The sequence below is a fragment of the Rutidosis leptorrhynchoides genome, chromosome 6 (assembly GCF_046630445.1).
Source record: "Rutidosis leptorrhynchoides isolate AG116_Rl617_1_P2 chromosome 6, CSIRO_AGI_Rlap_v1, whole genome shotgun sequence".
Classification (NCBI taxonomy): domain Eukaryota; kingdom Viridiplantae; phylum Streptophyta; class Magnoliopsida; order Asterales; family Asteraceae; genus Rutidosis; species Rutidosis leptorrhynchoides.
This window is the reverse complement of record NC_092338.1, coordinates 58,596,873-58,668,961: the sequence shown is the minus strand read 5'-3', so window position 1 is coordinate 58,668,961 and position 72,089 is coordinate 58,596,873. Positions and strand designations below refer to the sequence as shown.

Here is a 72,089-nt window from a genome sequence, read left to right as displayed (position 1 = left end):
GGCATGGCCAGGCTGGCCATGCGATCGCAAGAGATTAACACTGAGAACCCATGCGATCGCATGAGCCTCAGGATCAGACCACATCTTTAAATAGCTAGCCTTTCTGCTCGACTCTTTACACAATAATAATAATACTCCCTCTGTAATATATATTTATACATATTATATATATATATATATATATATATATATATATATATATATATATATATATATATATATATATATATATAATATATTAGTTTAGTTTTATATTAGATTAGTTTGGGTTATGTAACGGTTATTTTACGAGTTCTAAAGTCGAAATTCTGTCCGTGTAAAGCTACGCGATAAATACTCAATGTAAGTTTTGTTCTCCTTTTTAAATTAATGTCTTGTAACTAAGTTATTATTATGCTTATTTAAATCGAAGTAATCATGATGTTGGGCTAAAATATTTAAAATTGGGTAATTGGGCTTTGTACCATAATTGGGGTTTGGACAAAAGAACGACACTTGTGAAAATTAGACTACGGGCTATTAATGGGCTTTATATTTATTTAACTAAATGATAGTTTGTTAATTTTAATATAAAGATTTACAATTGGACGTACCTAGAAATAACTATATACACTCGATCGGACACGATGGGCGGGATATTTATATGTACGAATAATCGTACATTTAACCGGACACGGGAATGGATTAATAGTCTATAGAATTATTAAAACGGGGGTGAAATTATGTACAAGGACACTTGGCATAATTGATAACAAAGTATTAAAACCTTGGGTTACACGCAGTCGATATCCTGGTGTACTTATTAAACAAAGTATTAAGACCTTGTTACAGTTTAAGTCCCCAATTAGTTGGAATATTTGACTTCGGATATAAGGATAATTTGACGAGAACACTCGCACTTTATATTTATGACTGATGGACTGTTATGGACAAAAACCAGACGGACATATTAAATAATCCAGGACAAAGGACAATTAACCCATGGGAATAAACTAAAATCAACACGTCAAACATCATGATTACGGAAGTTTAAATAAGCATAATTCCTTTATTTTCATATTTAATTGCACTTTTAATTATCGCACTTTTATTTACTGTCATTGTATTTAATTGCACTTTTAATTATCGTACTTTTTAATTATCGCAACTTATATTTTTCATTAGGTTTTAATTATTACTTAAAATATAAAATCGACAAACCGGTCATTAAACGGTAAACCCCCTTTTATATTATTATTATTATATATAAAAATATATATTTTGTAAAAATATAGTTGTTTAAAATATAGTGTAAAATAAGTCGTCTCCCTGTGGAACGAACCGGACTTACTAAAAACTATACTACTCTACGATTAGGTACACTGCCTATAGTGTTGTAGCAAGGTTTAGGTATATCTACTCTATAAATAAATAAATAACTTGTATCATATTTAATAGTATTTCGCAATAAAAATATAACTATTTCATATACACCTCGCACAACATCAATTATCGTCAGTTTATCCAAGACTTTTCTAAGATCGCTTCTTCGTTGACGAAATTAACGAGGAAGAACGCGATGTTTAATTGGGAGAACGAGCAAGAAATTGCTTTTCAATTGCTAAAAGAGAAATTGTGTCAAGCTCCGGTGTTAGTGTTGCCGGAAGGAGTGGAAGACATGACTGTTTATTGTGATGCTTCGTTAAATGGGCTCGGGTGTGTTCTAATGCAAAGAGGTAAAGTCGTCGCTTATGCCTCTCGACAATTAAAGGAACACGGAACGAGATATCCGACTCATGATCTTGAGTTGGCGGCGGTGGTACATGCGTTGAAAATTTGGCGCCACTACTTGTATGGTGTCAAGAGTACGATTTATTCGGATCATAAGAGTTTGAAACATCTCTTTAATCAACGAGATTTAAATTATCATCAATGTAGGTGGATGGACGTGGTGAAAGATTATGATTGTGAAATACTTTATCATCCGGGCAAGGCGAATGTGGTCACGAATGCGTTAAGTCGAAAGAGTCATCACCCGACGTTACGATTGGGATTGTTACGTATGATTATTACTAACGATTTTCTTGAAAAACTTGGTGTGATTCAAATAGAGGCTTACGTTCACAACAAGCATGCGGAACGAAATATGGGGCAATCAGAATTCATTACTATGGGTTCGCGTGGTTTGTTGTCTTTTCAAGGAAGAGTGTGGGTGCCGAAGATGGGTGATTATCGACAAGTGCTACTTGATGAAGCACATAAGTCAAAATATTCCATTCACCCGGGCGCGACGAAAATGTACCTTGATTTAAGGAAAGATTATTGGTGGCCGGGCATGAAACGTGACGTTGTAAAGTATGTTGAGCAATGCGTCACGTGCTTGCAATTTAAGGCCGAGCACCAAAAGCCGTATGGTAAGTTACAACCGTTAGAAATCCCGAAGTGGAAATGGGAGCACATTACCATGGATTTCATCACAAAGTTACCTAAAATGGCGAGAACCCAATTTGATTCGATTTGGGTGATAGTTGATCGATTGAAGAAAAGTGCTTTGTTTCTTCCCATTCAGGAAGCGATATCATCGGAGACCTTGGCTAAGTTGTTTATCAAGGAAGTTATCTCTCGACACGGAGTTCCTATATCTATTATTTCGGATCGAGATACTCGTTTTACATCTCGGTTTTGGGAAAAGTTTCATGAAGATATGGGTACGCAATTGAAATTGAGCACGGTGTATCATCCTCAAACGGACGGTCAAACCGAATGTAAGAATCAAAAATTAGAGGATATGTTACGGGCGTGCATTATTGATTTTGGTGGTAGTTGGGATGAGCACTTGCCTTTGGTGGAATTCTCGTACAATAATAGTTATCATACTAGTATCGGGATGCCACCTTATGAGATGCTTTATGGGCGAAGGTGTCGAACTCCAATTTGTTGGGGTGAAGTGGGTCAAAAGGAAATCGGAAGTACCGATTTGGTTTTGGAGACGAATAACAAGATTGATATTATTCGGGATCACTTGAAGAAGGCTCAAGATAGGAAAAAGTTGTATGCCGATAAACGTAGACGAACGATCGAATTTCAAGAAGGTTACATGGTGATGCTTAAGGTTTCGCCATGGAAAGGTATTATTCGATTTTAAAAATGGGGAAAGTTAGCTCCTCGGTTTATTGGGCCATTTAAGGTTTTAGCTCGTGTTGGTGAAGTCGCGTATCGTTTGGAATTACCCGAAGAGCTTGCGGGGATTCATAATACTTTCCATGTCTCCCATCTCCGTAAGTGTCTTGCGGATGATTCATCTTGATTACCATTAGACGAAATTGAGCTAAACAACAAGTTAGAATATATTGAGGAGGCGATTGCCATACTCGATGAGAAGGTCAAAAGGTTGAGAAATAAAGAAGTGAGGACTTTTAAAGTTCAATGGCGTCGGAGTAAAGGTTCCGAGTTTACGTGGGAGCCCGAAGAGTTCGTGTTGGTTTATCTTCCCTCTTGTCATGCGGCTGGGATCGTGAGGACGCGTTTCGATTCAAGTGGGGGAGAGTTGTAAGACCCGAATATTTCCTTGTTCATATGTGTAATTAGGTTGAATGAATTGTGGGGTTTCTTTGTATATTTTAAAAAGAGAAAAGAATTCTGCCCAGGCTATCTGCGCGCTGCGCAGAATTATGGCGCGCCGCGCCATTACGGGCTGACAGCTCATCACTTGCTTTTAAATTAGATATTTTAAGGGCTTTTTGGTAAATTCACATGGGATCCGACTTTAAGGCTTGGGATCAGTTGTTGGAGTCTCATTTACTCCATTTCCATCTACCTTATCACTTTCCATTAAATTCTAGAGAGAGAGGAAGTTCTAGAGTGAGAGAGCTCCATTAAAGGAAGAAAGAGGTTGAATCGGGTCTTAGTGCGAGTTCTAAAGTCGTTCATCTAGTCGCTAGCTACGTTTTGGTGATAGTGGTATGCTCTAATCTTGATTTCTTGGTTTTAATTTAATTAAGGGTTAGGGTTTGGGGTAAGTGATGAACTTAAAACCCATTTGTTGGTGAATTGGGTGTTTTGGGTGAATTTGGGTTATGTAGACTCAAAGATGACTAACTAGGGTTTTCAAAGTGTTAAATTGATGTTTATGAACTCAAATTAGTTAGTAAATTGCTAGCACATCTATATATGTGTAAATGGGTGATGTGTGGGTTAGTGGATGACCCGAAATGGGTGTGTTGACCTTAAATTGGTCAAATGGGTCAAAATGGATCTAAGTTAGTTAATGTTTGTGATTAATGCATAAACCTTGTGTTGAAGTGTGTTTTAAACCTATCTTGGCTAATATTAGGGTTTTGGTGTGAGTTGACCCGATTTTTAGGTAAGTGTCCAAATGGGTCAAAATGACTCAGTAATGGTGAGTGTTGTGAGTTTGACCAACTTGAATGGTTGATTGATTATATGTACATTATAATAGGTGCGTTACCTTGAAGATTCAAGCTTGGTTTATTGATTCACCGAAGGCGTAAGGTGAGTGGAATAAGTATACATGTACATATATGATGTGCTTACTTGTAGAAATGGATATGTGTTGTCCAAGTTAGTGATATATGCGTTGTACGCTAACGGTTTTAAGAACGGATATATGTTGTACAATTTAGTGTTATATGTGTTGTACACTAATGATTTATGAATGGATATGTGTTGTCCGATTTAGTGTTATATATGTTGTACACTAACGATTTTATAAACGGATATGTGTTGTCCAAGGGTTAGTGATATATGTGTTGTGCACTAACGGTTGTTATGAACACCAATGGGAAATTTGAGTACCATTCCTTTTACGATTAGTTAACCATGGTTGTATGAATTGTGCATTAGCATATTTAATTATGAACTATATGCTCTTGTTATTGCTAGCTCAATGTGAATTGCGGTTATTGGTATATGCATAATGTTTTGCATGGTTGTCGAATTGCTAGCTTGTGTACGGTATTGTGTAAGTGTTTGCAAGTAGATATATTATATATGTATATGTATAATTATTGCATTCACTAAGCTTTGCTTACCCTCTCATTGTTTACCTTTTTATAGGTTCTGTTGTGGACAAGGGTAAGGGCATTATTTTGGAGTAGAGTTCCCGCTTTGTTGATAGGGGATGCCTTTTTGGAAGTGTTGGCCTTTTGGAGTTTGACCGAGACTTGGGTAGTTTAACCCCAAACACCATGCTCGTTGAGTCGTTTGGCATTTAAACTTTTTGGTGGTCGAAACTCTCGTTATGTATTAAACTCGTAAAACGGCCGATGTGGGCCCCGCTTTGTAAAACTCATTTTATGTTTGAATCGTGTTAGTTTTACATGTTTGAATATGTGGTTAAAAGCGTTTTGTCTAAGTATGTCGGGAAGTGGAGGATCTTTTTCGCAAAAATGGAAAAATGGGACAGACCGTTTTGGCGCGCCGCGCAGGCTTTTGGCGCGGCGCGCCAGTAGCTGAACAGAGGAAAAAAAAATTTTGTTATATTTTAAGCGGGTTCGATTGTGATTTGGTTTGGGTTGTTACAAGTGGTATCAGAGCATGGTCTAAGGGATTTAGGCGACTTGAGATAGGTGCCTAGACTTAGACTTTATTGTGTGTACACTTTATGCGGGACTTGTAGGACTTTGGGTCTAATCGGGAATTGTTAGTACTTTGTCTTATGTGAACTAACCTTGTGCTAATGGTTTTGTGTTGTGTTTAGCAATCATCAAGCGAGATGGACATGGTACTAGCAAGTTAATGCGACGTGCTCGCGTAACAATGATTAGCTACCGTTGTTACGGGTGCAAATCGTGTCAAACAAGTAATGTACGATGATTGTCGAGCAAGATGGAGTAGTATGGTATATATGTATATACAATTGTGTTATGTCCTTTCGTTTCGTTGTTTAATCTAATTCGTTTTATAGAATGAAGATGAGAAATGGACACGACACCGATAATGGAGGTACGAGTGAGGACGCCGAGTTGGCAGCCAAGATTGAGGCCATTCTTAAGGCTCAAAAGGCGGAGTATCTAGTAGAGATCAAGAAGATGTTCCTAGATTCAATTGACGAGCAATTAGTCAATGTAGTCAAGGAGCAAGTTAAGGCCGTTCTTCACGAAGATAATGTGGGAAGACGGGACTTTTTCTTTAAGAATTTTAAGGATGCTCAACCTCCCACTTTCGATGGCGAAAGGGACCCTCTTAAAAGTGCCCGTTGGATCTCCGATATGGAGGGGGCTTTCCGTACTTGTGAATGTCCTCTCGATAAGAAGACAAGATACGGGTGTAGTATGTTGAGGGGCTATGCCAAGTTGTGGTGGGACGCAAAGATCCAAGTCTATGGGGAAGAACAATGCATGGACTTCACTTGGGATGAATTCAAGGAGGAATTTTTCGATGAATACCGAACTTCGGCCGATCTTACAAGGCTTAAGGATGAACTACGTTCCTTGAGGCAAGGGTCGATGGATTTGAACACTCTCAAATCTGTGTTTTTGTCCAAGACCCAATTTTGCCCGGAGTATGTCGGGAATGATAAAATGTTGAAAGAAGATTTCTATCGAATCTTGAATGATAATTATCAAGAGAAAATTAGTGTGAACGTGGTGAAGAGCTTCGATGAATTGTTCAATATGGCGAAGGGTTTTGAAGCGCTTGTGTTGAGAAAGAGTAGTTTTACTTTTGGTAAGAGGAAGTTCGAGAATTCGAGTCAATCGAGCTTTTCCAACAAAAAGAACAAGAAGGGCTCCGAAAGTGTTAATAGCGTGAAGAAAGGTGGCTCCGGTGGTCATGTACCCACTTGCTATACTTGTGGGCAAAAAGGTCACATCTCTCGTGATTGCCCCAACTCACCTTCCACACCCAAATTTACTTGTTTCAATTGTGGTAAAGAAGGGCACAAGAGGCCCGAGTGTCCCGAGTTACACAATGATAATGTTAAGCGGTTAGAAAAGGCGGCGGGTATGGCTAGAGGTCGAAATTATTTGATGACCAATGACGAAGCCAAACAATCGAATGAAGTTGTTTCAGGTACTTTTATGGTTAACTCTAATCCGGCAAGGATCCTATTTGATAGTGGTGCAAATTTGTCGTTTGTATCTCCAAAATTTGTGCCTAGACTTAATAGACCGTTAGCTAAGTTAAGTCGTCCGGTAGAAGTCGAAATAGAGGACGGTAAGACGGTGTTAGTGGTTGATGTGTGTAAAAATTGTGATGTCGTTTTTGGTGCCGAAAACTTTAAGATTGATCTTATCCCGATGACTTTGTGCGATTTCGATATCGTTGTTGGTATGGATTGGGTCGATCATAATAGAGCCGATATTGCATGCCATGAAAAATTTATTCATGTAAAGGCCCCAAGTGGGGGAGAGTTAATTATTCACGGTGATAAGCGTAGAAGACTTGTGCCGATATGTTCTTTTGCACGGGCACATCATTTTCTTGTTAGTGGTGGCATGGCTTTTCTTGCCCATGTCGTTGATACTCGTGATGAGCCACCACCTATTCGTGAAATTTCGGTGATAAGTAAATTTGAAGACGTTTTTCCGGATGAGTTACCGGGTGTTCCGGCGAAAAGACAAGTTGAATTTCGCATTGAGTTGGTTCCGGGAGCTGCTCTCATTGCTAAAACTCCTTATCGTTTAGCGCCGACGGAAATGCAAGAATTGTTAAATCAAACCCAAGAGTTGCTTGAAAAGGTTTTTATCCGACCGAGTGATTCGCCATGGGGCGCTCCGGTTTTATTTGTGATGAAGAAGGATGGTAGTATGTGGATGTGCATTGATTACCGGGAGTTGAATAAAGTGACGATCAAGAATCGTTATCCATTGCCTCGGATCGGCGATTTGTTTGACCAACTCCAAGGTGCGACGTATTTCTCAAAGATTGACCTACGGTCTGGCTATCACCAAATGCGGGTCCGTGAGGAAGATATTGAGAAAACAGCTTTTCAAACGCGTTATGGGCATTTTGAGTTTGTAGTTATGCCTTTTGGTCTTACGAATGCACCGGCGGCATTCATGGACCTTATGAACCGAGTGTGCCAACCTATGTTGGACAAGTCGGTGATTGTGTTCATTGACGACATACTAATCTATTCGAAAAGTATGAACGAACATGAACGTCATTTGCGTGAAGTATTGAAGATGTTACGAAAGGAGAAGTTGTATGCTAAGTTCTCCAAATGTGAATTTTGGCTAAGGAAGGTTCAATTCCTTGGCCATATTGTGAACAAAGACGGTATTCAAGTAGATCCGGGGAAGATTGAGACGGTGAAGAGTTGGAGACAACCGACTACCTACGAAGGTCCGAAGTTTTCTCGGATTGGCCGGTTATTATCGTTGGTTTATCCAAGACTTTTCTAAGATCGCTTCTTCATTGATGAAATTGACAAGGAAGAAAGCGAGGTTTAATTGGGAGAATGAGCAAGAAATTGCTTTTCAATTGCTAAAAGAGAAATTGTGTCAAGCTCCAGTGTTAGTGTTTCCGGAAGGAGTGGAAGACATGACTGTTTATTGTGATGCTTCGTTAAATGGGCTCGGGTGTGTTCTAATGCAAAGAGGTAAAGTCATCGCTTATGCCTCTCGACAATTAAAGGAACACGAAACGAGATATCCGACTCATGATCTTGAGTTGGCGGCGGTGGTACATGCGTTGAAAATTTGGCGCCACTACTTGTATGGTATCAAGAGTACGATTTATTCGGATCATAAGAGTTTGAAACATCTCTTTAATCAACGAGATTTAAATTATCTTCAACGTAGGTGGATGGACGTGGTGAAAGATTATGATTGTGAAATACTTTATCATCCGGGCAAGGCGAATGTGGTCGCGGATGCGTTAAGTCGAAAGAGTCATCACCCGGCGTTACGATTGGGATTGTTACGTATGATTATTACTAACGATTTTCTTGAAAAACTTGGTGTGATTCAAATAGAGGCTTACGTTTACAACAAGCATGCGGAACGAATTGTGGGGCAATCGGAATTCATTACTATGGGTTCGCGTCGTTTGTTGTCTTTTCAAGGAAGAGTGTGGGTGCCGAAGATGGGTGATTATCGACAAGTGCTACTTGATGAAGCACATAAGTCAAAATATTCCATTCACCCGGGCGCGACGAAAATGTACCTTGATTTAAGGAAAGATTATTGGTGGCCGGGCATGAAACGTGACGTTGTAAAGTATGTTGAGCAATGCGTCACGTGCTTGCAAGTTAAGGCCGAGCACCAAAAGCCGTATGGTAAGTTACAACCGTTAGAAATCCCGAAGTGGAAATGGGAGCACATTACCATGGATTTCATCACAAAGTTACCTAAAACGGCGAGAACCCAATTTGATTCAATTTGGGTGATAGTTGATCGATTGACGAAAAGTGCTTTGTTTCTTCCCATTCGGGAAGCGATATCGTCGAAGACCTTGGCTAAGTTGTTTATCAAGGAAGTCATCTCTCGACACGGAGTTCCTATATCTATTATTTTGGATCGAGATACTCGTTTTACATCTCGGTTTTGGGAAAAGTTTCATGAAGATATGGGTACGCAATTGAAATTGAGCACGGCGTATCATCCTCAAACGGATGATCAAACCGAACGTACGAATCAAACATTAGAGGATATGTTACGGGCGTGCATTATTGATTTTGGTGGTAGTTGGGATGAGCACTTGCCTTTGGTGGAATTCTCGTACAATAATAGTTATCATACTAGTATCGGGATGCCACCTTATGAGATGCTTTATGGGCGAAGGTGTCGAACTCCAATTTGTTGGGGTGAAGTGGGTCAAAAGGAAATCGGAAGTACCGATTTGGTTTTGGAGACGAATAACAAGATTGATATTATTCGGGATCACTTGAAGAAGGCTCAAGATAGGCAAAAGTCGTATGCCGATAAACGTAGACGAACGATCGAATTTCAAGAAGGTGACATGGTGATGCTTAAGGTTTCGCCATGGAAAGGTATTATTCGATTTCGAAAATGGGGAAAGTTAGCTCCTCGATTTATTGGGCCATTTAAGGTTTTAGCTCGTGTTGGTGAAGTCGCGTATCGTTTGGAATTACCCGAAGAGCTTGCGGGGATTCATAATACTTTCCATGTCTCCCATCTCCGTAAGTGTCTTGTGGATGATTCATCTTGGGTACCATTAGACAAAATTGAGCTAAACAACAAGTTAGAATATATTGAGGAGCCGATTGCCATACTCGATGAGAAGGTCAAAAGGTTGAGAAATAAAGAAGTGAGGACTTTTAAAGTTCAATGGCGTCGGAGTAAAGATTCCGAGTTTATGTGGGAGCCCGAAGAGTTCGTGTTGGTTTATCTTCCCTCTTGTCATGCGGCTTGGATCGTGAGGACGCGTTTCGATTCAAGTGGGGGAGAATTGTAAGACCCGAATATTTCCTTGTTCATATGTGTAATTAGGTTGAATGAATTGTGGGGTTTCTTTGTATATTTTAAAAAGAGAAAAGAATTCTGCCCAGGTTATCTGCGCGCCGCGCAGAATTATGGCGCGCCGCGCCATTACGGGCTGACAGCTCATCACTTGCTTTTAAATTAGATATTTTAAGGGCTTTTTGGTAAATTCACATGGGACCCGACTTTAAGGCTTGGGATCAGTTGTTGGAGTCTCATTTACTCCATTTCCATCTACCTTATCACTTTCCATTAAATCCTAGAGAGAGAGGAAGTTCTAGAGTGAGAGAGCTCCATTAAAGGAAGAAAGAGGTTGAATCGGGTCTTAGTGCGAGTTCTAAAGTCGTTCATCTAGTCGCTAGCTACGTTTTGGTGGTAGTGGTATGCTCTAATCTTGATTTCTTGGTTTTAATTTAATTAAGGGTTAGGGTTTGGGGTAAGTGATGAACTTAAAACCTATTTGTTGGTGAATTGGGTGTTTTGGGTGAATTTGGGTTATGTAGACTCAAAGATGACTAACTAGGGTTTTCAAAGTGTTAAATTGATGTTTATGAACTCAAATTAGTTAGTAAATTGCTAGCACACCTATATATGTGTAAATGGGTGATGTGTGGGTTAGTGGATGACCCGAATGGGTGTGTTGACCTTAAATTGGTCAAATGGGTCAAAATGGATCTAAGTTAGTTAATGTTTATGATTAATGCATAAACCTTGTGTTGAAGTGTGTTTTAAACATATCTTGGCTAATATTAGGGTTTTGGTGTGAGTTGACCCGATTTTTGGGTAAGTGTCCAAATGGGTCAAAATGACTCAGTAATGGTGAGTGTTGTGAGTTTGACCAACTTGAATGGTTGATTGATTATATGTACATTATAATAGGTGCGTTACCTTGAAGATTCAAGCTTAGTTTATTGATTCACCGAAGGCGTAAGGTGAGTGGAATAAGTATACATGTACATATATGATGTGCTTAATTGTAGAAATGGATATGTGTTGTCCAAGTTAGTGATATATGCGTTGTACGCTAACGGTTTTAAGAACGGATATATGTTTTCCAATTTAGTGTTATATGTGTTGTACACTAATGATTTATGAATGGATATGTGTTGTCCGATTTAGTGTTATATGTGTTGTACACTAACAATTTTATAAACGGATATGTGTTGTCCAAGGGTTAGTGATATATGTGTTGTGCACTAACGGTTGTTATGAACACCAATGGGAAATTTGAGTACTATTCCTTTTACGATTGGTTAACCATGGTTGTATGAATTGTGCATTAGCATATTTAATTATGAGCTATATGCTCTTGTTATTGCTATCTCAATGTGAATTGCGGTTATTGGTATATGCATAATGTTTTGCATGGTTGTCGAATTGCTAGCTTGTGTACGGTATTGTGTAAGTGTTTGCAAGTAGATATATTATATATGTATATGTATAATTATTGCATTCACTAAGCTTTGCTTACCCTCTCGTTGTTTACCTGTTTATAGGTTCGGTTGTAGACAAGGCTAAGGGCATTATTTTGGAGTAGAGTTCCCGCTTTGTTGATAGGGGATGCCTTTTTGGAAGTGTTGGCTTTTTGGAGTTTGACCGAGACTTGGGTAGTTTAACCCCAAACACCATGCTCGTTGAGTCGTTTGGCATTTAAACTTTTTGGTGGTCGAAACTCTCGTTATGTATTAAACTCGTTAAACGGCCGATGTGGGCCCCGCTTTGTAAAACTCATTTTATGTTTGAATCGTGTTAGTTTTACATGTTTGAATATGTGGTTAAAAGCGTTTTGTCTAATTATGTCGGGAAGTGGCCGATCTTTTTCGCAAAAATGGAAAAATGGGACAGACCGTTTTGACGCGCCGCGCCATTAGCTGAACAGAGAATTTTTTTTTTTTGTTATATTTTAAGCGGGTTCGATTGTGATTTGGTTTGGGTTGTTACAGATGAAGAGTTTGGTACGCTAGAATTTCTTAATCCTTTAAATCGTTCGTCTAAACTGATATTCACCGGACAAATCGAGTTCCACCATCCATATACTCCATCCCATAGGTCTTTTGCAAAAAAACCTAGTTTAGAAGTATGTGTTCCACGAGTTCCAAATCGCCATCACAAACCGGACATCTCGTCGAATGAAGATCAATAACAAGCGTCGGACATCTCATCACAATTTCGACTGATTTACGACGGACGAATATAAAATAATTAAAATGTTAATTACTATAGTTATGTTATATTTCAATTATATAATACATGTATACTTGATTTATATAATAAATGTATACTGGTAAAGTTGAAATTATAAATAATTATTTTGTTGATATTATAGACAATTTAATTGATGATGAGTCCGCCAATCTTTGTCTTGACGCTAAGAGCACATAGAGCGTGGTGACGCGTCAAACTCGTTATTCAATTGATGTACGTGCTTAAGGAACTTTGAAGGTACAAATGGTGGAGGTGGTTAAATCTTCGTGTTCCGGGTGGTATACGTTTATCAATAAGAAAAAAAAATCAACAATTAAAAAATGTAAAACTTTGAAAAACTGAAGTTCCTCTAAAGACTTTGAGTTGGAACATTGAGGGAACGTCAGTCAACCATTTTAGAATGTCTGGATCTCGAAATTCCCTGTATGGAACTTTACCTGGTGCTCTAAAATAACAGTTAAAAAGTCCGGTGTCGAGAGTTGACGTCTCAGTGGTGAATGATGTATCTACCACAACTTAGACAAAATTCAGCTTTCAGTCACTAATGAGCTAAAGCCACAATTAGAGCATTGGGAGTGGTGACTGAGGTCACTTAGCATGTCAGGCCTGACTTGTTGAGTCAGAAAAAGTGGGGAGTTGTGACCTATGTCACTGGGGCATGTCAGTTTTTATTTTTATTATTTTTAATGATTTTAAATATAACATAAATTAATAAAAATAACTTTCATTAAAAATAAAAAAAATTACATTTCCTAAGAAAATAAAAAAACATACGATTCCTAAAAATAAAAATAAAAAAACATTACGATTCCTAAAAAAAAAAAGAAAAACATTACCAACCTAAAATTAAAAATAAAAACATTACAAGTCCTAAAAATAAAAAAACAAACCGAAATTTCCTAAAAATTAACTCGTCCGATCGAGCCTTTCACGGGGTTTTAGGACTATTGTATCCCTCATCACTCTCGTCGTGCGGGTAGTGAGGACGTGGGCGGCGGATGAATTCTCGGGACCATATGTGGATACAATTCAAGTCGATAGACTCGTCGTTGAGTTTTGCTTTCCCGACTAGTTCTTCTCATTCTTGTTCAGTCGTGAGAAACTCAAAGGTTTGAGTTTCTGGAACAATGTACATAAATCCGAGGCCTCGAAGTCGACATGCTCTCGTATGTAGTTGAACAAACGCCCTATGTCCCACCCGTTAACGTCGAGGGACTTGAACGGAGTACATTGCGAGTTGGAATACGATTTCCAATCCTCGCTGAGCTCTCTACCGTGGTAAACATTCAATGAAATAATGCTTGAAGAATTCATTTTTATTTTATACACGTGTATTTAATTGAGAAGGGTTGAGAGTGTGTGTTTGGGTTGAGAAAATGATTGTATATATATAGATAAAAGTGGGGAAAGTGGAGATTAAAATAAAAATAAAAAATGCTGGCCGTTGAATTGCGTCGCCCCGGCGACTGATATCACCGAAACGAGCTGGAGCGACGGGGTGGGGGAGTGGGGTGACGTGCGACGGGGTGGGGGACGGGGTACCCGACGGACACCACTCCTGGTGCTCTTATGAGCGGCGTTAAACTAGTCAATACTTCCATGACCATGACTAAAAATCATTGTTAGTAGCCTAATCATAACATTATCAAAAAGGCACTAATCTTGATCCCCACCACATGAAATAATCCTATGAACTAGCTAGTTTGATGATTAATCATTATATGTGAACTTAAAAAAGACAAGCAACAAGTGGATAACAAAGTGGATTCTTCATCCCTCTTTTTGATTGTATAAAATGAATCACAAATAGGAGCATTTTTTATTATACATTTATATCTCATGACTAAGTCTTGAGCTTTCTTTATCTCATGTTATCACAATACCAACTCAAACAGTCAAACATGATACAACAATATACACATTAATTGAAGATTAATCGCTCTACTGTATGGTTGAATTGTTACGAAACTAGGGTTCAGATCAAGCAGTGATCTTGCATAACCTTTTAATTTATTTCATCATTATTATGAATATCATCTTTCTATATAATATTATACTTGCATCATTTTGTTTTTTTTTTTTTTTTTTATTTATGGTCAAACTGGTTAAGAGAAAGATGGAGTTTGGTTGAGAACTGACAGAAGAGAGTGAGCACACGCAGGCAATTGTATAGAAAGACTATATAGAGTTTATGCGTGTGCTCACTTCTCTTGCTGTCAGCCACTTATTCTGTCTTTCTCCTGTTTATTTTCTATGTGTATGTGTATATAATATAATATAATATGTGTGAATATATCATATGGGTATATATGTGTCTATTTTATGTGTGTTTATCAGATTAAATATTTTGTTGAGTAAATGTTTATGGGAAACTGGAAGCATGAAAAACTGAAGAAGGTGCAGAAACTAAATCTAGACACATGGCAACATAATAGTAGTATATCATATCAGATCAGATCTATCATTCAAATGATACCAACACATACACAATACAAAGATACTGTTGTTGTTATGAAAAAGGCTGCAACTTTTGATGACTAGTTACATACTTACATGACACATAGGCTTCTGTTGTAAACATTAAACAGACTCAAAATTGGGAAGATAAGATCCAGAAAGGCACAGGGGATGGTAGATACATAATATGTATAGATTACGTTCACCTGCAGGTTTCTACCTTTTCCTATTGCTAACTTTGTACTGTTTATGGTTGATTATGTATTTATTTATTTATTTATTTATTTATTTACTTACTTAATAATTTGTTTTATTTTGGGTGATTATTATAATATTAAATTAAATATTATATTATTTCAACTTGGGAGTTCTAAATGTCTGTACTTTTTGTTGATGGTGAGGACGAAATGGGAATTTTTGAAATCATTAACAAGGTACATATCCATCATCTATAGATTATGATTGTTATTTTATTAAGTACACTTTAACTGTTTTTTTTTTTTTTTTTTTCCCTAAAAAGTTTCAAATTTTCCATTTTAGGGTTTTCTTCTGCCATCCACCGTTCTTTCATCAAATTATTTGGCATAAAATTATGGTTGCCTTTATCAATATAATCGATCTAAATCTTGTTCGTTCCTCTTTATGCTTTTACGGAGTATATATTATTGGTCTGAATATTGCTTTTATCAAATGAAACCCTCTTTATTTCAAGGGTCTGATCGATGTATATGTTACATATAGTATTTAACTCTTTAACTTTTTTAAGTAATAATAGAAGGATTAATTAAGTGAAATATTGTAATTGGTATAAGGTATCTTGCTTTTTGCAAAAAAGACTGATAATATTATTGTTAATAACAGTTTGATTCCATGGAATAGGCATGCAAGCAAAACTAAGAAAGCTTTTTGGATCGATAATTCAGGTATGATGTTATTTTTTCGCTTGAGTAGTTTATCATCCAGAGGGTATGATGTATTTCTTAGCTATCTTTTAATTGGGTAAAATACTTTAAGTTTTTAGTAGTTGTGTGTTAATGATCAGAATTTTTTCCTGCAGATGTTGATGTTTGGGGTGTAAGTTTGCTTAATATGGAGAATGAATCATCCCAGTTAGCAAATTTATCTGGTTAGTCACTATGAGTTTGATACTTATATATGATAGTTATTTAGTTAATTGTTACCTACATATATTTTTCTCAATTTTATTGGCTTCAACTTTTAAGACTAGAATATATATACTGATATGTATGTATTTAATTTCTATATACGTATCTACTGTTTGGAAAAGCACATAGTTTTTGTTATGATACATATAATATCAGTGATTAAAACTCGAAATCAATTATTAGTTTTGGCTCAACTTGGGGAAAATTGTACGTATTTACAAATTACCCTTATTTTTTTGTTACCTACTAATCATTAATTTGGTGGCCCTAATGTGCTTTAGCTGATCTGAAGTTTGTATTGTAATTTTAATAATCATAGATGAAAATATGCTCCGAGAGATTTCTTATATTGAACTGTGTAGTAAGTATGTGATGGTATCGATCTCTTTAGTCGATTATCATACCGTAAACAATAAAGTCATTGCGGAGACATAATATTATTGTATTTATCTTTTGACCATGACCCAACGAAGTTATTACCGTGTTGATCTTAAGATCTCTTAAGTAGTACGTCAACTCCTCTTTAAGCATTTAGTATTCATTTATTACGTTAACGTTGACCACGAGAACCTGTGGTTGATATTTAATTCCTGTATAACGGTTGTTGAGCTAGCAACCTTGGTGAAGAAAGTTATAAGCTGCCTTTTACCGATCAATTAAATGGTTGGTTATTTCATGTAATTAGTACTGTAATTCTAATTCACATTCCTATTTTGTAGTGATGAAGCTGGATGGTAGGAGTTTGCAAGGTTTGTCATATATTTGTGCATTACTTGGCTGTATCCCTCATACAACCAAGGTATTTATATTTATATATCATATATCCTATATATACAAAGCATGTAGGTTTATTAAAAATATTGTTTACGGAGGTGGCTGTGGATATATGACAGTAATATGAGCAAAGATCAACTCTAAGTTTTGTGCCGCTAATTGTGCTATCAAAGTTCCATGATTATTTGAAACTTTATTTGCTGGTGGGATGTTCAATGTAAACTAAGCAAAATATTTATTATATATGTCATCAATGAAAGTGAACTTGGACCTTTGCAACCACTTGCTAGCTAGTACAATACATGATTTGTTTTTACTTTACAAGTTGATCTATGTAAAATCATTCAATTAAAGTTAACTTCTGAATCTTCTCCATTGTGTGTAGATCGATGACCGTGACAATTAATGCAATACTATTCTTTTTGGCCAGATCAAGGCTCAAAGATCAAAGGTCAAAGGTCTTCCTATGGCATGGGCCGACATGAGATAAATACAAGGTGAACGCCTATAATTTTACATATGATATAAGTTTACAACATCTAATCGACATAACATCTATATATGTGTGTGTCCATGATAACTACTTAAAACGTGCTAGATAAATAAAAAAGATTATGAGCTATAAAACCGTAGACAATGATATGAATAGATCATATGCAATTTGATTGAATGATTCAACCAGTAGGCTTTGTAAACTAAGGGGATGCTTCTTTTTTTCTTGTTGTTTGGATGTAAGGTATGTGTGTATAAACTCATACTTGTCGCATATGTATTGTACGCTTCTATGCAAGCCTGACATCGATAGAGGAAAACCATATGCACAAACAACCATCTTTTACAAGGTATATACACTTGTAGAACTTTGAAGATGCCATATAGATAAGGATCAATGTTCTAAAGTGTTAATGAATCATCAACTTGAATCTCCAACAAGTATGATGATCGCTGGTCTGCGAGTTTTCTTCCGGTAGAAATAGACACCCACTAATAGGTCTTCATTCTCTATCTTCAACTTTATCTTGGTTGAATGCGGTATATCATAGCTACCTCAACTTATAGGCACAACTCACTAAACAAGTATGCGAGCTATGTACACTATCTTTGTAATTGTCATAGCTAGATATACATAGGATTAAATTTATGCGAAATTCAAGTTGTTATCATCAGATCAATGTAAAGGGTCATCTCTCAGCAAACTTCATGTGAAACTCGCCATTGATCGTGGTGAGGAGCGAAGTTGTAAAGTTGCTAGTTGGGACCTTGTATGGACCAATGTCCTATTCGGGGACTCATCGACCAACTTTGACTTTGACTATATTTGATGTACTTTAACCGAATAAATACAACTTTGAACTAATAAATCTGATTTTAAAATAGTAAATTGGCCAAGTCAGAGACTAGCCGGACTACTTTAAAATCCCGACTAGGCGAAGGACTGTTACAACCACGGCTTGAAGCTCCTTGAGAACATATTGTAAGATGAATTAAACTAGTTGTGAAGAAATCGGAAAAATTCGAAGATTCGGTTAAAAGTTCGGGTCGAGTACTCGGTTAAAACTCAGTAAACTCTAGGTAAACTGAAATTACTCTGCCTAAACTCGTGATTACTCGGCTAAAACTTGGAAAGTCGGTCAAAACTCGGTCAAAAATGAGTGTATAAGGGTCATCCCTCAACATACTTAATGTGAAACTCGCACGGGGAGCAAAGTTGTAAGAGTCCCTAGTTGGGACTAGTCGCGGGGACCTTGTAGGGATTAATCGTCCAAGTCGTGGACTCGGTGGAAGTTGACCAAGTTTGACTTTTACTATATTTGGCCTACTTAAACAAACAAATACATAACTAATAAATCCGACATTTATACTTTTCACAACTTTAACATAGTAAATTGGCCAAGTCGAAGACTAGTTGGAAACTAGTCGGACTACCTTAAAATCCCTACTAGGCTAGGGACTTTCACAACCACGACAAGGAGCTCCATTAGAACATATTGTAAGATGATCTAAACCAATGGTGCAAAACTTAGAAAAACTCAGCGAGTACTCGGTTAAAACTTCTGACCGAGTACCCGATTAAAACTTGGTCAAGCCTAGGTCAACCGGAATGACTCGGGATTACTCGGCCTAAACTCGTGATTACTCGTCTAAAACTCGGAGAAACTTGGAAAATGGGTCAAAACTTGGTCAAAATTGGTCAAAGTCAAACTTGTTCAACATCCGATTACTCTTTGAGTTGCCGACTACTCCTTAAAAGGTCTTGACCGAGTATCCCCCTAGTAACGACTTTGCAACCTTGATTAAATTCATACGAGTCTGTAGAGCAGCATCCAAACACCTTATTCTCTTCGCTATGAATGAAGCATTAGTGTTTTTCTTTTGACATAAATTAAATAGCTAGTTGTGCTTTTCATGCTGAACTCAGTATGAAACTTGATCAATTTAATCTCGTTATTGAGGGTTATATTTGTAAAAGGTGCAAACCACAAGTCCCGCATCAGATATCGGAAAAAACAAATGTGTACAAATAAGTATCGAGAGATCAATCTACTATCAATTGGTTTTAGAGTACTAAGGTAATCTTGAGCTTATGTGTCGGACATGTTGTTTGGGCTAATTCGATCTTATCATTGGTATCAGAGCCAGGCTGTAGTCCAGATGTGGTGGATAGTGTTGCAGGTGCACCTCTCAGCGCATGCGTGTGCACCCCTGGTGACGATGAGTCGATCCTGGAGCCTTGTACCGAAATCTTCTGAGTCCGCCCACATCCAGGTCAGGTTGAATGTTCCATTTCGCGGCGGTAAAGGTTGGACCGGACTATCGTCGGAGGGAAGCCCATGGTGTGTAAAATCGTGTATGTAAATTATGTCTAGAAAAATACTAGTTAAAAGAATATTACACTCACAGGCAGTGTACCCGATCGTGTAGCACTTTAAAACTTGGTAATTCCAAGATCGTATCAAAGACAGTTCTAAAACAATTCAAGATTGTATTTAAAAGTGATTAAGCTACTTAACAAATTAAAAAATAAACAAATAACGGATTTTAATTGGTTGTCGTTTAATGATCGGAAAATCAAGAAACGGTGGCAATTAAAAGACAATATTTTTAGCCTTTTAATTTTATAAAACGTAACAAAAGAAAAGCAAATAAGATAGTTTGTAATTCGGATTAAACAAGAATGTTCATCTAGACCTTTTACCCTCAGTGTCAGATGTTTTTGTAATTAAGACCTGATTTAATGAATAGGCATGCAAATTACTCGAACGATTCGCTAAGAGTTCTCTTTAGCAAATACTCAAACTAAATTACACAGTGTAGAGTTCTCTCTCAATTCATCCATGTATCGTTTAGATGTTCTAAACCAATTTTATACCCTTGGTCCGGTTTAGCAAACTATCAATTAAGACAAATTAATTGTAAATTAATGTATTAAATTAACAAGAGTTCTCTATATTAAACAAACACATTAATCAATTGGCTTGAAATGATTAAACATTAACAAGTATGGGTATTTTATTAAAACTATTAAAGATATTAAAGATATCATGCAAAAGATCAATAAATCAATAAAATAACATCCGGTTATTAGTCTAGACAAGCATATAACTACTTCGGTAACAATCATTTTCAAAGACAAAATTAAACCAAAATTGAAGAAAGCATTCATTGTTGTAAACAAGAAATCAACCTAACAGAAGTAGTAATCTTGGATGATGCACGAATCTACACGTTCCCGGAATGTTGAAGATGATTGGGTGAAGTTTAAGTTCTCTAAAAATCACCAAAAATCGCCTATATTGCGCTCACAAAAATGGCTGGGCAAAAGTTATGGGAGTTAGGGTTGAAAAATATGATAAAAACTGCTGCAAACCTGACTTCCCGAGTAAATTGCACGGCACGCCAAATAAGTGTGTGGGGCACCAATGAGCTAAACCTTTGCGCGGCGCGCTTAAATCTTGCAGGGCGTGCCAATGAACTATTCCTGGATATTTTTTTAACCTCTTTTCACTGGACTTGATTTTCGAACAACTGCGCGGCGCACCATGAAATTGCGCGGCGCGCCAATGAACTTGATCTTAATCATCACCTTTTCTAATTCTTCTTACTTCACTTTCTGTAGATATGCGTGACGCGCCATTAAATTGCGCGGCGCGCCTTTAAATTGTTAAATTGCGCGGTGCGCTATTAAATTGCGCGGCGCACCATTAAATTGCGCGGCGCGCCAATAAGCTTATTTCTATATTCAGCTCAAATAACCCTTTAATCACTCCATTTACCAGTACCAACCTTGATGACAATATATCGTATAAATCCACTCAAAAACCTCATAAAATTATCATAAAGAACTTCTTGACACGCATACACCATTCTTTAATAATTACCATTAAAAAGCCTTAAACCACAATCAAATAACCAACCTGTGACCGATATTGCTAAAATAAACGTGTATAATATGAGCAATATCAGCTCAGATGGACTTGGGTTTGATAAGAGGTATGTAAAGGATGCAAACCACAAGTCCCACATCGGATATCGGAAAAAATAAATGTGTGCATCTAAGTATAGGGACCTCCCTGTACTACCAATTGGTTTTGGACTACTAACTTACTAAGGGACTCTTGGGTTTTTGCGTGTAAGACATGTTGTTTAGGCTAATTTGATCTTATCAATATTCGCCAAAGATGTGTTTTTTACTTCTTCCTTTGATGAAAAGAGAGAAGACCAATCTTTTAATTTACAGTCTTCAATTCATATCATAAGTTGATTTATTATCTTGAAACAGTTGAAATCTAGTTATTTGGAACATCATCCTTAATTATCCTGGAAAAAAATAACTTTTAGAAGTAGTGTATGTGAAGCATATATCCAGCACTATCAAGTTGAACCAATGACATCACACAGATGTCTTATCCGTTTCACTTGATAAAAAGGCTTGTGGCTTGATCACTGATCAAGATGTCACGGTTCAATAAGGTGCTATACAATATGAGTAGGTAGTACCTTGTAACTTTTTTTCTTCAAAGAATGGTTGTTTACATTAAAAAAAACTTTTGATTAAAAAAACATATATAGGGTCATATCTTTAAATTTTGTGGTGTTCTGTAAAATTTGATTGATAATTTGCAAAAAAAATAAAAATAAAAAAAATCCAAACTAGTGAGGTCCTTGGACCCCACACGCTTCAAGGTAAATTCACTAGTGTCAATAAGATAAGATCATGAATATATATGTCTTTGTTTACTTGAAGAAGAATATGATTTGACCTTGATAAACTCTCATACAGTAACTAGAACATTTATGACACCAGTTATAATCTAAAAGCGCTTTGTATTGAACTAATTGGGATTCATAAAAAACGAAATTCAATACACGAGTGGAACAAACTGCTTCTTGAACATTAACCCTAGCTTATGGGCAGGAAGGCCACCATGTTCAGTTTACGATTTACTTGAAAACTGCCATCCTACTGGGGACGACGATAGTGAAATCTATTTTCTCGGACCCCGGCCTTCCAGTGTAAGAGGTTCATCAGTTTGGTATATGAAATGACGTCCATTATTAGTTGCGAAGCTTACTAGTTGTATGATAATTATGTGTCTATCCCTTTATAACCTACAAGTACCTAAGCATGTATGGTTGCATGTGTAGACGCTGGGATAGGACCTTAGAATCAACCTAACACGATCTAGAGGCGGAATAACACTAGAACGAGCTTAAACGAATATCTATGGGTTTTTGGGTTCGTACGAGTCAAACCAAGATCAGATCTTGATAAACACGAAGCCTAGACTGACATTCTGTGGTATTTGGACATGAAGATTGAGTGAGACCGGACATAGAACTGTTTGTATGTGTGAAATGTGTGTAGAGTGATTAACCAAATTAGTGGAGATTAACTTGGCTTAAATATCCCAGATCATATGTCGGTCGACTGTGGTTGACAGTCGGTCGACTGACTATGTCAGTCGGCCGACTGTCGAGTGACATTACACATTACATTTAAACGTTTACAAATATATAAAGTAATAAATCGACAATCAACGTTTAACAATATTACAAGTTACTACATGATCGAATAAAACATTAAAGTTCATGGAACTAGGGATTACAAAATATGCACTAACAAACTACCCCTAAGACCTAATTCCTCGTAAGTCTTCGATCTGCTTCAGTCTCTGTACGGATCTGTAACCATATTGTTCAAATAGCAAACCTTTGCAACACGAATGTACTGTTGTGCTTGAACTCTATTTTCAGGCATGTACAGCATCCGATTGTAGCACAATGTGAAGATGTCAGCTTCACAGCAATTTCTCAACCAAACGGGATCTAAAACTCGTATCTAGTCGGTCTCATCTTCCTTCAATTTGTCCAAAACGATGACTGCTTCCTCTGAGCGTTCATCGTAGTACCACCAGCGAAAATGTGGGCTAAAGTTCTGCAGCATTTTCATCACAGGAACCTTTCTCATATATTTTACTGGCTTGTATCTAACAATCTTTCTTCGTTCGCCCGTTTTCTTGTTTGTTCGATAAGTGATCGTGGGAAATTGAGGGCTGAATCCCTCAAAGTTCTTTGACAAGTACGATGGTCTTATCTTCTTGCAAACAATATTAGGAATTCCGTCATAATCCCGATATAACATCTTGAGCCTAGCCACCTGCATAAATTCAAAGTATGGTAGAGTCGTGAACTCGAATCCATGTTTGATGTAGTCCACTCCGTACTCCTTCTTTATTGCGTATATATTAAACTCTTTGATGTAGGCCCAAACAATGATTTTTCCTTTACCCAAAAGATTCGCCGACCTATTAATGTAATTCAGCCATTCAGGTTCCGGCGCTGGCTTCTCACAATATTTTCTGATCCTCAACAGGATCTTCCATTCAGCTTCTAGAACTTCTACCTTTTCTTCATTTATTTTGATCGGTAAAAACCCTGGAGGCAAATCTTCGGTCTTTTCTTTTTCTTCGCATTTACGGTTTAGAAGCTCTTCATTCATTTTGAAGTAATCTTGAAACGTAGGTGGATCTTTATCGTTATTACATTCGTACTCCGGAAAATCACCTATTGGTTCATCTTCAGTAATTACTTCATCAAAATAGTTGTCGTTTTCATTTTTTACGATAATTTCCTCAAAATCATCACTAGAATCATAACGATTCTCAAAAGATGAGCTAGCAGTCGTGAGCTGAAGTACTTGCTTGTTGCTCTTGACGCACTAGCTCGGCCTGCTCCTCAGCGCTTAGATCCGGCGGGATCTCCCCTTCTTCTAAATCATCAAATACAACTGAGTGATTCAGACGATCCTGTTTTGCCAAAAAATCACGTAAAGAATAATCAATATTTAGAGGAATTACTGACAGTGGGTTCTCGCTTGTGCCTTTAGCAAGATCCAAACCTAGCTCATCCTCGCCTTGATCGTTAAAATTACCAAAGTCTATATCCTCTTCGAGATCAACAGCCTCAATATCGAAATTATTTTCCCACTCAAGCACCTTCGACAGTGCCTTGTTCGCTGTAGACTCGGCCTTTACAATCAGCAAATTCTGAGCATCAACCTTAATTTGTAACTTCTTCATTTCAACCTGTTGATCTTCAACCTGCTTGGTCAGTTTGGCAATCTCAGCATCCTTTCTTCTCTCTCGTTCATCAGCTTTTTCTTTAAACTTTTCAAATTCAGAAGCCATATTTACAACCTTCTCGCTTAATATAGTAACCGCAGTATCTTGTGTAATAATAGTCGTGGATGCAGCAACATGAACTCCTGTATCAGTTTCAGCACGTGTTTCTTGAGTAGCAGCAGCTGAAGATTGTCGTTGTTGTTGTGATTGTTGTGATTGTCGCTGTTCAGTAGCTGAAGATGACTCAGTTCTTTTTGCCTTTTTAATGAACCTTATTCGCTTCTGCTTCGGCTTTGTCGTAACTGAAGGACCCTCAGCTTGTTTTCGCTTTCTCAGCTCGAATTGATCAGGGTCAAAGTCATCTCCTTCATCGTCTTCATCATATCTGTTCAGATGTAACAACTGGCGGTGGCTGATTAACCTCTTGATCGTCTTCACCAACTACGACGATATCATCTTCATTACCAGACGTACTGTTCTCATGATGACGGGCAGCACCTGGTGGACATACATAGTTTTCATTTGCGAGGTGGCCAACCAGTCTCTTGAATGGTTCATCCAGACCTCTCTTTTGCTTGACTCGATTGAAAGTCAAGTCATTCAGATGATTCAGTTTAATCTCATCCTCCCAAACCTTATTCAATCCTTGCACTTGGTTTTCAATCATCACCTGCAAGAACCTAGGAAACATTAAGTGGCTTTTCTTTTTCACGTTCACCAACATACTTCTGAAAATCACTTCGGAGAAATTGAAGTCCGCATGAAGAACTAGTGCTGCAAACATCGAACTATAAGTCTCGTTCAACTCATCAAAACCGCCTACCATTGGACTCATGCATCTCAACAACACCAAAGTTAAGTATTTGTATTGATGACAGAATCGAGTTCTCTTAACAGCACTTTTCATCGGATCACCAGAGTATCCACATCTTACTAAACACCTTCGGACCTTAGTTCTATTCAGTGTGACTGTCATAGAATCATTATCGGGAAAGCCTAAGTCTTCACGAGCTGTCTGGGCCGAGATCTTCACAATTGTACCACCAACACTGCTTCGTATCACCTTCTTTCCATGTTCAGTGACAATAGAAGCATTGTTCCAGAATTCTCGTTGGTGCGAGTAGTATGCCTTGCATTCTAGAGTGATTGCAGTATGAATCCTGGACCTTTTCAAAAACTTGATAATATCAACGAAGCCTTCCTTTGCTTTAGGTCCTTCCTCATTTAAACATGCCTCAAGATTGGCGTTTTCGCTTGCCGTCAAGCCTGGAAGATTCTTGGACAGAATCACCTCTTCCTCATGCACGTCTTCGTTCACTGGACTACCCTGTTTAGCCATTTTTCTGCTATACAAACATATATACAAGAATCGAAAAGCGTTTAAAAAAAATAAGAAAATTACAAGATTATACGGTCGGTCGACATATAAGATAAGTCGGTCGATTTTCAATGACAATCGCCCGACATATATTTAAATCGATCGACTTAGTAAATCGCCCGACATACAGTAAGTCAGTCGACTTAGGAAGTCAATCGGCCGATTGTTTTAGCGAAGCATAACACAGATCCAAATTCAAATTCAACGATTTTATGGTGTTTTGTTTCAATCAATTACTAAAATAGGTACAGAGGAGGCCGATTAACAAGTTCTACTCAAACAAATCACTCTAACAGGTCCTTAACATCACAAATTGAATCGAAAATGAAAAATAAACAAGAAAACTTCAATAACTTTCGATTTAAAAAGAATTACCTCGATTGGTTAATGGCGCTGGAATCACAATTCAAAGTTGTATAAGAAAAACACGATCAAAAACTCCTCCTTGCAAAGTTCGAATTTTTTTGGTAAATCAACACAATCGCACGAAATGGGGTACTTCGGCCGTCTGTGGCCTTTTTATACCCAGGTTGACAGTCGATCGACGATGAGATTATGTCGGCCGACATATGAGACAAACGGTCGACATACGTAACAAACGGCCGACATTGTGACAAGCCAGTAATTCGGTCGATTTTTGTTCAACTTGGAGGAAACGGAATGAAAGACGTAGCTTTCTTAATGAGTGAGTATTCAGAATATCCCTCTGAAAACATCTTTCGCTATCTAGGCCTTAATGGGCACAGTCCCATATCACAGACAATGATAATAAGTCCAATAGAATGGTTTTGATGAAGTATGAATGATTTAAGTTCTTCTTGGTAATTTTCACACTCAATAGTATTCTTACAAAGACTTCTCTTCTCGATTCCATCATTATCTTGACCTTGATATTTTCGTCTTCCATGATTTCACTTCTGTTTTCATGATATAATAACTTAATATGCAATGTGCCATAATAGCTTTCTTTTCACGATACGCCTTATTTCCTTCTACACCTATCTTAATAGCATTCCAAAGAGAATATGATGTTAAGTGCATCTGATATTGATGATAAATATCTCCATCTAAACCCTGAGTCAATTGAGCATAACATCTACATTCTAAGGCATATGTTTCTTTTTCGGTCACGCTATAATCTTCATAATTTTTACCATTACCATCAGTACCTAAAGGCTCTTTATATTCATGTTGTATCAAATCCCACATTCTAGGATCAAGGCCTCTAATGTAATTCATAAACCTAGACCTCCATCTAATGTAATCATTTGTATTATCAAGTCTAGGAGCACGATTGGCACTGCCTGATTCACTATCAGATAGTAAAATATTTTGAACGCCGGAAGTAATTGCCATTGCCTGATCAGACATCGTTAAAATTAATTAAGGTTGAATCTGATCCAAAGTCGGTCGATTGAGTGACAGTCGGTCGATGAACAGTTACAGTCGGTCGACTGTCAATGGTTAATCGGTCGAAGTTCTGTTTACATTAAGTCAAATGGTATTACTTTTCTCAATCGGTCGATGTTCCGTCAATCGGTCGGTTTAGAGTTTAACTCGGTCGATTTAGTACTAAAGTCGGTCGATTTTCAGACAATCGGTAGAACTAATGACAATCGGTCGAACTAATGACAATCGGTCGAAATAAACTAAAATCGGTCGATTGACACCTAAGTCGGTCGACTGTTATTTCTCTCAGAACTAGAATCCAAAAATCAGGTTTTTGACTTCTAAACGATTTCAAGCTCAATTTACGAACTAAAACCACTGACTAACACCTTAAACAACTTAGAATTACTTCTGTAAACACTCTAAAGCAATTAAGACCAAAAGTTCAACATAAAAGCATGCAAAATTGAATCCAAAACCAATTTTTGACCCAAAAATATACCAAGAACTCGTTTAAAATAATTGATTCAGCAAACCAGTGCTCTGATACCACTTTGTAGACGTTGGGATAGGATCTTAGAATCAACCTAACAAGATCTAGAGGCGGAATAACACTAGAACGAGCTTAAACGAATATCTATGGGTTTTCGGGTTCGTACGAGTCAAACCAAGATTAGATCTTGATAAACACGAAGCCTAGACTGACATTCTGTGGTATTTGGACATGAAGATTGAGTGAGACCGGACATAGAACTGTTTGTATGTGTGAAATGTGTTGTGACGATCGCTCCAAATCCATATGGACGAACACGTCATTCATTGATTTCATTGCGAGGTATTTGACCTCTATATGATACGTTTTGTAAACATTGCATTCTTTTGAAAAGGCACACCATAAATGAATATTTAAATCAAAGGTTTTCGACATCTGATGGTTTCTACATATAGACAATCACCATAAATAATAGTTTACAACAGTACTTCCGTTGACAATGCAGTCAAAATAAGATACATGGTGATGATTTGGTGAATGCAACGTTTCCTTGAAAAATATGTCATGTAAGACTCCATGCACATAGCTTGTCTAACATCTAAGCAAACAGCGGAAGACTTCTAGGAAACCTGAGAATAAACATGCTAACAAGTGTCAACACAAAGGTTGGTGAGTTCATAGTTTTAATGTTTCGTATAATCTGTATATAAAGGTGGATCACAAGATTTCAGTTGTTTCATCCGAAACGTTTATCAAAATATTCTACGAAATTGAGCACCCTGGTAACTAAACTTTAACGTATATATATAATTGGTACCCTTTGTATAATCATCTTAATAATACACGCAAACCAACGTGTACGCTTCTCAAATAGCATACGTCCGTTAAAAGGCTAGTGCTCTAGCTCGGACGGGGATATCAAGCCCTATGGATCCATATACTACTACTCGCGCCCACCAGTTCTTATAACTGGCAGTTAACAGTTACCAAAGCTAAGGGATTTTCGGTTCAAACTCAGTGTAGAATTTAGTATGTACTTGTATCCATTGCGTTTTAAATAAAGTGCATGTATTCTCAGCCCAAAAATATATATTGCAAAAGGAATTAAAAAGGGATCAATGAAACTCACACATATAAATATTGTATATCGGTTAATAAAGCATTTGCATGTATTCTCAGCCCAAAAATGTAGAGAGTAAAAGGGATCTTATGAAACTCACCTTAGTAGCATATAAAGTCGTTCACCAAAATGTGATCGAAACTCGGGATATCAAATAACCGTAGTCCTCAACGTATCAGTATTGAGATTCAATATTGTAGGAAAGTACGTAGACGTAACAGAGATGATAAACACTAAGTTTGATTCACAAATATACCCCCGAACATTACCCATAACCTCCTTGGCAATAACCCATAATTTCCTTAGCTCTATCCCGCTTGAAAACCATTTTGAAAGTGACACGCTCATGACCTCGTCGTGGTGGTGGTGGAACAAAAAAAGCTCGCGCTTAAATAGATGTGGCCTGGAATTCCCTGCCATGCGATCGCATGGCTGGGAAGTGTAATTCCCATGCGATCGCATGGGTAACTTTTCCAGCTCACATGTTTTTGTTTTAACGCTTGTCGACATATTATTATATTAATATAATATATATAATTTAAATTAATTAATTATATATTATATTTTATTCCCGCGCATAGTTGATTTCTAATTTTTGTTCCGATAAGTCGTACGTCGTCACTCGACTTATGTTCCGGTTCCGGTTTTTCGAGTGTCCCTTCGTACGCTGAGAAAACTTGTACATTACATTTTGGGACACATACCTTAGTCAAAATATAGCCTTAAATTATCCCTAAATTATATCACTCGAAATATAACTTATACATTTGAGTGTTTTGGTCATTTACTTCTATAAATCACCGTCTCGATATTTGTTAAAATACATTTTAAAACAGTGTTCACTGTAGCAAAGTTACTGTAGCAAATAGTGATTTTCGAAAACACTGTAGCATTTTGGGTACTGTAGCAATTTGAAAATACTGTAGCAAATTAGTGTTTTACTGGTTCATCTTAAACGCTTTAGTTAACTTATCTAAATATCAATCGAATCAATAAACGAATGTTACTATCGTTTACTAAATAACTTGAAATCATATATATGTATATATCTTATTAATATACATAAATCAGTTTTTAAATACACATTGGAAGTTATTTATAAATAAATTTTAATAATAAATATTTCAACTTATCATATATATTCAAATAGATATTTAAACCAATAAGTTTAATGTACGGTATCAAACAATTAATACATTGTTACCTTTTCAAGTTATAGTATATATGTATCTATTTACATATAATTGTTCGCGAAACGTCGAAAACAACCGAAGGGTATTTAAATATATAAAAGTAGTTCAAAAATTTTGAGATTCAACTTCATAGACTTTGCTTATCATGTCGGATATGTTAATCATACAAAGATTAAGTTTAAATTTGGTCAGAAATTTTCGGGTCATCACATGTGTGTAGAGTGATTAACCAAATTAGTGGAGATTAACTTGGCTTAAATATCCCAGATCATATGTCGGTCGACTGACTATGTCAGTCGGCCGACTGTCGAGTGACATTACACATTACATTTAAACGTTTACAAATATATAAAGTAACAAATCGACAATCAACGTTTAACAATATTACAAGTTACTACATGATCGAATAAAACATTAAAGTTCATGAAACTAGGGATTACAAAATATGCACTAAGAGCATGTCAAGTACATTGTCTTGGTAAGGGAAAGACTTATAAGGTCGTGATTAATGGCGTTTGCACCCAGCTGTCACTTGTCATTTTAGTCATGTCATGTATATATATATATATATATATATATATATATATATATATATATATATATATATATATATATATATATATATATATATATATGTTATAATTCAGTAGGCTTATAACTACCTTTAATGGTTATAAGAACAAAGAGAGAAAAAGAGAGAAGAAGGAGAGAAGAAATATTGATATTGATATTTCAAGAGAAATGGTGCACCTTAAATGGTTACCATACATGTCTATTTATAGTATAAAATATTACTATGCAAGAAATATAATAATAATAAAATTAACATCCAATCTAGATATTTTATAACACAATCTAGATATTTTATAACACTCCCCCTTGGATGACAATTTTATTAGAGAATAACTAGTACTGCCTCGTTAAAAACCTTGCTAAAGAAAACTCATTGGGATAAAACTTTAGCTAAGGGAAAAAGAGTGCAGCATAAAGTTGACTCCCCCTCAAGTAGGCAACGCCTGAGTTGTTACATCTTCTGAACATGCCTCATGCCAATATTATGAACGTGTGTTCTGAAAATAGCAGTTAGCAGTGCTTTGGTATAAAGATCAGCAGAGTTGTTGATTGAACGTATCTCATTTTAATCTGGTTGTCTTTTACGATATCTTGAGTATATGAGAAAAATCTGAGGTTTTCATCTGAAACTGTATCATCACTGTATCATCTAAATCTTTTATGTACAAGTTTGGCCCTCGTGATTTGTCTACAGTCTCCTTCATGGTTTGTTCAAACCGTTGTTTCAGTTCCTATTCCCTTTCAGTCTTTTTCTGAGCCTTACCAATATACCATTCTTTTCCATCAAACTTATGACCGTTAAGACCGTTTATAGCTTTAGCGCCTCGTCAGCATTTATGTTTTGTTCTGTCATTTTTGATACTCTTCTTTCATTTGTATTATGTAAGCTGTATTATCTTCATAGATAGTTGTTACGCTTTTATAGCGTTCTAGTCCACAAGAATCAATAATGATTTGTATCATTGATCTTAACTAAAATCATTCCCGAGTAGCTTCATGTAATGCAATCACTTCGGCATGATTTGATGATGTTGCAACAAGTGTTTGTTTTGAGAACGTCATGATATTGCGGTGCCTCCATTTAGGAATACATATCCAGTTTGAGATTTAGCTTTATGTAGATCGGATAAATAATCTGCATCTGTATAACCAAACAAATCTTGTTTCGAGTTGTTAGAATAAAATAATTATAAATCAGTAGTTCCCCGAAGGTATCAAACTATTTGTTTGATCCCATTCCAATGTCTTTTGGTAGGGGCTGAGCTGAACCTTGTCAACAAATTAACTGCAAAAGAAATGTCAGATCTTGTATAATCTATAAGATACATAAGAACCTCAATTGCACTAAAATATAGAACTTCCGATCTGTTAAAATTTTCATGATCTTCGCAGGGATGAAATAGATCAGTGTCAATATTGAGTGATCTAACAACAATGAGTTTGTCTTTAAAAAAAAATGTTTTAAAATCTTTTCGGTATAAGTTGTTTGATGTACAAGTAAACCATTAGGCATATGCTCAATTTGCAATCCAAGGTAATACTTGGTTTTTTCAAGATCTTTCATTTCAAAATAATTCTTTAGAAGTTGAATGATTTCATAGATCTCTTTATTTGTTCATATGATGTTAAGAACATTGACATAAACAACTACGATCTCATATCCGAACATTGTTTTTATAAAACATACGTGCAAAATAAGTTTATATTTATACCCTTTTTTTTTATCAAGTAGTCATTTAATCGGTTATACCACATACGTCCCGTTTGTATAAACCCACTTAGAAATCTTTGTGATTTAATGGAATATATTCCCTTGGATTTTACATTAGATGCTTATGATACCTTAACCCTTTAGGTATATTCATATATATCACTATTAAGTGATCCATACAGATAAGTAGTAACAACATTCATGAGATGCATTTAAATAACTACCAGGTTGATTAAGTATCTAATAAGTAATTGTATCCATTACAGGAAGATAAGTTTTCCTTATAACCCATTTTCGGTCTTTGTGGGAAATCTTGAGTTACAAGTCTAGTTTTGCCTTGTAACTTTATTTGCACATTTCTTTTTCGGATAAAAATTCATTTGTATCCCTTACGTTTCACATCTTTAAAAGTGATAACGATTGATCCGAAAAATTTTTTATTGAGCGATTCTAGTTCAGCTCGTAATGCTCCTTTCCATTGAGCTCAATCATATCTATTTTGATATTTAATTACAGATTTTGGTTCTAGATCATCATCTTTAATCATGATGTCATTGTAATATTATATGAAAATATCTCATCAAGATTTTTCATTTCATTTTGGGTTCCATAATATTGCATAAGTTATCGCAATTTATGTATTTACATTTATCAATATCCTCTGCAGAAGGAATATTGATTTGTGGTTCTTCTTGAACACTTTCTTTTACCTCATTATCAGCTGATTTTCTTTTTCGAGGATTTTTATCTTCGGAACCAATTGATCTTCCACGTTTGATGCGTGGCAAAGACTCAACAGTGACATTATTGCCAGCTTTTGGAATTTCAGTTCGAGCTGGAGCATTTATCGCTGGTATATATGATTTAGTCACTTTTTTATATCTGTAAATGCATAAAGTAATTAATTTGCAAGTTCTTACATATGCATTATTTTTGAACTTTCATTTCACATTCTTTTGTGCGAGTTCAATATACCTTAATTGATGTTCACATCATGAAGCATCATTTTATTTTTTATTTTTATTTCTCCCCCTAATCTAGGGAACAATGTTTTATTAAAATGACAATCAGCAAAACGTGCTGTAAAAACATCACCCATCATGGGTTCAATATATCTTATGATTGAAGATGTTTTATATCCAAAATATATTATCATCTTTCTTTGAAGAACCATTTTATTGTGTTGTGGTGATACAATTGGAACATACACTGCACAACCAATGTTTTAAGGTAGAAAATATTTGGCTCTTGGCCAAAATCAAGTATTAAGTGAAAATATTTACGACTTCCACATGGTATAATGCGAATTAATGTCGCAGCATGTAAATTTACATGTCCACATATAAATATTGAGAGATTTGTACTCATTATCAATTGTCTAGTTATTAGCTGTAAGCGTTTATCTATTGATTCAGCTAAACCAATTTTGTGTATGCACATGAGCAACTGGATGTTCAACAACAATCCTTGTAGACATATAATAATCATTAAATGCTTGAGATATTAACTCATCAGCATTATCAAGTCTCATCCTTTTAATGGTGTAATCAGAATAATGTGTTCTCAATTTAATAATTTGTGCAAGAAACTTTGCAAATGCCATATTACGGCTTGATAACATACAAATATGAGACCATCCGCTAGATGCGTCTATTAGAACCATGAAATATCAAAATGGTTCACATGATGGATGAATTGGTTCATATATCTTACCTTGAATTCTTTCAAGAAACATTTGTGATTCTTTTTCACAATATACTTTTCATTAATCACCATATGTGCTTTCCATTAATCACCATATGTGTTTTTTTTTTTTTTTTTATAAATCACCATATGTGTTTTTTTTTATCATATATCCTTTTCACCATATACGCTTTTAATCATATGCGCTGTGTTTTTCACCATATGCGCTTTTAATCATATGCGATTTTCATCATATGCGTTGTGCTTTTCATCATATTCGCTTTTTATCATATGCGCTTATCATATGCGATGCGCTTTTTATCATATGCGCTTTTTTATGTGAATAGTAAATTAATTAATTTCGTTTTACTATTCATATGAATTAATTTAGATTTACTATTTTGTTAATTGAGTAATATATATATACATCATATACTTGTGACTCCGAAGGCTCAAATGAATTTGACCATATAGTTATACGTTGTACCTTGCACATTAATTTTCAGTAGAAGCTTTAGATGCATATTATTTTCAGTAGAAGCTTTAGATGCACTTTTTTTTTAATCACCAAATACCACAAACACTTTGTTTGCGTTTGTTCATAGTCATCAATGAAAACCATTTTCTTTAATTTTATTTTATACAATAAAATTAACGCATCATTATTCTTTTCAAAAACAATAATCTATTGTTATTGTTCACTTGTCCCATGTTTAACAACAAAAGTCAACAACCTCTGTCTTGTTTGTTGTGGCAACCAAAAACAACCTTTGCTTTTGTTACCGAGAATCCAAGACCAAAAAACAATTAATTTTTAATTAATCTTTTATCAAAACCATAAATGATTTTATTGATCTACGTTGATATGGCCATAAAGAATTGACGGCTGACCTACTTTTGTAAGTGTATTTCGGCTATCATCCCGAAAACGCACAACGACCTTTTTTTTTTTATGAACTATTTGTTTCATATCTAGCTTAGGCAATTATTGTGAACATTTGGTCCCTATAAGAGCATTTATTTTTAGACTTTTAGTTGATTTGTACTTGTCACAATTAGGGATAGCACCCGCGGGTCGTGGATGCGGATCCATTGGATCCATCACCCGTACCCGCGGATTTTTTTTTAAGAGACATCCAATTGAACCCTTGTTCGTTGAAACAATTTGACTATATTTTTACTCCCCATTATTAAACGGGCCATTTTGATGCACACTCTTAAAAAAATAATTTGTTTTTTAAGTTTTATTATTCAACCTCTTTTTTTCAACGGTCACGTTTTTAACAAAACATTTGACAAGTTTGGAAAAAAGTTTTTTATTGATTATCATCAAAAGTTTTCTATTGTCACTCTACTGGATGGAATTATGGCATACAACCAAAATTGCAACCCAACACTACATAAGAACAAAAAGGTTGTTTTTAATTAACATATGTATATGTGTTAAACTCGGAATAATAATAACTTATTTTAGAAAATTAACATAAGACATGTTGAAACATTTTTGTCACATTTAGCTCATCAAGTCTAATACTTATCATTGATAGATTTTATCACGTCTAGGAGATGTTTACTTTTTTCTTGTATTAAGTCCTACTTTCATTTACCTTTGTTTGGAAAAAAGTTTTTTTTTTACTTTGCTTCCCCCCTTTCTGTAAAACTCATTTAAACACCTTCTTTGTTGTTTTTTTTTTTTAAAAAAAAAACTTTCTTTTTTTTACGTTACCCGTAAATTATAAATATATAAAAAAAACTTTTTGTTTAAATTTTTTTTTCTAGTTTTTAAAAGGCCACTTGATCAATTTTTTAATTCTTTCACAACACATGATATCGTGATCGTGACCTTTCACCAAAGCAAGAGATATTCTTGATAAACTAAACACGGACTCGTGTTTGAAATTGTCGGCCACAAAAAAATTAATTTGATAAAAGTATATATTTTTTTTTAGTTATAGAAGGAGACCACTTCATTTTCAATACTTCATTTTTGACAAAAAACTATTCCATTTTACCATCCCCTTTTTTTTCTTACTTTAACTTTTAAGATATACTTTTAATAAAAATACAAACTACTTTTTCTTATTTTAACTTTTAAGATTTACTTTTAATAAAAATACAAACTACTTTTTGTATTTTAACTTTTAAGATTTACTTTTAATAAAAGTACAAACTACTTTTTCTTATTTTAACTTTTAAGATTTACTTTTAATAAAAATACAAACTATTTTTTTATTTTAACTTTTAAAATTATAAATTTAAGAATAAACATTAGTATGCATGAAATAAATAATGATTAATTGCATAAGTAATCATAAATGTTAGATAACATATAAAGACCCCGTCGTATTCGTATTGATCGGAATTAATCTCGACCCATGGTACCGTGTTGTCAAATGACGTGTTGCGTACATAAAGTACCGTGTTGTCAAATGACGTGTTGCGTACAATCATGAGGTCTTATTAACATAAATATAAATGTTAGTGAAGTTAATAAGAGTTAGATTACAGAAAATATAATTCAGGCGGTATAACCGACCATATATAACTTAAATAACATAAATATAAATGTTAGTGAAGTTAGTAAAAGTTAGATTACAGAAATATAATTCAGGTGGTATAACCGACCATATATAACTTAAATAACATAAATATAAATGTTAGTGAAGTTAGTAAAAGTTAGATTACAGAAATATAATTCAGGTGGTATAACCGACCATATATAACTTAAATAACATAAATATAAATGTTAGTAGTCCAAAATTTGATATATTCGAGTCTGAAAATTATTAATAATTTCATACCTTGATTAGTGGCTCGTGATCGTTTGAGATATCCTTTGATTACACTAAGCTCTTCGTGCTGATAACGTGTTATAATTCAGTAGGCTTATAACTACCTTTAATGGTTATAAGAACAAAGAGAGAAAAAGAGAGAAGAAGGAGAGAAGAAATATTGATATTGATATTTCAAGAGAAATGGTGCACCTTAAATGGTTACCATACATGTCTATTTATAGTATAAAATATTACTATGCAAGAAATATAATAATAATAAAATTAACATCCAATCTAGATATTTTATATATATATATATATATATATATATATATATATATATATATATATATATATATATATATATATATATATATATATATATATATATATATATGGTGCATTTCCATCTCTTATGCTACGTCTGCGTTGTGTATGTACTAATTGTCTTTTCGTCATCCATCATTACATTGTAATGTGAAAAATCAATAAGGAATAAATTATAAAATTTGGAACATTCTCGATCATAGATCTTAATGATGATCAGCATCGTGAGACACTGTTGTATTCTTCACTGTATGTTCATCGGGGTAATTAAATGGTTGATCAGACTCTAATTCATGTTTTTTGCAGTTTCACTGCCAATCGTCAGCTGAAAATCAGATCTTCATATGCGATTAAGATATTAGAGTTGGTGCCTTCTTGTATCATGGTAAGTCATTGCATCTTTCGACTTCATTAATTGTACTCTTTATCTAATTTCGTATGATACTTGAGCCTTGAATATGCTATATTTCAACATCTGTCTTTCTTGATTGTGCCTTCTAAAAGGTTTGTTTCTGTTGAATGCTTCTAAGATTGTTGTGTACACGTTCGTTCTTTTTATAACTCTTCATATACCATATACCTGATAATACATTCCAAGTTAAGGCCAGTAATTAAACATGTCCCTTTCATGAAGTAAATTATTAAACCTTCATGACTGTCCTTTCATAGTCATCGATTTCTCGTAACTTTCGTGAAGGTAATTAGCTAAATACAAAATATCTGGTTGAAAAACTGACGACATTCTTTTTTAGGCCATTCTTTATCCAGTTTCTGGAACGCCACTTGTTGTATGCTTGTAAAAGTTCACCCTAGTTTTCTAGATCGACTAAACTGTGACGGGAGAGGGTTCTGCCAATGCCATAATTAAAGTTCGATGTTCATATGCTGGTTTAATTAAACCTAAGTTATCTTTATAACAAATACTATAGGTAAAGGTACTTCACTATTGCTAACTCAATTATATTTTACAGTCGGTAATAGTACATGTTCCTAGAATATGAAACCACACCCTGTCACGTTTAACTTGCATGCTCACTTGAATGGTGCTATATGAATGTACCTGTGAAAACATTTCTACGTACACTCTCACCGCTCACATTTTAAACAACAAAAAGAAAGAAAAAAAAACTCTTTATGTCACTGGTTTGAAATCTCATTTGCTCAACTTCTTAGCTTCACCTCCACAGTCGCCATATCATCACTTTCGGTCACCTGAGTTATGTGTGGTCCGTTTGGTGATGAGGTACGTGGGAACTATTTTTATTTCTTAGTTCTTTATGTTCTTCCTACGGGTGTTGATTTACCAATATAGGGCTCATTGGTTTGAGTTGATCATTTTGGATTTTGTGTGTTATGTTTAATGGACCTGTTTAGTTTAGGGCTACATTGTTCTTGCTCAAGTAATTTTGTGATGCCTCACTACTTTTTTTTTCAAGTACAAACCCGCTACTTGCTCCATCTAAAGTGTATATGTAAAAGGCTTTTATGTCGTCGTGCAGACCACTTTTTATGTTCAATGGAAGTACGACAACGGTATCATCTTCAACTAGAAGGCTCCGAGAAAAGACACTCTTGATGACGAAATACAACTTCGGAGCAACGATAAGAGTAAGATTTTCTGTCTTGATTGGGTTGATTGGATTAGTCAGCCGCATTCTGTAAGCACGTTCGCTTTGTAATCTTTTCTTTTTTCTCGTCTAGTATCTTACCAGTGAGTTGGGTTCTTTTTAATGAATTCTGTTCTGCTGGATGCTCGTGGTATATATTACTGTTCGACGATGAGTTTCGGTAAGGGTGATGATATTTCCACTTCAATATTTGATAAATCCCCTCAATGCATCTTGTAAACAGTACAAACCGATAATAGATAGAAATGAGAGGATTAATCAAATATTGTAGTGGAAATATCATTCCCCTGAAAGGGAAATGATGAGTTAGTGCTGATCGATTGTTTGTCGTTTTTTGTTTTTGGACATTAGTTTATGATCACCCGGGGAACTAAACCATCCACGCGTTCATCTCCCGTAGTTGCATAACCTGCCCCCAACTACTTCCCTTGAGGAAACCCGGACCAATCCGAGGGCGTGACCGGTAAAACCCTCATGTTTTGACCACCAATAGTAGTGGTCACGTATTATCTTATATTGAAATACTAGAGGTTGTCTAATTATGCAATGATTAGAGCACTAAATTGTGAATTATTCATAGTTTAATGATGAGTTAGGGAATGATAATATTCTCGACAAAACACCCCAACTTATGGCCTGCATAGACCTTCCCTAGATGAGTCAAGTCCTTTGTCTACCAATAATCAAAAGTAGGACTTACTATGGGTACCATGTCTGGAAATTATTTTAATCTCTATTATTGATTATTGATACATATTCTCTTCTGCTTGTGTGTTCAATTACATCATGTTGTTTGTTGGATGCTTGGTGATTCTTGTTTAATGGATTAATGTATATAATCATCATTTTTGGTACTTTTTCTCAAACTTCTAAATTCTATTGATAGTAATGACAAGTGACGTAATTTCGACTTAACCATTAGGCTGATTCTAATCCAGCGTCAAACGAGATCCGTCAGCCGAGGTGGCGAGCTTGACGCCTGATAAAGCGGCGTTAGTTTTTAACGGAAACCATTGTTAGACAATTATTCAACGAAAGTGGTGGAGGCGTGAAATATTGATCCAACCAATCAGAGTAATAGATAACTAATGTTATTATATTTTTGTTATTTTATTATTTTTTTCTCCCTCAATTTTCAATCAGATTTTACCACATGATCACCCTCCAAATATTTAACACGGACACTTGACATTTTGAGTTAACGAGGGTCAAATACAGTTACAGTCAAAATTTCACTTTTTCATTAAAAAATGCACAATTTATCTCTGACATCACCGTCAGGGTTAGGAATAATCTTATGAAGTTCTTTTTTGAATATGTAAGCTCAAGAAAGGCATGGTGGGTACGTATTCTAGTGTTTATCTAGGGCTTGTGATATATTATTTGCATTTTCCTAATAAATTTGTCTAAATTGTACATTTAGAGCTTGTATTGCACAATCTCTTGATACATAACATTGATGGTATGATCAATATCATCACCCTTATTTTGACTTACTAGTATATTTTTTGAAGCAGATGGTCATATATAACTACAAGATCCAAAAGACTTTCAAAGGATCACGATACGTTTGTGCATCAGTTGGTACATTGTACTAGTACACAAGTGGTATAGTAAAACATCAACTAGGAGGGTGTTAGGTCAATTCAACTTTAGCCAACCATCATTTTAGGCACACGTCTCAATTACCACTCTTTTTCAACTCTTATCTCTCTACATCGCATTGAATTCGTATATTCTACAGTAATTTTAAACTTTATTATGTTGATGGGTTACTTTACACTTAAATATCTCTTAAATGGCTAAAAGACACCTCATTTCTACTTAAATTTTGTCCATGATTCAAAATCGATCGTACACACCATTAGATATTAATGTAAAGCTACAAAAATTAACATCAACGTTGTGAATGTCGATTGCATAATACGAGTAGAACATAAACATTTTCTAGAAACATTACGTAACACAAGCTTGAACAAACGTAACAAGTCAGAATTTCATTCATTTTAACAGCAATGCACACTAATAAAATTATTAAATTTAAATAACCAACTATTAGCAATAGCAATACCAATCGGCTCGAATCAAGGAGTGGAGGGATTAGCGGGCGACGTCCAAACAATGTCCTTAAGCGCAGGCCGAAGCTCTTTACTACAAAATTGATTATACTCCAACGTATCGCCACTCGATTTTTTCACTTCAACCACCAAAAACGACGACGTTACAGCAAATATATCCGCCGATATCCCTAACTTCCCTTTCCTCCCATTCTCGCATCCTTGCAACCTCAAACTACTCTCGTCACCGCTCTTTTTAACACTAAACTTCATCGCTTTCGCCACCTCCTCCAATTTCGACACCACCGCTCCAGCCGGCTTCATAGTCGCAAACCTAATCTCTTGCTTCTCCTCCCTCTTCTTCTCTTCGAACAATGGCGACAAATCAAATCCTTCAGATAACGAAATTATATGAAACGCATTCAACGTCTCCCCTTCCTTCCCTTTTAAACTCACATTTTCATCTTCAGTTAAAAAATTGGGTTTCTTGGGTACCTCCTTATTGAACCACGTGGATTCCATAATTTTCGCTATAGTCGTCCGCGACTTCGGTTTCGGGTCCAACATTCTGGTTATTAATCTCCGTGCGTCTGATGAAAACCACGGCGGACACTTAAAATCACCGCGGTAAATTTTCTTATACATCGCGATTACATTTTCATCTTGAAAAGGTAAAAAACCAGCAAGTAGCACATACAGAATAACTCCACATGACCAGATATCAGCTTTGGCCCCATCATAACCTTTCTTCCCGATCACTTCGGGTGCCACGTAAGCAGGGGTCCCGCAAGTCGTATGCAAAAGCCCATCCTGCCTTAAATGAATCGCTAACGCACTTAAACCAAAATCAGTTACTTTTAAATTACCTTCTTCATCTAACAACAAATTCTCCGGCTTTAAATCTCGATGATACACGCCGCGACTATGACAAAAATCAACGGCTGAGATTAACTGCTGGAAATAGCTTCTAGCAACGTCTTCTCGTAACCGTCCTTTAGCAATTTTGGAAAACAATTCACCGCCTCTTACGAGCTCCATGGCGAAATAAATCTTCGATTTGCTCGCCATAACTTCGTGAAGCTCGACGATATTCGGATGGCGTACCATTTTCATAACCGAAATTTCTCGTTGGATATGTTCCGTCATACCGACTTTAATCACCTTTTCTTTTACGACCATTTTCATCGCTACACTTTTACCGGTTTGCACGTTTTTGGCGTGATAAACTTTTGCAAACGTTCCGTGCCCTAATTGTCTACCTAATTCGTACTGGCCGTTTAGTACGGCGTTAGATCTGTCTTCTACAGCCATAGTGAAATTGATTATACGATCAATCAATTGATATAAATTACAATTATAGAATCACAGAAATAGTGTTTTGCGGAAAAATCGGAAAGTAGTTCACCCGTCTTCCACGTGTTTACGGTGGCAAGTTCTGCCGCCGGTGGATTTTTGAGAACGCCCACAGTTAAACAGCCGCGAATCTACTATCATCTCTCTGCATTCCCAAAGCGGATTCTAGGAATATGAGGGGAATTTGGGAGAACTTGAAAATGAAAAGGAAAAAGGAAGATTTTATTCCGGTGTGCTACTGTTTTTGTAACGAAAGGAGAACGTAGGTGTATATAGGCGGTTTGGTAGTGTAAAGTAATGATCTGAAGTAGTAATAGGTAATCCAACGGCTGTCGTTGGTTTATTAAATCTAATTTGCTTCAATTATTTGCACCTGTAATAGGTAGACACGTGTGCGGACATAAAAGAGCAAGAATTTTTAAACTGAATATCTGAAAACACTTTTTCTATAAAAGTTTGCATAACGTAAGAACATTAAATAAGAATTGCATTTCTATGATATTTTTGTTGACAAGGTCCTATCATTTTTTTTTTAAGAGCAGAGGGTGTCCACGCCGTCCCTCCTCACCGTCGGTCGAAAATCGACGCCGAACCGCCGTCCTCCGACACGGTACCACCGTCGGTCTTCCAGTCCATTTTCAGTGTCGCCACCAAGACGGTGGATTTTTTTAACCGTTGAAGCTTTTTTTTTTTAAATTAATCCATCTCTCTATCTTTTTTCTTCTTGTTAAAATTTGGTATTTTTAATCTAATTTTTTTTAGTAGGTGGAAGCTTGCTGTGGCGGTTGCAGCGAAATGAAGAAGAAAGGATTTTAGGTTTTGTAACATGGGCTATTTTGTTTTGTATTTGGGCTAAAGAATTGTATTTTGGGCCAAGTAACATAAGAAAATTGGACTTTTATTCATTTTAGTTGTGTGTTTTAATTTAATGTTTTTATTATAAATCATTTACATAATTAATTATTAATAAAAAGTTTTTTCTTTTTTCACATTTAATAAAAAAACATTAAATAATATAAGGTATTAAAAAATAAAAATTAAAAATGGACATCGAAATTGACACTGAAATGGACACTGTGGACACCTCCACCCCTAAAATGGACACTGAAAATGGACACCGAAAATGGACACCGAAAATGGACACCGAAAATGGACACCGAAAATGGACACGGACACCCTGTGCTCTAAGAGTAAATTACTCGTATATCGTTAAAGGGGTTTACGCGCATTTATGTCGATAGTTTTTGTGTTTTGAAATTATATGGATTAACCCTCACTCTATATCAAATGCACAATATTAGTCCTTCAGACTAACGTTCTTTTTTCTTTCTTTTTGGGTCCGAGTTTTCGACTCGTTTTGCAAGTAAACTAATCTCGAGACGACCATTTGCTTTGCAAGCTGTCCGGAAATATCTCATTAATTATTGCATGTGCAAATCATGTGAAGGCATAATATACATTCAAATTTAGAATGTGCAAGTCACATGTTTCTCAATAATCGATTATACGTCGCGAACAAAAGTTATGTCAGAAAAATTTTGGTGGTAGTCTTCTTTTTCCGAGTGATTGGCACAAGGAGAATTGTGTATAAAGGAAGACAAAAATCTTTGCCTTATTCTTGTTAAGAAGTTTCCAAATTTGCCTGACCTGATGCTAATTAATTTGTGGTAATTCACTTTTTATTTTTATATTATTGCTAGTATGCAATATGCAATTATGTATTCAACAGGCATGTTTATTGAGTGGAGTAGTTTGTACTCCGTATGGACCGTATTAAATTACTACTTGAACTTAGGCTAGGAGCGACTTGGGAGTAATTAGAGTAATTTTTTTTTTTTTTTTTTTTTTTTTTTTTTTTTTAAAAAGCTAGCAAATTTCATTACTAAAAACTAGAAGTCAAGGCATATGAGCTAATGCCAAGATACAAACATAACAAATACATAAAGCTACAAGAAAAATAAAGGCAATACCAAACAAAACAAAAGGAGCACGACAATGACTAGAGAAAAAATGTCTTCAACCGTGATCATCATATAAACTTGGATTAACTAACCATTGTGACCAAAGTATATGCGTTTTCTTTGAACGAGTTGCTATCCACTCGAAGACTTTAATTTGTATATCGTTAACCAACATAGGAACATTACCTTTCTTCTTTTTGAAAATCGTAAGATTTCTATTTTTTCAAATGAAATAACCCGTCACTCATTCAATTGCTTGCCATATTCTCGAGCATTGATCATGATTAGATGGATTGCATTTGCCCAAGAATAAATCGTTTAGGTTTAACATACCAAACGAGCCCGAACACCACCATTTAAACACCCGACTCCAAACATCTTTAGCAAACGAACAATGTAGAAGGATATGATCTAAACTTTCAATATCATTATTGCAAACTGGACATAACACCGAGTCTAAGTCAATTCCGCGATTATCAAGTTCCACGAGTACCGGTAACCTTCGAATTATAGCTCGCCAAACAAAGATATTTAGCTTTAGAGGAATGAGGCTATTTCGTAAGGTTTCTGGAACACTAGTACTCGAAGGCAGCAGGTTTTGATTAATCAACGCAGCAAGATCAGATACGATGAAGATTCGCTTCGAATTTATATTCCACTCCTAATCGTCACAATCAATATCTGCATACCTGAAACTGTTGATGGATGCGTCTAGTTCCAAAAGTTCATTACGTGTTCTTCCAGAAGGCGATCTCAACCACTCCCACGATGCATTCCAACTATCTCCGACCTTTATCAAAAGATCTTGGATAAGAACTTCTTTGTTAGCTTCTAATCTGAAGAGCCTGTTATACTTTTCGCTTAAGAGTTGATCATTCAGCCATCGGTCAGTCCAAACTTTGGTATTATCCCCTTTTCCAACAATTTTGATGAACGACTTGGTGAAGGGAATTTGCAACTGATCTATGTCTGCTCCAACTTTTCTGATGTCGTTCCATGTTGATTTCCTATTACGATTCAAGAGTAAACCATGAGAAGATAGCCCTCATCCCGCCCATAAAGACTTTTGATTATTTTGACCCAAAAAGCGTTTTGTTCTTTGTAGAAACGCCACCACCATTTCCCTAAAAGTGAAAGGTTTTTCGCTTTTAGAGACATGATATTTAGTCCGCCGCCCTCATATGGTAAAAGAATGGTATCCCACTTAACCCAAGACATCTTAGAAAAATCACCCGACCCACCCAAAAAAAAATTACGACGCAAACCTTCTAGCAAGTTAAGGATGCATGAGGGAGCACGGAATAGGGAGAAAGCATATAACGGAAGGCTACTTAAAACCGACTTGATCAAAGTAAGACGACCACCGAACGACATCATTTTTGATTTCCAATCCGAGAGCTTATTATTGACTTTTTCTATAACCTTTTCCCAATCTTTAACATTCTTCATTTTTTGACCTATTGGCACCCCAAGATACGTGAAAGGAAACGAGCCAACTCGGCAACCAGTGTAACTAGCCATTTCTTCAATTGCTTGTTTTTGCAAACCAACCCCATATATGTGACGACCCGGAAATTTCCGAACAAATTTAAACTTTAATCATTATATATTCCCTACACGATAAGCAAAGTTTGTTAAGTTGAATCTCAAGAATTTTAAACTGAGTTCATACATTCATTTAACCTCGACCAAATTCCAAAGATTCACGAACCATTATAGGAACGTATATGATTATATATGTATATATTATAACTTGAAAACGTTAACAAAGTATTAGACGTATAATACTTTACATGAACGTATTTGCTTTAAAATATATTTAAAATAATTATCGACGGAATTAAAAGATAATATCAAATGATTGAATTATCAGATACATTGAATTATGGCTACGAGTCCCTATTAGGAGGTCCACTTTGATTTAGGAAACCTTTCCTTTTTAACGATATTCGGAATAAATGGTAAAGTGATCTTCAAGTAAGGACAAAGTATCAAATAGCGAGAGCTAGTCGGATTAGTGGAGACTCATATTTGACTATTGATAGGTTAATTAGTAGTCTTTAATGATATTTTATCATGAAGAGTAAATAATTGAATTATTGTTCGTCGGCAAGAAAAAATCATTTGTCATGTTAAGATGATTTTATACGTACATTTATCCATTTGACCTAATCCTACAACTCATGAATAAACTGTAAGTTAATAACTTGAAACTTGTTATGATTTATATATTATTTTACTCTCTTAAGTTAAAACGTTTTTCGACATAATAGAACTAGTTTATTAATGTATATGTTTAAATAACGTAAGTTGGAATATTAGTTGTTAGATATATGAATAATTTGCAACGTGTGACGCCCTGTACAAAATCATCGTGTACGATTCGTCAACAACAGGATCTTTACACGGTTGAATACTACATGCTGTTTGAAAACCAGTTTGCATTCATAAAAACATAGCGTTTTACAAAAGATAACGTGCATCCTACGAATATGAGCATAAACATAAGTATTTGACCATTAGGTCGTTACAAAGCCATTGTTTGAAATTAACATAAACTACGAATGCAACAGAAAAGTTCCATGAATAAGACATCTCTAGTAATGCAGCGGATAACTAACACAGCAGGTCCTTAACAGCAAGTCTAAACAGCATGACAGCAAGTTTAACAGCGGAAGCAAGAAACCTCTAGGCACCTGAGAAATACACGCTTAAAAGTCAACACGAATGTTGGTGAGCTATAGTTTAAGTTGTAACAGCAACGTAAGGTAGGCCACGAGATTTCAGTGTAACAAAACAGTATGAAAAGTATATGTATAACCGTGGGCACCCGGTAACTAGACTTAACGTTTATAACCCCCTGAAAGTACACTTGGAGAGTGCGTATGTTCACGAAGTATTAAACACCCGTTAAATGCTAGCGCGACTAGCCCGAGTGGGGATGTCAAACCCTATGGATCCATATCTAAGATTCGCGTTCACCTGTTCAAAAACTAATGACTAAACGTTACCGTGCTAAGGGGAATGTTTATGTCGTTGTATAACCCACACACATATAAAGTTTAAGTACTCGTGCCTAGTATGTAAAACGTAAAAGCATGTATTCTCAGTCCCAAAATAATTAAAGTAAAAAGGGATGCTATAACTCACAGTGATAAAAGCGGTAAAGTCGGTAATGAAAGTACGCAAGTAGTAAGTCGGTCCGAAAGGTCGTCAACCTAAATCAAGGGTTACTAGGTCAGTAGGTTGTCTTTATAAATTCTAATAGTGCATAAAATAAGTTTAAGTGTCATCATCATCATCGTTCATCATCATAAAATCTAAGTAAGTTCGACAAGAATAGAGATCGAAACAATAGGCTGACTTCGGTCAGCTGTTACAACCTCTACGTAAATCGAAAAGACACATAGTCAGTAGATATGGCTCCGTATATGAGTCCCCTAACCGCTGACCAATTTTCAGAACCTAACTCGTCTTCGTTTGACCGTGGCGACGGTTTAAGTGCGAGTAGGTCCGAATTTCAGCACAACGTTACAAAGGAGTATTGACTTTCGGAAGGCCATAGATCCTAAACCGTAACTCGGATTAAGACGAGGTCTAAACGGAAAATCATCTACTCGAAACAAAATAACTGAAAATAAACTTTACAGTAGCCCGGGTGGTTTGATCAGATACAAAAAATAGTAGGTAAGTGCTCCGGTGGGGTTCTTAATGCTTGATGCTCATCACGGTTCTCATCCTTGATGCTTGTAGCTTCAAGTGTACAACTCGTTGATGGATTAGCATCACCTTGACTAAGATTTCACCATCAACACACAATATGTTAAGACCAAGTAAGGATATAACTCAATCAAGAGTCTTAGATGGATGATGAACCAAGGTTACATCATATCCTTAGTCTTAACACAAATACAAGTCCTATTTACAAACAAAGTTACAAACTTTACATCAATCAAACAAGTATGAACATGATCTAAGCCAAATGAAGTGATGAAACCCTAAGCTAGAGAGCTTGGATCCCTTTCACACAATTTATAAGGTCACAAAGCTAGAAAGCTTGAACCTTGATTGTTCTTGAAGATCTTGAAGCATAAAGCTTGGATCTTTAAGTTACATGAAGATAACAAACACAAGTTTGAATCTTTTTAACAAAATAACAAGATCATAAGTTAGAAAACTTAGATCTAACAAAAGATATGGAGATTCAAGCTAGAAAGCTTGCATCTTGATTGTTCTTGAAGATCTTGAAGCATAAAGCTTGGATCTTTAAGATACATGAAGATTACAAACACAAGTTTGAATCATTATAACAAAATAACAAGATTAAAGTAAAAATAATCTAGATCTACAAAGTTGGTGAAGATTCAAAGCTAGAAAGCTTGAATCTTCCATGTTCTTGAAGGATTCATGCTTGAATCAACAAGATATAATCAAGATCAAAGTTAAAGGAACTTGATCTTCAAAGAATGATTATGATGGCCACGAATTTGAATAAGGAAAAAGAAGAATAAAAGTAAAACTTACAAGTTTTAGAGTGAGAAAGACTAGAAAGGAAATAAGAGAGCAAGTGTGTGTAAAATTCAAATGAGAGCAAGTGTTAAATGGATGGGATTAGGCTAGTATTTATAGGAAAAATGAGGATAAGGTGGTGATGGTGGCCGTGGGAATGAGGGGGAGCAAGGGGGGACAAAAAGCTACTTTTTGGTTAATGGTTGTCTAAAGTAGGTACTTATGCTAGGATCCCATGTAACATTATGGATAATACTTGACATTTTTGCTAGCATGTTCCCTCTAATTAAATGGATAATTGTCTTATATATTAATGGGTCACTAGTAATTAATAAGTGGGCTAATTAATTGGGCCACTAGCTAGAGTAGGGTGGGCTTAAGTCCAACAAGGTAGAAAGTCCAACAAGACTAACTAGTAAGCTTAATTAAATTCCTACGCGTAATTAAGCATCCAAAAACCCAGGTAATTATTATTATAAAATAATAATTAATATTTCGCAGTCATAATATTCCGATTACGATAAAAGTCAAACGTGTGCGCAGTTCGCGGTTTAATCGAAACGTTAAGCGACACCAACGGTCATAAAGCATCCGGTGATCAAGTTAAGTATCCTACGTACTCTAAGGCACGTTTTAACATATAATTGGAAGTAAACCACGTATATCAAGTTTCCAGAGTATAAAGTAGCATAGTACGCACAAAATCGCAGTTTCGCAAAAATACAAGGTACGGAAGCAAGTCGAAAAAGTCGGGTCGTTACATTACCCACCTGTTATTGGAAATTTTGTCCCGAAATTTAAGCTGTTGGTGATGGAGTCGGGAAAAGGTGAGGATACTTCTGCATCATTTGATCCTCCCGTTCCCAGGTAAACTCAGGTCCACGCTTGGCATTCCATCGAACTCGGACAATTGGAATCTTATTGCGTTTCAAGGTTTTAACCTCACGGTCCATAATTTCAACAGGTTCTTCCACGAAGTGGAGTTTGTCATCAATTGTAAGTTCTTCCAATGGTATGAAAAGTTCCGGTGGAGCAAGGCACTTCTTCAAATTTGATACATGAAAGGTTGGATGAACAGCACTCAACTGAGTCGGAAGATCCAGACGATAAGCAACGGGTCCAACACGTTCCAAAATTTCAAAAGGACCAATATATCGCGGGTTTAACTTTCCACGCTTTCCAAAACGAATTACACCTTTCCAAGGTGCGACCTTCAACATTACTCGGTCACCCACGTTGAATTCGAAGTCTTTACGTTTAAGATCAGCATAACTCTTTTGGCGATCGCAGGCCATCTTAAGTCTCGCCTGAATCTGAGAAATCTTCTCCATCGTTTCATGGACTATCTTGGGTCCGGTGATTTGCACTTCGCCTAACTCGGCCCAACAAATAGGAGAACGGCACTTGCGGCCATACAACGCTTCAAAAGGCGCGGCTTTAATACTCGAATGATAACTGTTGTTGTAAGAGAATTCGGCTAGCGGCAGATGCCTTTCCCAAGACTTTCCGAAGTCAATAACACAGGCACGCAACATGTCCTCTAAAGTCTGAATCGTTCGTTCGCTCTGACCGTCGGTCTGAGGGTGATACGCGGTGCTCATGTCGAGACGAGTTCCCAAGGCTTCTTGCAAAGAGCGCCAGAATCTGGAAGCAAAACGGGGATCGCGATCGGAGATAATTGATAAGGGCACGCCATGACGAGATACAACCTCTTTGATGTACAGTTGAGCAAGTCTCTCCATTGCATCTGTTTCTTTCATTGCTAGGAAATGAGCAGATTTTGATGTACAGTTGACCACAACACTCAATTATATAAGTTACATTTTTTATAAGGCAATTTATTGATGAGAAATTCAAATTATTAATAAGGGTACACCTCACGTAACGTAAAAGGCTAGTTTTCTAAACGTACGAAAATGCGTTGGAAAAACCGAAAGTGGTACATGAGTCGAGTGACAACGTACGAGTCATTTGAACAAAAATTACATTTTTACCATGCACGTAAATATAATATAATATATAATTAATTATATAGATTAAATATTAATTTATATATAATAATATTTAAGAAAGTGTCGGCAATTCATATTGGTTGAATATGTGCTGGAAATCCTTTTCATACGATTGCATGAAATTAATTGCGATAGCATGGAGTCAAAATCTTGGAACTCTTTATAAAACAAATTCGTTCGTGCACTGAAACACACACACATCCACATTACTCCCTCTACTCCCTCTGTAAGATTATTATTATTATAGTATTAATATTTTTAATATTATTATTATTATTATTATTATTATTATTATTATTATTATTATTATTATTATTATTATTATTATTAATATTAAGATTATGAATATTAATCTTATTATTATTAGTATTAGAATTATTAGGAGCGATATTATTAGTATTTATACATAAAATACTACGACGGAGTCATGAGCGGGTTATGTCAAAAATGGATTTTATGAGTAGGATAGGGCTAAGGAAATTATGGGTTATAGCTATGGAGGTGATGGGTATGGTTCATAGGTATGCTCGTGAGGTCAATCTAGCGTTTATAATCTCCGTTGCGTCTACGTACCTTTCCTGCAATATTGAATCTCAATATTGATACGTGAGTACCCATAATTTAACTTTTACATACTAATAGTGTATCCCTGACTAGTGCTCGAGTATATAGGATTATGTATTGATAATGCTAAAAACGAACATATATTTCATAGCATTATCCTTCAAGAAAGACAGGCTTTTAGTTGAAATTGTTCTATTTACAAGTTATATTCGTTTAAATAATAAAAGGTGAAGACAAAAGACAGATTCGACGAATTGAAGACGCAAACGACCAAAAAGCTAAAAAGTACAAAGTACAATCCAAGTGGTTCAAATTATTGATGAGAAACGTCTAAAAATGGAAAGAGTCCAAGCCGCAAAAAACAAAGTACAAGATATTAAATTATACGAAAAGGCGTTCGAAAATCCGGAACCGAGACATGAACCAGCTTTCAGCGCGCGACGCAACGGACCAAAAATTACAAGTCAACTATGCACAAGAATATAATATAATATATAATTAATTATATATATTATTATATATTATAATTATACGCAGCCCACGTTTTGAATTTGATCTATGAGCTGGAATCCAGACCTCCACACTCGCGGAGCTGTGATGAAGAAAACCTCCGTACTCGCAGAGCTCAACAGTTAAACGTGGGCCTATAAAAGGCCGCGCATTCTGATCGATTAAACACACCTTTTTCTATCTATCTATCTACGATATATTTATATTTATATTTTATAATTTTAATTTTAATTTAAGTTTAATAATAATAAGGTTATAGTGGCGAATGTTTTAAGTTTGTAAGTCGAAACTCTGTCCGTGTAATGCTACGCTATTAATACTCATTGTAAGTTATGTTCAACCTTTTTAAATTAATGTCTCGTAGCTAAGTTATTATTATGCTTATTTAAGCCGAAGTAATCGTGATGTTGGGCTAAATATTTAAGACGGGGTTATTGGGCTTTGTACCATAATTGGGGTTTGGACAAAAGAACGACACTTGTGAAAATTAGACTATGGGCTATTAATGGGTTTTATATTAACTAAACGATACCTCGTTAATTTAATATTAAAGGTTACAATTCGACGTATCTATAAATAACCACATACGCTTAATCGGGTAAGGTGGGCGGGATATCTATAAATACCAATAATTGTTCATTTTACCGGACACGGGGATGGATTAATAGTCAATGGACTCGTTGAAACAGGGGTGGATTACATTCAAGAGTAATTGGTGTAATTGTTAACAAAGTATTGAAACCTTGGATTACACGTAGTCGATAACCTGGTGTATTCATTAAACAAAGTATTAAGACCTTGTTACATTTCGAATCCCCAATTAGTTGGAATATTTGACTTCGGGTATAAGGATAATTTGACGAGGACTCTTGCACTTTATATTTATGACTGATGGACTATTATGGACAAAACTGTATGGACATATCGAATAATCCAGGACAAAGGACAATTAACCCATGGTAATAAATTAAAATCAACACGTTGAACATCATGATTACAGAAGTTTAAATAAGCATAATTCCGTTATTTTATATCTTATTGCATTTTTAATTATCGTACTTTTTAATTATCGCAATTTTATTTATCGTCATTTTATTTATCGCACTTTTATTTTTGTTATTTACTTTACGCTTTAAATTAAGTCATTTATATATTAAATATTTTACATTAGGTTTTAATTGCGACATAAGACATAAAATCGACAAATCGGTCATTAAACGGTAAAAACCCCCTTTTATAATAATAATAATATTACTTATATATATATATATATATATATATATATATATATATATATATATATATATATATATATATATATATATATATATATATATATATATATATATATATATATTTATACATATATAGTTTTTAAAAAAAATATAGCGTTAAACTTGGCTAGCTCCCTGCGGAATGAACCGGACTTACTAAAAACTACACTACTGTACGATTAGGTACACTGCCTATAGTGTTGTAGCAAGGTTTAGATATATCCCCTCTATAAATAAATAAATAACTTGTGTAAAATTGTATCGTATTTAATAGTATTTTGTAGTAAAAATATAACTATTTCGTATACACCTCGCATAACATCAAGTATTTTTGCGCCGCTGCAGGGGATTATTCAACGCCGAATCAAAACGCTATAAAAAAAGATTTTTATTAAGTTTTAATCTAATTTTGTAAAAATATAAGTTTTAAATATTAAAAACAAAAATATAAAAACATAAAAAATATATATCTATTTAGGTGTTTTAATTAAAAAGTTTATTTTTTTAGAATTATAAAAATCTAATAAGTAATCGTTAAAATATAAGTTTTTTATATTTTATAAAAAAATAGAAAATTAAAATTTAAAAATAAAATAAATAAATAAAACTGAACCTGCGTAATTTGAACCTGCACATCATCTGAATCTGCATCCTCCGCACTCGCGGAGTTATTGGGCTGCAGAAATCCGCACTCGCGGAGAATTCTGACTAGCCTGACCTGGTACGCATTAATTACACAGTTAGGGTTTATATAATTTTAATTATAATTAATTAATTAATAATAATTAGGGTTTAGTTGTTTAATAATTAATTTTAGTTTTAATTAAATTTGTATATTTAAGTTTTAAATAAGTTTGATTAATATATAAAATTAATACTTTTATTAAATAATAATATAAAAATTATATTTTTATAAAATTATATTTTTTTATAACTTTAGTTTTATTTTTAAATTTTGTATCTTTTTAATCATTTAATTGTAATTTGTATTTTTATCTTTCGTAATTAGTTTTAAGTTAGTTTTTGCCGTAGTTTATTTTTATTGTTAGATTTCTAAGATTTGCCGTAAAATCCCTTAAGTGCTTTTCCTTTAGATTAAGATTTAGACGCCTTGAAATTTTACGACGTCGCTTATCGCTTTAATATTTTATAGATTTTAGTGCCTAATTAAGTTATTACCGTTTTGGATATAGAATTCTTTTTAAGCTTTAATACCTTTAGACGCAACTTTTAGTCTTAAGTTTTTTTAGAATTTTAAGTTTCAACGCTTTACTTTCTTATTATTATTTTTCGACCTTTTATTTTTCGACGTTTTTCGACGCACTCTTTTTCTTTCTTATTTCTCGACGCTCTAGTTTTTAGGACATAGATTTTTATTTCAAAATTTTGACGAAAAATTATTTTAAGCGGTTAAATTAATAGACATCCAAAATTTTCTGGTTCGTAGTAATAGTTGGATTTGTTAGTGGCGAGTTGTGGGCTTCCGATTTAAAGGGTCCTGGCTACCTGCTGCATCTATTGGCTATTCAAAACGTGAGCAAAATCAGAAAAGTCTATTAATTTGATAACTTATATAATTTTTATCTTTATAACTAATAGGATATTCAGTGAATGCACCGAGCAAAACGTTAACCACCTTTTATACGTTCACCACCTGTAACTCGATCAAGACATCTAGCCAACATTGTCGCCGTTGATTTTTCTTTAGAATCGTCATCTAGTCAACCAAGTACTCCAATTCAAATTTTCGATAATCCATTTTTTGAACCCGACCTCACAATTGAGAATCCGGAGGATATTCAAGAACAATTCAGAGATCCTGAACCACTAATCATTCCTCCTGAACCACAAATTACTCATCCAGAGATTGTCGAGGAAGAAACCATTAAGTCAGAATCCTCTAGTGATTCAGATTCAACAATTTCAATCATGAAAAATCTGGAACCTCTAAGTATGGAAGACCGAATGAGGGCTAAACGCACTGGCCAAGGTCACGCAATTACTCAACCAGACATTAATGCGCCAGATTATGAAATTAAAGGACAAATCTTACACATGGTAACTAATCAATGCCAATTTTGTGGTGCGCCGAAGGAAGATCCAAACGAACATCTTCATACCTTTAATAGGATTTGTACCCTATTTAAAATCCGAGAAGTGGAGGATGAACAGATCTATCTCATCTTATATCCCTGGACTTTAAAGGGAGAAGCCAAAGATTGGTTAGAATCGTTACCTGAAGGGGCGATTGATACATGGGATGTTTTAGTTGAAAATTTTCTTAAACAATTCTTTCCAGCATCTAAAGCCGTGAGACTTCAAGGAGAAATTGTTACATTCACGCAAAAGCCAAATGAAACTCTATATGAGGCGTGGACAAGATTTGGAAAGTTGTTAAGAGGATGTCCGCAACATGGTTTAGACACTTATCAAATAGTACAAATATTTTACTAAGGATGCGACATCACTACATGAAAAGACATCGACATAGCAGCTGGTGGTTCCATTATGAAGAAAACCGCAACTGAAGCTTACAAAATTATTGATAACACTGCTTCCCACTCACATGAGTGGCATCAAGAAAAAGATATCGTTAGATCATCTAAAGAGGCTGGAGCCGATTTTAGCCATGACTTTGATTCCATGTCCGCAAAGATAGATGCTTTCGAGAGACTAATGGAAAAGATGACTAAAGATATTCACGCTATACGAATTAGTTGTGAGCAGTGTGGAGGACCACATTTGACAAAAGATTGTCTCAGTATTGAACAAACAATGGAACGAAGAGAGAATGTTTCATACATAAACCAAAGGCCTGAAAATAATTATCAAAGTAATTATCAACCGCCAAGACCAATCTACAATCTAAATCAGAATTATAACCAAAATGTTACATACAACAATCAACAAGGTCCTAGCAAACAACAAGTATCCAATAATACTTACAATCAGCAAAGACCTATTTTTCCAAATAAACCACCACAAACGGATGATAAAAAACCAAATTTAGAAGACATGATGTCGAAGCTAGTTGAATCTCAAACTCAATTTTTCACATCTCAGAAACAAACCAATGAACAAAATGCTCAAGCATTTAGAAATCAACAAGCTTCTATTCAAAATCTGGAACAAGAAGTGAGCAACCTAGCAAGGTTGATAGGTGAAAGAAAATCAGAAAGTCTACCTAGCGATACAAATGCTAACTCCCGGAATAAAACAGCTAAAGCTATTACCACAAGAAGTGGTATTACACTTAAACCACCTGAAATGCCTGTAATTTCTAATGACTCTACTCCTACTACACAGGCACCACAGCCTGAGCAAGATAAAGAATCAGAACCGGTAGTTGAAAAGGTTAATGAAGATAACACAGTTAAGGCTAAACCTTATGTTAAACCATACCAACCACCACTTCCTTACCCGAGTAAAATGAGAAAAGAAAGACTTGAAGCCGAGCAATCCAAATTCTCGGATATGTTTAAATAAATAAATGTCAATCTTCCTTTCATTGATGTGATTTCAGGAATGCCTAGATATGCTAAATTTCTGAAAGATCTAATCACAAATAGAAAGAAAATGGAAGAACTCTCGGCTGTTACAATGAATGCTAATTGTTCTGCAGTGCTATTGAATAAACTACCAGAAAAACTCTCAGATCCAGGAAGTTTCACAATTCCATGTTTTCTGGGTAGTCTTAGTTCAATAGAAGCATTGGTAGATTTAGGTGCTAGTATAATTTAATGCCGTATTTACTATACGCTAAACTAGACCTCGGAGAATTGAAACCAACCCGAATAAGCATACAACTAGCAGATCGATCAGTAAAATATCCTAGAGGGATAATAGAAAACATGCTGGTTAAAGTTGGTACTTTAGTATTTCTAGTAGATTTTGTTATTCTGGACATGGAAGAAGATTCTCGAGTTCCTCTTATATTAGGAAGACCATTCTTAAACACGGCTAAAGCAATAATAGACGTGTTTGGTAAGAAACTGACCCTAAGTATAGAGGACGAGAGTGTTACCTTTTCTATTGATAGAGCCATGCAACAACCACAATCTGCAGATGATACATGTTATTATATTCAAACTATAGATTCACATGCAGAATTGTTAGAAGAATTTCCAGAATTACAAGGAACAGGAGAATATTCCTTGGGAGAAGAAACTGAACCAATTGATGAAGCTGAAATATTAGCCGCACTCATGGCTAATGAATACGAACCAACAATAGAAGAACTTCAAATGTTAAAAGAGGAAGACAGATATTGATACAAATCATCGATAGAAGAACCACCGACATTAGAGTTAAAGCCACTTCCAAACCATTTGGAATACGCTTATTTACATGGTGAATCTGAATTACCAACAACAATAACTGACGAAGTATTAATTCATAACTTCATTGGAGAAACATTCTGCGGCGATTATGTAATCTCTAAAGTCTTAGAGATTATCTAATCTAGCCCTAACTATAAATCAGTTAAGCGAACCAAAATGATAGAAGGAAGAGTAGAAACCCTGACAAAAATGGTGTGTGGTTAACAAGCTAAACTTATTTTACCAACAACATCAACAGTACCGTCAGCGTCACCAGCATCGTCAGTGCAGTCAGCATCAGAATCAACAACACCTATAACATCACAAACTCCGTCAGTTCAAGAATCACTGTGGACATCATTACGAATCAATAACGCATATATTGTATCAACGAGTTATGAAGAATTAACTCATTCCCTCTGAAGAAATTATATGTATATTATATATATATATATATATATATATATATATATATATATATATATATATATATATCTTTCCGTGCTAAGCTATTGTGTGTGAATCTTAACTACTCGGTTAATTCATATTACAAATATGCAATAATGTACGTCCTTCGCCCGCAACTTAACCATCGTTAACTACAACCTCTGTCTCAATTCAACAAATTCCAATTCATAATAAATCAAGTATATATTTGATTTTACACTTTCATCATCGATGTACCCGAAACTTTTCACATAACATCATTCGTACTTTGCGAAGTTCACAAGAATTTAACGAAAACCAACATCACGCCTCAACAAATAACGAAGTATTGATTCATAATTTCAATATTATTGAAGAAATACTTATGTAATCTCTAAAGCCTTCAAGGGATTATTCAATTCTAGTTCCAACCATAAATTGAATGAGTTTAATTTAGTATTAACTCATTAAAATCTATGTTACATCTGAAGAGAATATATACATATATATTTTCATAAAGACTGTAATAAAATTCTTTTGTACAAAATATTAATTGTGAAATTTTTTAACGGGTAGGTAATACCCGAGATATATATATATATATATATATATATATATATATATATATATATATATATATATATATATATATATATATATATATATATATATATATATATATATATATATATATATATATATATTCACAATTAATATGTTACATTCTTCAAATCTAATTAAGCAAATTATCAACTATACTTCATACTTTCACCATAATATACATTCTTTCATAGAAATCAAAACAACCATACTCATTCAAACCCAATTACGTATTCTGATTTTGAAACCTCAGAATTCAATTCGAGATATAACCGGTACCATAACTTTTAGATTCCTACATCTTTCAAAGCTATACTTTGACTTCAAATCTGTGTTAGAACATCAAATATATATTAACGATTACAATCTGTGTTCAAACCCTTCGAAAATTTCTGAAGACACTTCAAATAATGAGCAATCGAGATGATGATCCAACCACATATTACCCACAGTTATGTACTTAAAAAGCTCTCGAAACCAAAGTCATAATTCAACACAAATCTTTATCAGATCCTTTGGCATTTATTAGCAAAAATAACTTTGCAATTCATTTTCAAAGTAGCAAATTCTATCACAGCTCCAGCAAGACAACTTCGATTTTTCATTCGGAGTAGCCTTATCATACTCTTGATATATATGATTACCCTTTTGTTACCGGAGAAACTTTCATATTCCACCACATTAGCAATAAACTTATTTACAACTTCACTGATCTTTGACCTTCCGAAGAATCATTATATTTATCGAAACCCCATCATTTACTCATTCGCATCTTGTAATGAGAATTGCCATACGAATCATCGGGAATTAGCAATCAGTATTTTGAAATCTCGCATCATGTCTACGCCAACAGTTATATGTGTACGTACAACGTCTATCTCCTGGACTTACATACTTTGAATGTGAAGTTTCTGAAAAACACCTTGAACTGCGAACTAGTTCTTGAAATGCTGACGAAGCAGCAACAACTGTAAACGATCTTAACAGTAAAAAGTTTGATGATAAAGAATAGTGTATTGGCAAAGCTCAGAAAAAGAGAAGTTTTGGAACTGAAAAACGGATTGAGCAAAGTATGAAAGAGGCTGTGGACAAATCACAAGGACGAAACCTACATTCAAAGAATCCAAATGATTCAGTATCTGCTGAAGTCATTAACAAATATCTTGCTCCTGATCATAAACCCATGCGGACAATATTCTTCATCATCCTCTAAAATTAGAAATCCTAAGATATCATCATATCTTTCATTATAAATATCCTCCATATTTCTGAAGATATTTTCATAATTATTCTTATCTGAAATCATTTACCTCTTTGCGCTATCTGTATTACATCATAAAAGAAACTATTTTAGTTTCTAAATTCTGAAACATTCGAGTTTGAAATAGGAATATTTTTGAAGTAGTGTTAGGAGCTGAAGCATGAGTTAGTATAATATAATGACACTTGATCAACGTGATTATATTACAGTAAGTCATGCTGAGTTTATAAATGGAACGTGATGATTCACAGATCATAACATTATCATGTGCCATGTTATACGACTCTTGTATTTTATTTAACCTCTAAAATATCAAGAAAATATTTCTTGATGATTCGGCCTTTTCCGAGGTATTCTGGTAATTTGACAAGTCAAGATCGTGCCATTACAATTTTCTTCCTAGAACATTAACAATGTTCATTCCGAAATTCATATCTGCGAATTCTGGACCATTACAAGCGGTGCTTAATCACAAGAAGAAGAAACGAAAGGACAAAACTCCGAAATAGAAATTGGGGTATAAATCGCAGCAAATAAAAGAGAGTATTAACTGTGGATGACAATGATTATAGAAGATTGAAGCAGAGACTTTGAAATATAAGGGAAGATATAAAGCCCAACGATAAATCAGAAATTATAAACCATATATATCGATGCATATGGCAATATAAAGGCACGGGAGAACTAAAAACACTATAAAACCAAGTGTATAGTAGAAGTAAATAGATTCTTTCAACGGTAGATGAAAAAGAAGAATGACCTATATGAAGGTTAGGAATATATCAAGAAGCAGAACTGGATGGAGCATATTGATGAATGCTTTAAAGTATGAGTTGAGAGAGAAATAATGGAAGGTGTGAGTTAAAAGAAAACGAAGAAGGTGGATTTATAGTAAAATATCCGACAGAGCAATCAAAACAGATGATCGCATTTAAAGCAGATCCTAATTACCTTGATTATCGAAGAATCAAATCATATTACGAAGATATTCTCCAAATCTATTGAACTTGGAAATCCACCCTATCTACGTCAAAAGATATGACGAATCACTATTATCTTATTTCATTCATTTACGATAACTTCACTCATACGCTTCGAGAAATTGAATTATTTTATTCGTATTTCTTAATCATGATAAAACTCTATGTATCAGCTTACATACGTTATAATAACATTCGCATTATTAGCCATGACAATCTCTATCAAATTTTGGGGACGAAATTTCTTTAACGGGTAGGTACTGTGACGACCCAGAAATTTCCGAACAAATTTAAACTTTAATCTTTATATATTCCCGACACGATAAGAAAAGTTTGTTAAGTTGAATCTCAAGAATTTTAAACTGTGTTCATACATTCATTTAACCTAGACCAAATTCCAAAGATTCACGAACCATTATAGGAACGGATATGATTATATATGTATATATGTATATATTATAACTTGAAAACGTTAACAAAGTATTAGACGTATAATACTTTACATGAACGTATTTGTTTTAAAATATATTTAAAATAATTATCGACGGAATTAAAAGATAATATCAAATGATTGAATTATCAGATACATTGAATTATGGCTACGAGTCCCTATTAGGAGGTCCACTTTGATTTAGGAAACCTTTTCTTTTTAACGATATTCGGAATAAATGGTAAAGTGATCTTCTAGTAAGGACAAAGTGTCAAATAGCGAGAGCTAGTCAGATTAGTGGAGACTCCTATTTGATTTTCAATACATGCCTTACAATAATTTTCTCGTGACTATTGATAGGTTAATTAGTAGTCTTTAATGATATTTTATCATGAAGAGTAAATAATTGAATTAATGTTCGTCAAGATAAAACCATTTGTCATGTTAAGATGATTTTATACGTACATTTATCCATTTGACCTAATCCTACAACTCATGAATAAACTGTAAGTTAATAACTTGAAACCTGTTATGATTTGTATATTATTTTACTCTCTTAAGTAAAAACGTTTTTCGACATAATAGAACTAGTTTATTAATGTATATGTTTAAATAACGTAAGTTGGAATATTAGTTGTTAGATATATGAATAACTTGCAACGTACATTAAAACGTGTTCATTAAAAATATATGTTTTTAAATTAGTTTAGTGCACGATAGTAACATTCGCTTAGTGATGCGATTGATATTTAAAAAGTTAATACATAAATGAATTGTATTTAATTAAGTTTTTAAATGAAAACGTTACGAGTTATAATATTTTTCTGAACGATTTCAAAACGAACTTTGAAAAATAATTGGTTTTGAAAGACTAAATATTGTATCATTAGATAAATATTTCAAACATATATTATGTACAAATTTACAATTCTAAATAAAAAAATATATATATTTTAATTTAGTCATAAAACGTCCTGATTTAAAATAATATATTTTGACGAACAACGAGCCACTGATTTATAGAAGCAAATGACCACAACACTCAATTATATAAGTTACATTTTTATAAGGTAATTTATTGATGAGAAAGTCAAATTATTAATAAGGGTACACGTCGCGTAACGTAAAAGGCTAGTTTTCTAAATGTACGAAAATGCGTTCGAAAAATTGAAAGTGGTACATGAGTCAAGTGACAACGTACGAGTCATTTGAACAAAAATTACATTTTTACCATGCACGTAAATATAATATAATATATAATTAATTATATAGATTACATATTAATTCATATATAATAATATTTAAGAAAGTGTCGGCAATTCGTATTGGTTGAATATGTGCTGGAAATCCTTTTCATGCGATTGCATGAAATTATCAAATGGACTCCATGCGATCGCATGGAGTCAAAATCTTGGAACTCTTTATAAAACAAATTCGTTCGTGCACTGAAACACACACACATCCACATTACTCCCTCTACTCCCTCTGTAAGATTATTATTATTATAGTATTAATATTTTTATTATTATTATTATTATTGTTATTATTATTATTATTATTATTATTATTATTATTATTATTATTATATTAAGATTATGAATATTAATCTTATTATTATTAGTATTAGTATTATTAGGAACGATATTATTAGTATTTATACATAAAATACTACGACGGAGTCATGAGCGGGTTATGTCAAAAATGGATTTTATGAGTAGGATAGGGCTAAGAAAATTATGGGTTATAGCTATGGAGGTGATGGGTATGCTCGTGAGGTCAATCTAGTGTTTATCATCTCCGTTGCGTCTACGTACCTTTCCTGCAATATTGAATCTCAATATTGATACGTGAGTACTCATAATTTAACTTTTACATACTAATAGTGTATCCCTGATTAGTGCTCGAGTATATAGGATTATGCATCTTTGTACTTTTGATATTGCCTTTAGTTAGGTTATGTTGAATCCTGAATTAGTTATATATGCGGTTGAGATAAGGTATAAGATATGCATGTCGTTGAAAAGCTAGCGAAAAATTAAGAACTTTTCATTTAGATATCGAATGGTTTCGATGAACGGATTTGAAGTTATAGTCAATTAAAATTTGGTATTATTATTAAAAATGATTATTATTATCGTCGTTATTATCGTCGTTATAGTTTTTATCTAATTATTATTATTATTATTATTATTATTATTATTATTATTATCATTATCAATAAAAAGTATTATCATTAAAAATTGTTATTATTACTATCGTTATTATCGTTAAAGTTATAATTAGTATTATCATTATCATAATATCTATTATCATTAGTATTATTATAATTAAAAATTAATATTAGTAACACCTAATTATTATGATTACTATTATTATCATTAACACGAACACGTTATAAAAGACGATTAAAAGCTATCAAAACAAACCGATTAGGAAATATTGAGTATGAGTATCATGATGAAATTTAAATTATTGGAAGATATTGATTTAGATAAAATTATTGTTTTTCATTATTTTTATCACTATTATTATTAAAAGTATTATTAATATTAACACTATCATTTTTACAAACATATTGTTTTAATAAGAATATCATTGTTAATATAAAATTTCATTATTTTTATTAATATGAATTACCATTTTATCATAATATCATTTTAGAAAATATAAATATTGTTATTATTATTAATAGAATAATAATTATTATTATTACAAAATACTATAACTTTTACTTACTATTATTATTATCGATATTATTTTATCAAATAAATATGTAATACAAAGATGTTTTACTACGCGTAACATAATTACATTAATACTACCTATCATATTATTATGATGTTAAATGAACTTTATAAATTTTATTACTTAAGATATATAAAAGTATATTTTATATAAAATTTTATTTATTAATAAATGAATTATATTATTTACTCCAATAGATATTTTAAAAATATTTAAAAATATAAAACGTCGATATTTAAACTATATATTAATCATGTATAGATTTTAAAAATCATTTTGAGTCAAATTGACTTTTGTTGACCTTTGCATATTAGTCTCGAGCATTAGGATTGTGATACACTATGACTTGACCTAATTTGTTAGACAAATATTGACCAACACATAAATATATATAATTAATTTAGGTTCGTGAATCCGAGGCCAACCTTGCACTTGTTCAATGACGTTATATGTATTTTTACTACGAAATACAGTATGGTGAGTTTCATTTGCCTTTTTACCCTTTACATTTTTGGGCTGAGAATACATGCGCAACTTTTATAAATGTTTAACGAAATAGACACAAGTAATCGAAACTACATTATATGGTTGAATGATCGAAGCCGAATATGCCCCTTTTGCTTGGTAGCCTAAGAATTAGTAAACCGATCTACTAATTGACGCGAATCCTAAAGATAGATCTATTGGGCCTAACAAACCCCATCCGTTGTTGCGGATGCTTTAGTACTTCGAGTTTTTATATCATGTCCGATGGATGTCCCGGAATGATGGGAATATTCTTATATGCATCTTGTTAATGTCGGTTACCCGGTGTTCAATCCATATGAATGATTTTTGTCTCTATGCATGGGACGTATATTTATGAGAAATGGAAATGAAATTCTTGTGGTCTATTAAAATGATGAAAATGAATGATTATGATAAACTAATGAACTCACCAACCTTTTGGTTGACACTTTAAAGCATGTTTATTCTCAGGATTGAAAGAAATCTTCCGCTGTTCGTTTACTCATTTTAAAGATATAACTTGGAATCATTCATGACATATTTCAAAAGACGTTGCATTCAAGTCGTTGAGTTCAGTAAAGATTATGATTAAGTAAATGACAGATTAGATCATTTATAGTTGGATATTATGAAATGGTATGCATGCCTGTCAACTTTCGATGTAATGAAAGTTTGTCTTTTAAAACGAATGCAATGTTTGTAAAATGTATCATATAGAGGTCAAATACCTCGCAACGTAATCATATGTTATTGTATTTGTTCTTATGGATTAGGGCGGGTCATGACAATATAGACAACTTTTAGCAAAATTTACCGTGAGGCCCGGGAATATTTCAAAACATTTGAGGAGTTTGAAAAGATTGCCATTGTTTCTTTTACTCCATTCTCTGAAGAAAATCGTGTCATCCGCATATTAAGGGTGTGTCACTTTGATTTCATCGACACCAATGTTTAGGCCTTTGAAAAGTTTTGCTTCGAATGCTTGTTTTGTGAGCATGTTTAAACCTTCGGACGCAATAATAAATAGATATGGTGATATCGGGTTACCTTGACGTACCCCTCTTTGAAGTTTGAACTCATGTGTCGGAGAACCATTAACTAGGATCGATATTGAGGCGGATTTTAGTGATTTGTGAGTGACTGTTTAGCTTTATTAATAACGATGTTTACTAAGGTTGTTCCTAAAGTTGAAATTGACCAAGGTTTGCTACAAAATTGAGTTGCAATGAATTTCTAAACCGATCACTGATTAATATTATTGTCCCATATAATTTTTGTTCCCAGTGTGTTTTTGATTTGTGAGAATCGTGAGTCCGATAATTGTGAATGATTAATGTGCTCCCATGTAACATACATATGCAATAACTAGGATATTTTAACTGACGTTAGTTCGAAGGATTAGAGTCGTGCCATTTAATATAAAGTGAAGAATGATCAGTACAAATTAACATAAACCAAATGGACTAAACGATACGGAGTATAATTTACTCTACTTGTAATTATAATATGTAGTTGAGAAAAAAGAAAAAGAAAAGTTCAGGTAATCTACATCCACTGTTTATTCTTTTGTCTCAACTTGCCAATTTGCACTGGAAATTGTGAAACTATGAATCTGGCCCTCCATTTTATTAAGTCGATTTGTTTATACAAAGAAAAACGTGTAGCAAATATTTAAATATTATTAGAAAAATGAAGGAGAAACCAAACCAAACTGTTTCATCTGCACGCCGTAGCTATATGACTCAATAACAATGATTTTATGAATAATACGTATAAATGTATAATTTAAATAATAAATATAAAATGTTAATGATATGATAGACATCATGCTCAAAGAGTCAATATAAACCGCTATCAAGACGGTTCAACATCAGACCTCGAATTTCAATTTTTAGAATGAAAAGCCAACTCAATGGCGACCTTACTCCAAAAAGACATGTCAAATTCAAGAACCGGGGCAGATGGTAACATTCGTTTGCTCGGATGATGTAAACAGATTGTATTTTATCCATGAGCTCAAATGACATAATCAATTATTCATTAGCTGATCGGTTAGTGTAATCAAATGACTTCGTGCATACATAGATTACATATGATGTAACTTTCACTATAGATTACATAGATTACATATAGTGTAGCTTTCACTACACTAATATATACATAGTACATACTGCATACTACATCTATTTTATAAATGGAACTAACTTATTTGAATTCATCAATACATGATATGTTTCTGAAATAAATATCATCAAAATTAGTAAATGTTAACAAATGGTGTGAAGCTTATATTTAGACTTGCTGTTTGTTGGTACATTTATTTTGGTACGAAGTATAAATTAACAAAAGATTGACTTGCATCCAATTCCTAAAAATTTTATCTATACAATTTGTAAACATTTATGAGTAGTAATTTTCTAATAAACAATTGGACATAAATTGGGCTAAGAGAGTTTTCTACTATTTGTATATCTACCTTTATATTTAGCCCATACACGTAATTTGGGCTTTGAAAATAACGGGACTACGTTTGGTGAAAGGTTTTGGACAAAATAGTTTATACAGTTTGGTGTGTTGCTCTATGTTTTTATTTATCGACTTCTAATGATTGTGACCCTAAAATACTTTTCGGCCATATCGAGATCAGAATTACCAAGAATAATAGATCAAGGCTAAGAAATTGTTTTGTGGCCGATGTAAGCGACAAATTTTATGTTCGTTAGACTCTTTTTTCTTAAGGCAACACACTCTAAATGAAGTTTTCCACGAATATATCAACAATTTACTACTAGATCAAATGCCCGTTGGCAGGGGCGGAGCTAGTGTATTACCCGTGGTGGCACGAGACACCACTCAAATACATGATGTAGTGGAAAAAATTTTGAATTTTTAACTAGTGACACCAGTAGATATGGTAAATTTTTTTGAGTGACAACATTAAAATAAGACATCTAGTTGAAATTTTTTTTGGATTTTAATCGGTGACACCAGTGACTCTCAATCCTAGATCCGCCACTACCCGTTGGTACAACTACACTACGATAAGGATGCGACAACAAATTTGATCTTTCACTATTTCGCTTTACATATCTCACAATTTATTTCTTTATTATTCAACAAGTGCTTCTTTATCGACACGTGTCCACTTTCCATTGGCGTTGAGCCTATCAAATCAATATTTTTTCCTTAGCTTTGTGTTCTCAATCGATGAAACTTTATTCATGTTTCTTTGTTCTTGCCAAATACTTTGTTTTCTTTGTGTAACCGGCTCTTCTTCTACTTGCTCCTCATCAACAAGTTCATGTTCTATCATGGAATGTTGGTAGTATTTGAAGGCCACCAACAACATGAACACTATATACAAACAATGCTTAAAAAGTTCAAGAAAAACTATTTTTAACTAATGTATATCATGGTATAAAAACTTGTACATTATACCTGCCCAAAAGCGAGTAACGATGGAAGAAAAATTCCACATGAGAGTGAAACCACCAAATGCAACGGCTTTCTTTTTAGTGCATGAAGCCCAAGCATCCTTGTATCGTTGAACCCAAAATGTACCTTCATTTACGTGCATATTATTCTTTTAGAACCATTATTTTGTGAAATTCAATAAATATAGATACCGTGGAACTGACAAATAAAGGGCTAACCCGACCGTTAATGACCTTACGAACTGGTCTCATAAACTGAAAAAATTTGTTTTTCCTTGGATTCCTGGTTTTATCCAAAAACTGGGTCACAGCTTATAAACATATCATCAGTATATGACTTTAACAAAAGTGAAAAAGAACACATTTCTTGTGCAACATGATTCTTTTTGTATTTATAGCTTTATAAAAATGTTCAAAAACACCTTTAAAGCATATATGGAGCCGTTGGGTGCAATTTCACATTTTCAGTAGATTTTGACAATTGATGAATGGAAATGGACCCACATCAATTACTGCAAACACATGCAGCAAGAAACCAGTGTGTCCAGATGTCTTGAATTAGCAAAGTACACATCTCAAGGACAGTAATAAGTAATGAAATAATTGCAAATGCAGGAAATTCATGAATAATTTTGTTCCTTTATTCTTTTACTTACCATATGCAGTTAGTTGAGATGAATATGATGAGCATATCTTAGGCACTGTAAAAACTGCAAAAAAAGCTGCATAAAAACCACCAAGAATGCTATCAGATTCATAAAAAATAAAAATAATAAATAAATAAAATAGTTTTTTTTTATTAAAGGCAGAACCTTGATTTTCAAGACTCAAAATAGGTTTATGATAATGATGAAATTCAACAAATGTCACTGTAGAAATTCACAAAACTGACCCAATTTGGCCATTTTCCAAATGGTTATTGAACTGCCACTTCTTGCCAAAATAAAGAGCAGCACTGCTAACTGTCAAATGACACCAAATATTTGTCAGTATTCTAACAAATATTGTAGAAAAAGGATGTAAGTTACATTAAAATCAGTGAAATATATAAGATTATAAAAGAAAAAAAAAAACATTTTTATACATATTTAATTGTTTTTACCTTCATTGTAGTAGCAGGATCACCTGAAAACAAAGCTTTCACCTTTATGAGAAATTCATTGATGTAAGGAAGGAACAATCTTAATGCCCAAATTGCTTCTTCTTCACCAACAACACATTCTTCATCATCTGTACTATTATCTGCATCTACAACTCTCCTTTTTTTTTTTTTTTTTTTTTTTTTTTTTTTAAGAAAATGATTATCAAGAATATATTGAAAAATGATTTCTATACATGTATGTGAATGAGTTACCTTGAAATAAATGAGTTGAAGATGAACATTGCACCAAGATATATGAGACTCATATAAGAGATTACAGAAATGAAGCTGAAAAACACAGCAATGAACAAAGATGTATGAAAATGGGATGATCAGTTTGTAAGCAAAATGTGTGTTAAAATTTCATTACCTGATATTATAGTCTTGAGTGTATGATGATGAAAGAATGGAAAAAGTCCCTAAACCAAATACTAGTGCTGATTTTGATGCATCTCTCCACATTATCAAATCAACTGAAAACAATAACAAGTCAATAAAATTTAGATTATATTATTTGAAATTTGAATGAACATCTTATGGTATCGAAATTTTTATATGATAACGCACTAACCGAACGTTTGCAATCTTCCATGGGATTTGGGAGCTCTCTGTATTGGAAATTTACCTGCAAAATTGAAGTAGGATTGATTAAAATTGAGAAAGATAAACATAAAGATTGAATTATTAAAAGAAAATTAAAAAAGATGCTTGCTTTTGCATGGTTTTGAAATAAATCTTGAATTATTTACAACAGGAGGTTGTTTTTTGAAAGTTCTTGAAATGGGACTAGATCTTTCGTTTCTGAGATGAACTTTTTTGTCTTCAATAACAACTTCTGGTGACTTATTTTTCTTGATTGTAGAAATGGGTTCCATTTCTTTAACCATAACAATAGCTCTTTCATCATTGGTTTCTTCATTCTCCTCCTTACTAAAAGATTCTTCATGTTCGTCAAAATCCCCAGTTTTGACTATCGCCAGGTCAACTGTCATTAAATTCTCATCACAAACATCTAATTCATCTAATCTTTTACTAGACTCTGATCTATTATCCATTTTCTCATGATAATCATCTCTGTTTTCGCTATCAATTTCATCAATTCCATTATTTTCATTCCTAATTTGAGTCAATTTAGTTGGCAATGGTTTGACTATCTCAATTCCATTACTTAAATCACTACTTGAGCTCTCTTTTCTTGATAAAGCTCGAGTCTTTATCGTCCTCTGAACAGGGCTTCTTTCAATTCCATCAATTGAATGTCTTCCTTTCATTATCTGAATTGGGCTTTTCTTGATTCCATTACCATCAATGAAACCACTTAATTCCTTACTTAATTCACCCAACACTTTCTTGTTTTCAGATCTAACCTTTGAGATCTGAACTGGGCTTTTTTCATTTCCTATTAAACTACCATCAGATTTCCATGTTTTCCTCTTTTCACCACTGCTGATTCCATCAGACCTCTGTTTGGATCTCATACCCACCTTCTCCAAGTCTTGATTTTTATCAATGGGTTTTTCAATTTCTTGATTTTTGTCAATGGGTTTTTCAATTTCTTGATTATTATTATCACCTTTGAAAACTTTGAAGCTTCCTCTCATTCTGCTTTCCCAAACCGAACCTATCACCACCGCATTTTTTGATGAATTAGCTGCCACTCTTTTTCGTTCTAAATCCATAATGACAATGGTATAAAATTCAAACAGTGTTCAACTTATTTGATTGTTGTTGGAAGCTTTTAGATGAAGAAATGTCAGTTAGTTTGGTGAATGTTGTTGTTCTACTATGGTTCTGATGATGAGCATTTGAGTTCCGTTTATGTATTAGTGAAAGAGAGAGAAAGAAAATATTTTAAAAAGCTGGGGACAGAACAGAGGGTTTTAGTTTGTGTTTACACACTTCATAAGAATGTAAAATACTTGTTACAAATTGTAATCGTAAGGGTGCTCTCGAAACATAAAATACTTGTTCCAAATTGTAAGGGTGCTCTCGAAACATGACAAATTTTTTCAACAAGCTGTTACATTAGAACTACGTCAGCACTATTAAAACAGGCTTAACTAAGGACTAAATGCTATCAGGCATAACATGCATACTCAAATAAATTGAGACCCACTAAATTTACAAATATTGGAACCAAATGTACAGGTTTAGTTACTTTTTGTTCCGTGGTGCAACATGGTTGAGAAAGAAATGGAGGAGGGCATAGGGTGAGTGTAACGACCCTGGATTTTTCGACTTATATTATTAATATTTATTATTAATGCTTGCGTTTTAATAAATGTATTTTTATACATTTACTTGTTACCGTAATTGACTCTACATGTCCCGACTCGTCTTTGTGACACACGTGCTTTACACGAATAATATTTCGAATATTATTTACGTTCATGATTAATTATTATTAATCATTTTTAATTAACTAATGTAACTAGTTAATTACTTGGGCTTTGTTTATTTATTTGTTACATACTTACACATGGACTTTTGTTAATGGATTTGGACTTAAAAGCTCACCCTACTTTTCTTAATGGGCTACCAGTAAGCCCACTATCATGCTAATGACTCATTAAGGTTAAGAACAAGATTAATTAGTGATATGAAGAGACTTGTCACAAGCATGCTAGCACCAAGTTCCCATGCAATTTAACTTTAATCTATTTTGAGCTCACACCATTCTCCAATACTTGAAAGTAGCTTTTGACCTTGCCCCTTTGAGCCCTTGAAACCGTCGGCCAACTAGGAGGATGGAGGGGGTTTTATTTTCAATTTCTTTGTTACTTATTTACTAGTTTCTATCTCATTTCACACACAACTTACTTGCACTCTCTTTTCTCTAGTTTTTCTCTCTAGTTTGTAAGTATTACATCCTTTTCTTTCTTCTCTTTTTTCCTTTGAAAAACCGAAACATAATCATCATCATTTCATTAGTTTGTTGTTGTTTGTTGTTAAAAGATCAAACTTGTTAGTTTGTATCTTCATAAATCTTGTTACTTCCATCTTTTGTTTGATGAAGAATCAAGAACAAGAATCTAAACTTGTTAGTTTATGGTTCTACACTTAAATGTTTTAAAGATCTAAAAGTTCATAAGCTTTATAATCATACTTGTGTTCATGTTTTGTAGACT

At 34.3% G+C, this 72,089-nt stretch overlaps 3 protein-coding genes across 6 annotated transcripts; 1 reads left to right on the top strand and 2 right to left on the bottom strand.

Moving 5' to 3' along the window:
• The first annotated feature begins 15,310 nt into the window (after window positions 1–15,310).
• On the top strand, window positions 15,311–39,395 carry LOC139852405 (uncharacterized). 4 transcript variants are annotated; one of them, XR_011761065.1, is made up of 8 exons: window positions 15,311–15,481; window positions 15,909–15,970; window positions 16,105–16,173; window positions 16,933–16,962; window positions 17,418–17,484; window positions 37,557–37,635; window positions 38,750–38,858; window positions 38,963–39,395. XR_011761065.1 is itself a non-coding variant. In XM_071841688.1 (7 exons), the coding sequence occupies exons 1-7, from the start codon at window positions 15,441–15,443 to the stop codon at window positions 38,798–38,800; spliced, it is 399 nt and encodes a 132-aa protein (XP_071697789.1). In that variant the 5' UTR covers window positions 15,311–15,440; the 3' UTR covers window positions 38,801–39,395. The 4 variants fall into 4 exon arrangements, 3 of the variants coding, with proteins under 3 accessions (XP_071697789.1, XP_071697792.1, XP_071697790.1); XM_071841688.1 differs by having other exon boundaries at window positions 38,750–39,395; XM_071841691.1 differs by lacking the exons at window positions 37,557–37,635; window positions 38,750–38,858; window positions 38,963–39,395 and adding an exon at window positions 19,622–19,944.
• Window positions 39,396–40,788: 1,393 nt separating this feature from the next.
• Window positions 40,789–42,616, bottom strand: LOC139853158 (CBL-interacting serine/threonine-protein kinase 6-like). Its single transcript, XM_071842535.1, has one exon. It carries the CDS (start codon window positions 42,244–42,246, stop codon window positions 40,963–40,965), a length of 1,284 nt encoding a protein of 427 aa, XP_071698636.1. The 5' UTR covers window positions 42,247–42,616; the 3' UTR covers window positions 40,789–40,962.
• A 24,777-nt stretch (window positions 42,617–67,393) lies between these two features.
• LOC139855656 (uncharacterized) lies at window positions 67,394–70,842 on the bottom strand. The gene is made up of 9 exons (XM_071844901.1): window positions 69,680–70,842; window positions 69,533–69,586; window positions 69,332–69,434; window positions 69,175–69,249; window positions 68,923–69,079; window positions 68,713–68,782; window positions 68,477–68,542; window positions 67,825–67,947; window positions 67,394–67,740 (listed from the first exon to the last, which is right to left on the bottom strand). The coding sequence occupies exons 1-9, from the start codon at window positions 70,638–70,640 to the stop codon at window positions 67,559–67,561; spliced, it is 1,791 nt and encodes a 596-aa protein (XP_071701002.1). The 5' UTR covers window positions 70,641–70,842; the 3' UTR covers window positions 67,394–67,558.
• Between the last annotated feature and the right edge of the window lie 1,247 nt (window positions 70,843–72,089).

What these genes read in the sequence shown, in the direction of transcription:
- LOC139855656 (XM_071844901.1), bottom strand. Translation starts at nt 70,640, where the DNA reads ATGGATTTAGAACGAAAAAGAGTGGCAGCTAATTCATCAAAAAATGCG. An exon ending in ATCCTGCTACTACAATGAAG is followed by an intron (nt 68,783 to 68,922) that starts GTAAAAACAATT and finishes GTCATTTGACAG; the next exon opens with TTAGCAGTGCTGCTCTTTAT. An exon ending in ATCTCAACTAACTGCATATG is followed by an intron (nt 67,948 to 68,476) that starts GTAAGTAAAAGA and finishes ACGTAAATGAAG; the next exon opens with GTACATTTTGGGTTCAACGA.
- LOC139852405 (XM_071841688.1), top strand. Translation starts at nt 15,441, where the DNA reads ATGGTGAGGACGAAATGGGAATTTTTGAAATCATTAACAAG. An exon ending in TTTTTGAAATCATTAACAAG is followed by an intron (nt 15,482 to 15,908) that starts GTACATATCCAT and finishes TGTTAATAACAG; the next exon opens with TTTGATTCCATGGAATAGGC. An exon ending in GGATGGTAGGAGTTTGCAAG is followed by an intron (nt 16,963 to 17,417) that starts GTTTGTCATATA and finishes CTTTTTGGCCAG; the next exon opens with ATCAAGGCTCAAAGATCAAA.
- LOC139853158 (XM_071842535.1), bottom strand. Translation starts at nt 42,246, where the DNA reads ATGGCTGTAGAAGACAGATCTAACGCCGTACTAAACGGCCAGTACGAA.